Source organism: Lepidothrix coronata, unplaced genomic scaffold, assembly GCF_001604755.1.
Source record: "Lepidothrix coronata isolate B3197 unplaced genomic scaffold, Lepidothrix_coronata-1.0 Scaffold41, whole genome shotgun sequence".
Classification (NCBI taxonomy): domain Eukaryota; kingdom Metazoa; phylum Chordata; class Aves; order Passeriformes; family Pipridae; genus Lepidothrix; species Lepidothrix coronata.
The window spans coordinates 4,959,632-5,029,721 of NW_016690221.1; the positions used below are offsets into that span (position 1 = coordinate 4,959,632).

The 70,090-nt window shown below is 48.6% G+C and overlaps 2 protein-coding genes across 2 annotated transcripts; both read left to right on the forward strand.

Moving 5' to 3' along the window:
- Window positions 1-8,104: 8,104 nt before the first annotated feature.
- On the forward strand, window positions 8,105-42,131 carry SYT17 (synaptotagmin 17). Its single transcript, XM_017813616.1, has 8 exons — window positions 8,105-8,155; window positions 11,430-11,447; window positions 12,800-12,948; window positions 18,032-18,180; window positions 18,602-19,221; window positions 28,029-28,149; window positions 28,829-28,984; window positions 40,961-42,131. Exons 1-8 carry the CDS (start codon window positions 8,141-8,143, stop codon window positions 41,155-41,157), a joined length of 1,425 nt encoding a protein of 474 aa, XP_017669105.1. The 5' UTR covers window positions 8,105-8,140; the 3' UTR covers window positions 41,158-42,131.
- A 2,629-nt stretch (window positions 42,132-44,760) lies between these two features.
- On the forward strand, window positions 44,761-52,889 carry CLEC19A (C-type lectin domain family 19 member A). The gene is made up of 5 exons (XM_017813328.1): window positions 44,761-44,876; window positions 50,359-50,524; window positions 50,997-51,090; window positions 51,871-52,003; window positions 52,793-52,889. The coding sequence occupies exons 1-5, from the start codon at window positions 44,786-44,788 to the stop codon at window positions 52,870-52,872; spliced, it is 564 nt and encodes a 187-aa protein (XP_017668817.1). The 5' UTR covers window positions 44,761-44,785; the 3' UTR covers window positions 52,873-52,889.
- The last annotated feature ends 17,201 nt before the right edge of the window (window positions 52,890-70,090 follow it).

Below are 70,090 nucleotides of genomic sequence, written 5' to 3' on the forward strand. Positions count from 1 at the left end.
CAGTGGAAAATGTGACAGCTTTTCTGAGGGATAACAAGGGGATTTGCATGAAATTCTTCAACCAAAGCTTTCAGTGCTTGTATCTCTTGTGGAAGAAGATGTGGTGTGAGTGCTGCTTCCTGCCTTCTGAAGTGTCAGCTGGTAAAAGTGCTGTTCACCTGTCTCTGGCAGCTGGAGGGACTCTGAAAAAGGATCATTTCAGTGGTGAAATTTATCTCTGGCTCATAAAGACCTTCATAATGAGACTTTCATATCAGAGGGCTCTGGTGGGGCAACAGTTTGAGTATCTATTTGCCTGACTACCGTTGGTGTAGCTGTATCTGAAGTGCACAGGTATTTTATTTGTATAAAACTGCTCACTCTCAGCGGTCAGCAAACACAGCTGCCCCAAAAACTTTTGAGTTGCAGAGCAGAAGGTTAATTTTGAGTGAATAATGTGTTTCTCTGATTGAACATAGGACCCTGCACATACTGGAATATGCTGTTCTGGCTGCTCTGGCACATCTTTGTCCCTTGAGAGCACCTAGGGTTTGTTTTCAGCAGATTTGCCCTCCCTGTGATGGTTCCAGGCTTGCAGAGGGAGCAGGCCCTTGCAGCAAAGGGAGCAGACAGATATCTCCCTTCTCCCTCCCTCACAGTATTTTCATAACCTTTTAATGGCATCCCTGTGGAATGGGGACAAGATGGTGATCACATGCTGGCCACTGCTGCTCCATTTCTTCCAGTGGGGGAGGAAGCCAGGATGAGATCAGATTTACTTTTTTCCCTTTTCTGCTTGGAAACTTATTTGTGTTGCTAACAAGGTCCCCAGTTCAATGCTGTAAAAGGGATGCTGCAGGGAGGAGGGCAAGTAAGCTTCCTCCCTTGGGAAAGGGCTAATGCAGTCCTTGACTCATATAAACTGCTTTTCTGAGGCCAGTGGGAATGCAGTTTGTCACCCGTGATGGCAGGTGATGCAGGCTGAGCTATTGGCACAGCAGGATGAGGTCGTAGATGGGGCTGGACACACACCAGGACATTGCTCAGGAACAGGGACAGCATCTCATTCCCTGACAGCATCACTCAATCAACTGCAAGTCACTGGGCACATTATGGGGGAGGAACATAATGTGCTGCTACCTGTGTAACCACAGAATTGCAGAATATGCTGAGTTGGAAGGGACCCACAAGGATCACCGTGTCCAACTCTTAGCCTTGCACAGGACAATATAGGGAGCAACCCCAAGATCTAAGGTGTTACCATCGGATCTGTAAGAACAGTGTTTTCAGTCAGACACCCAGGGGAATGCCCAGCAGCAAGGAGTAATGTTAACACCTGGATTTTAGCAGACTTTTGTATACGAGGTTGGTTCAGTCTGTGATGAAGACAGGTTTGCCTTCAAAGTTCAGCTCTGAGTGTCAGAGAGCACACTGTGTGTTGCTGTGTGTAGTGATTTTGGTTTCCATTAGTGCCCAGAGAGGAGATTCCTTGTGAGAAGGAAATTTTAATTCAGAAAGGACTCAGTTCATTTATATTGGTTGCATTCAGCTGGATTGCAGCCTCACTGCTCAGCAGAGCTCTGTCCTACAGAAAGTGCTGCAGGGTAAATGCACAGGGATGGGGAGGAGGGAAAAGAACGGAACAACAGACACAGACAGGTGAAACCAAGGTCCCTTCAAGGCAGAGATATTCAGAGATTACATTTATTTCTCAGTTACAGCACTGCAGTGCTTTAGAATGCAAACTGCCCCTTTAACCCACCAAGTTTAGTTCTACTGCCATGATACAGTATTTTGCACATCTGCTTAATGAGATGCACAAAATGGGAAAAACAGATGTAAGGGTCTCTGCTGCTGTGAGGGAATGATTGGAAACAGAACCTTTTGTCATAAAAATAGTCCTGCCCTTCTGAACCTGTTGAATTCTGAAGCTGACTTGGGCATGTTTTTGCAAATGATGATTTGGTATTTGCAGCTGAATAATTCTGAACTCATTCCTGTAGCTGTTCCTTCGCAGCTTGAAAGTGGATTTCATTGCTGTTGATATTGGTTTTTTCCAAAAGCTTTAAGCAACCTCTATTTTTCTGGTTTGGTAATTTGTTTCATAGTCTAAAAGCTTTTCTCCTACCAGCCATATTTAAATAGGTTTGGATAACTTTTGTTACATTTTACAGCTGCACGGCCCAGGGCTGTTGTAACACCTTGGTGATTCAGTTGAAGAAAGTGTGCCTGACCACTTCTGTTTGTGTGTTAACTTACATCTTTAAGCCACTGCTGGAAAGGAGAAATCTGTAAACGCCAATTCCTTCCTGTCCACTTGCTAGGTTTGATATGGTTTTTAATGCTCCTATGAATAGGAATTGTGACTTATTAAATTAGTGTGAATCAAATGGGAAGAGTCATAGCACAGTTATTGGAGTAACTTCCATGGGATGAGACTGTTCTTCTAAAATAAGTCATCCATGAGTCTGTAACACAACCAAAGCTCTCAGCATTTATCTTACAGTTCTAACCCTGAATCTCAGAGAGATGATGCCGAGGCTGAGTTTGCTTATTCTATAAAATCTCACAGTCTGGCCTTCTTAAAAGACATTGTCTTACTTTCTAAAGTGGGCAGTGAATGTATCTTGAGTATCTTTAAAGTTTGTGTCACTTTGAAGGCTGGGGTTCTGTCCCTCATTTACTCAGCCCCTTCACCAGGATCACACCCAATCCCCTGGGGCTTGGGAAGCCTCTTCTGCAGCTCCCACCCAGCTCTTCTTCGTAGGAGTGACTCTCATTCTGTTCAATTTGTTTTCCTGAGAAATGGGGATACTGCTCGGCCTCAGACAGGCTGATGTGGCTTGGTTCTCAGTTATAAGATTAAAACAAATATGAAGTAGAAATTTACTTTAAAAATAGAGCTCACTTCCTTAGGAATTTGCTTCAGTGGGGATTGTGAGATATTCTCTCTGTAATGACTTATATTACAAAAATAGCTCTGTCCTGTGTCTGCAAACAGTTAGAAATGTGAGCCTGGAAAAGAAATCTAGCAGCTAACTCCTCATCCCTACAGCTTGAATAAACCACTCATAAACAAAATGAATTACAAAAGCCACTGAAAAACTAAACTTCCCTATAAATACAACGTTCTCTCCTCGGAAGTCTCAAAATACTCTAGCCTTTTTAGCATGACCCAAAGCCTACCGTATCCAAGCTTTTTTGGCCTCAGTGCAGGGAGTGAGTTCCAAAGCAGAAGAGTCTCGGTGGCACTGTGCCTTCTCCGAGGCTCTGCCTGCTCTCCCTCTGCTGAAGCTGCACCGAGCCGGGGGGACTCTGCGAGCAAGCGAGTCACAGGTCACAGAGGTCCTGTCTTTATTGCAAAATCAGGTCGTTGGACATGACCTCAAGCTCATATTTACACTTGCGACCTAGCAGACACCATTTCCCTTCAGCACGGGCAGCTGATGACACTGGGCTCACACGAGTGACACCGCGTGAAGCCACCGAGGGCTGTGTGGCGCCGGACTAGTGCAGAGCCGTGGCCAGGGCTGGAATGGAGCGCGGCTTCACCGGGCGGTGACGGCTCCCCCTGGGGACAGGTTTCCTTTGAGCAGGAACTCGGATTCGAGTGCTGGATACAATAACACGCGGTGCTTACTTCCTCGGAGGCTGCGTGCCCTTTGGCTGTGGTTTTTCTCTCTGTTTACTATAGAAATAGCTTTAGCAGATTATGCTGTGTCATTCAGTTCCCTGCCAGAGTGCATGTTAAAGACGAACCAGAAAGTGTGAGAGTGCAAGAAAGGAGCTGTAATTTTTATGGCATAAGCAAGGCCATTACAAATTATACGAGGCAATGAGGACCTGAGGATTTTAGATCAGATTTAGCCCCTTTATTTGGAGATTTAAGAAAGGAGAAAAATGTGCTTTTACTGATATTGCCAATTAGGGAGCTGCCAGGTGGCCGGTTAATAACCCAGATGTGCTGCAAGATGCAGCATCAGCAGAGGCTGCTTCTGAAGTGAAGCACAGGAGAGCTTTCCAGGGCTACAGACATGAGTTGGGTCTTGGAGATGTGACGAGAGGGAGATCCTGGGGTAGGTAATGCCAAATCAGAAAGGGATAAGAGCTTATTTGCAGAAAAGAAGTACGGGAATGCAATGGAATATAAAGAACAGTTGGCTACTGGAAATGCAGAAGCCTGGGAAATGGTATCTTAACTTCAAATCGTGCAGATTCACAGGTGTCCACAGTGTCGATGGGCTGATTTACAGGCAGTTGAGACCAAAGGATGGATGAGTCATGGGAATGGGTTGTAAAACCTTCCCCTTTTGTCATGAGCTGGAATCTGTGTCTGTCACACTGATGTCAGCCCAGTTCCTGCTGGAAACTGCAACATCACTGGACAAGATCCATTTCTTTGACTCCCTCATGCCTCAAGAGACCAGAGCCTGGAACAGAGGCACTGGAGCCCAGGCTTCTTGCTGACCCCTGGAGTACACCAGGAATGATGTAGAAGGACCTTTTCCTACTCTGAACAAAGCTGTCTGGGCATGATGTCGGGTGGGAATTTGGGAGAAAGAATTGAAGGGATCAGCGTATGAGCTTGGGAGGCAGCTGGTGGGGTTGAGCTTGCACCTGTGTTATCAGCAGGAAGCAGAGCTCAGCTCAGGTCACTTCAGGCATTTTCTGACACAGCCCCTGACACTGAGTCACTCCAAGAGCTAGAATAAATACAAGCCCCTATGGCAAAGTGAAAGCTAATCCTTGCTCCTGAAAGACTGTGAGGTGTGGGGCCAGCAAGGCAGAGCTGTCCTGTCCCAGAGCAAACCATCCCTCACCCCTACGGTGTGTCAGGGCTCTGCTGGGGTGCAGCTGGGGGTAAAGGCAGGTGACTAGTTTGCTGCTTTCCTATTTCTATCCCTTTCCTGAGATAGATCTTCTCAGAGCTTTGCCTGGCCTGCACTCCCAAAGAGGGGTATTTACCCAGTCCTCTCCCTTGTGTACCACTCCATTGCTGGGGGTTTCCATGCAGTGCCCACCAGCCCTTCCTCTCTCCTGGGTGCAAGTTGTAGGGAACAGCTCCTATTTTCCCAGAAATTCTGGAACAAAACCTCACGGACTTGCCCCTTCAGGGTACGAGCCCAAAGCAGAAAAAGGCCTGAAAAACCACTGAGGGAAAAAAAGTGCATTTCCATGACACCTGCAAGGAGACAAACACGTTGCTAGAGATGGCTCTGGAAGAGTGAATTGAAGGGATTATTGGAGGGATGATGCTGTGGGGAAACGAAGCCGATTCTGTAACAGTGAGAAGCTGGACCTTTATAGGCTGCCAACAGCAGTGGGGAAGCACCAGCTACAGTGGCTTGCCATTTATAAAAACATCTGGAGATAAGGAGCTTATTTTTGGGCAGAGTGGTAGCTGGTTATTCCAGCAGGTTCAAGTGATGATTGTAAGGATTTGGTGTATGAACAGCAGAGGAAGACATCTCATCTTACCTTGCATAGCCACTTTGCTTCCCTCTTGCAGCAGAAAGCACTGTCAATTCCTTCAGGAGGATTCAAATGAAAATCCTTTGAAACAGCCATAAGATTGCCTTCCTTTCTTTCTTCCTCTACTTTTTCAGAGTGCTGCTCATCTCCCTTAACTTTAAGGCATAAAGAAGCTGAAAGTCTTTGGCTAGGTTTGGGCATGGCATGGCATTTTGAATACCAACAGCACAGGTTCTGGTTTGTCTGAGAAGCTGCTGAACCGATTTGCTCTGCTGGAAGTAGATTTTGCTACTTGCTGGGCTGGTTGTAATGATTTGAGTGCATGCTTTGGATGTAGGTGATGTTATTCCCAGTGTGTATTAATACCAGAAAGACTAGAAATATATCATAAAATCATATTCTGCAAAAGCAGTATTCATTTTCTTGTTTTCTGCTTAGAAATTCTGCATTTGCAAGCCTCACCATCTGCATCACAGCCATTACATGTGGGAAGTATGGAATGTGTCTTATCAGACACAGAGCGTGCACAGCAAAGGACATCCAAAGGTTATGTTGTCATCATGTCAAATGGGTCTGTTTATTCTGAGTGCTGTAGAAGCAGAGCTTAATCAGAGCATCAGCCATATGCAGATTTGAAATTAGATTTTACAATAACCACCTGTCTACTGTTTCAAATCCATCATATTCCCTGGGTTAGAGCTGTGTTTGCGTAGAGAATGTGTGTGCTGGGAGAATGCCATCTAAAAGCCTTCATGCAACAGTGTGAAAGGCACCTAAATGCATGTATATGTATGAGTGTGCAAGGGAAGCACATCTATCTCATGGCTTTGTGCTACAATCTGCTACTAAAGCGTGGGGGAGGGAAGGACATTTTTTTAATGCAAAAATCAATAGTATTGCCACCCCCCCCCCATATAAAACTTCTTTTGCTCTTCTTTTTTGGTTCGTAATGCTTATATGTGTCAACCAAAAAAGTCAGTGACAAGTGATGCAGCATTTGGTCTTTCTCTGCCCTAAACATTTTTAAAGGGGTAAGTACAAACATGCACATAATGTTGGTGAAGTGCATGCCCCAGTTTTGTGACTCACAGCATTCTGCCTTTAAGGAGTCAAAAAATCTGTCTGGAAACCTTATGCCTCTCTCCATTATGTTGCAACATGAGGGAAAAAAAAAAAGAAAATCTGTGTGTTCGGTGATTGCAAGCTGCATCAAGGCGGTGGTGAAAAGAGCAACAATATTCAAAGTAAAGGCTGACATTTTAAACACTGGCACTTGGAAAAAAGTGGAATTAAAAAGAACTGCAGAGCAAAAATTGACAAACAACTTGTACCACAGTTTAATCGTATGCTCAAAACTGCCTGAAACACGTAAGCACTACAGGCTTTTTTTCTTGCTTATCTTCACTGTGGTAATTATTCTTCTAAAGCAGTAGCTGCTCTCCCTGGGGAAAAGGAGCATTTATTTTTTTTTTGATTCAGAGTATGGCCCTTCCCACGGAAGTCAACAGGAGTTTTCACTGAATTCAATGAGAACCTAAATGGGCAACTAAATGAGATCAGTAATGCAAGAGCTTTCCAAAGACATCCTGCCCCAGATGCTCCCTCCTTACCACAAGGAGCAGCAGTCACCACTGTTCTTAGTGTGGACAACATTTAAAGCTGGAGTATCCTCTTCTCCAGAGCAGAGGAGATGCTTTTACCATTCACCACAGTAAACTGAAACGTGGTGAGTCAGGGTTGTTGTGACTCGAGGAGATGCCCTGTAGCAACTGCCGACCGTCCAGCTGGGCTGAGCTGTAAACTGCTTTGAGAAGCCTGAGAGTGTCCTCCAAAACCGAGGTCAGAAGCCTTTGTTTACACCAGGATGCCGGGAAGCCTCTAATTTGTGTGGCACCAAAGTGGTGCTCAAGAGAACAGCCCCAAATCCCCGATTTTCCTGTGCTTTCAAGAGTTTGACCTCAAAAGAGCGCTTTGCTACTTGAGCTCTTGAGGTCAAACCACCCACGTAGTGGGATTTGCCCATTGCTGGACCACGTTTCCTCCCACCCTGCCTCTGGCTGGACCCAACATTTAAGCGCAGGGACACGATGTTCATTAAGGTCTTTGGGTTCCAAGCTCACTCCTTGCTCCAGCTACCTCACCTCTGCCAGGGAAGGCGTGAGTGTGTACGTTTTGTTCATTCAAGCTCATGAAACAACCGCATCCGTGTTGAACCTCAGGTGTGTCCGTGGCATCCTCTCACACAACGAACTCATCGTGGCAAAACGCTGCTGTAAAACCACTTTATCCGCCACGGCCACCGCTCGCACCTGCCCGGCCGTGCCCCGCTTCCACCGGCGCCGTGTCCCGGCGGCCAGGAGGGGTTCGCATCCCTGAATTTCCGCGCCGGGCCCTCTGGAGGTCAGTGTTCGCCCGCGCTACGGCGGACCTGTTGCGGCCCCGCGGAGGCTCCGCGGGCAGGGCCGGGCCGGGCGGGAGCTGCTCGGAGCTCCAGCCCCGCTCCCTCCACCCGGCCCCGCGGGGGCGGCGGGTCCCCCCGCGCCGGCGGTGGCTGCGCGGGGCCGGTGCTGCCCGCGGGGGCCGCCCCCCGGTGCCCCCGCCCGGGGCGGTGCCGGTGCCGCTGCGGCTGCTGCGCGGCGGGCGCGGGTGGAGCCGCGCGGCGGGAGGCGGCGGGCGCGCCCGCGGAGCCATGGCGTACATCCAGGTGGGTGCGGAGCCCCCGGGCCGCCGCTCATCCCTGGGGATGGCGGGGCGTCTGGGGCGTCTGCGGGACGCGTGCGGTGCCGCGGCGGGCCCCCCTCATCCCCCCGTGCTCCGTGCCCGGTGCGGGTGCACAACTTCGGGGGAACTTCTGGGGAGGAGTTCCCGGCGGCGACGGCGGCTCCCGGCGAGGGGCCAGGCGGGGCCGGGGCAGGAGCGGGGCCGGCAGCTGTTGCTCCCGAGGCGCCGGGGCGAGAGCGGATCCCCGCGGGGTTGGCGAGCAGCCCTCGGGCCTCTCTCCTCTCTGCCGGGGGAGCGGGATGGCCCCGGGGACGTGGGAGTCCTGATTTTGCACGAGGACTTCTTGGAGGGAGGAGGATACTGAACCCCGCGGGCAGACTGAGATGCGATGGGCCCCTCCAGCCTGGGCACAGTCTGGCGGGGTGGGGGGCACCCACGGGGTGGGAGGCACAGGCGCCCTGGGCTGCGGGGAGCCGCGGGCTGCTGGGTGATGGATGGGCTCACCCAGCGTTGTGGGGCTTAATTGTTGTCGGGCTTGTTCAGACCCTGAGAGACCTCCGAAATGCCCGTTTCTCACCCGTTGCTCAGAGCGCAGCCGCCCAGTTCGTGATGAACACGAGCGGGGCATCTCCAGCCTCGCAGGCCGGCCGGGCGCTGCTACAGACCCCGCTACCGACGCCACTCGGCACCCCCGTCCCGCGGGGCCGCGTCCCCCTCCACCCGTCTCGCCGTCCCCCCGTTCCCTCCCGCTCGGGGCTGAGCCGCCGCCGCGCCCGCCGGGTGGGAGCGGGGATGCTGAGGGAGCTGCCCCGGCTGGACCCCACCGGAGGTGTCCTTCGGGGCTCCCGGAGCCCCCTGGCTTGGCAGGGGTCTCGAGTGGGGCTGGACACGGCACTTGCCTTCGGCAGCACGGCTGTCGGGGCCCGTGGGTACAAGGTAGGCTACCCGGATGGGGACTCAGAACAGCAGCAACACCGCGTTATCCCCCCACGGCGGTGTCAGTCATGGTGAGGGGCCACCCGCAGATGTGTAGCTGCGGGGACTGTACTGTCCCAGGCTGTGGTATTCACTGCGATGGAGCTTGTGAGCCTTTCCTGGGGTGAAACTGCAGGGGCACAATACAGTCTGTCACCAGTGAGGACCCCACCCTGCTGCAGAATCCCCAGGGGCACTGCCACTGTGGCACGTTGTCACTGGTCTGTGGACCCGGTTGGGATTGGTGTCTGTGCTGACTTGGAGCAGGGGACCCCCACCCAGGCCCGGGCAGACTCTGGGACTGGGCCCCTGGGTGTGGAGATGGAGCCCTGCCTCGCACTCAGCCTCAGCAGAGGGGTGCACCTGGCCCTCGATGAGGGTTCACTCGGGGCTGGAGACTCCCATCTAGGTTGTTCTCTGCTCGGCCAGCTTGCAATGACGTGGCAGGGCATGACGGTGCCTCCCGACCCCAGGGGTTGGGCTCTTCTCTGGGGGTTGCTGAGTGCACTGCAGCAGCTGTGCTCTCAGGGATCCCCCAGCGCCAACTCACTGCTGCATCCTTCCTTAAACCTCTGCCCCTCCCCAGCCCTGACCCACCTGCCTGGTGTGAGCGAGGTGGATGAACAGGTGGTCGTGTTTGCTTTCCTTTCATGGGCCCTGCATTTCAGCCCCGTATGGTGCTGGTGACTTGTTTACCTCTCCAGCACTATAATGTCTAGTTCTTATCCCTGCCCTCCTGTTTCCTGGTGGAGATTTGTGGGTGGTCACAGGCTCACTTCTCATGGTACTTTTGGGGCAGCTGTGTGTGCCCTTGGGGCTGGTGGCACACAGGGCTGGGTTCACGTCACTGATGACTGATGGTGACTGGGAGGGCTGTTTAACACGAGCCTGCCGTGCATCCCTGTGGGCCACTTGGAAAAGCCAGTTTCTTCTCATGGCACGTGCTATGGCATTCGATTGAGTGGCATGGATCCAGCTGCTTTGTTTTAGAGCAATTTAAATATCCTCCTTGCAGCTTTGCTAAACCACTGTAGCTTTGACTGCAACTTTGCATTAATAAGGAATGACAAAGCCCTTTAAACCATTTACAGTTTTCTTAAACAGTTGGTCCATGGTTATCTGTAATCGCTGTCTTGTCATATTGCACTTCAGCTTTTCTAGTATTTTAGTGTGTGCTTCTAACAAGTGGTGGCCTGTTTGGCAAGCAGTGGCTTCCAAGAAGTTTAAAAGGGAGACTTGCACCAAAATGTGGTCCACGGGAGAGTTCTTGGAACCTCTACATCCCAGCTTCTTTATAAAAGGCTGGTCTTGCCCCTGTCATGAGCATAAAGCTGGGAACCAATTTCTACACGTGGAAGAGTAGAATGAAGTTTGGGGGTTTTTTGTTTGTTTCGGTTTTGTTTTGTTCTGTTCTGTGGTTTTGTGTTGTTTGGGTTTGTTTTTTAGAGATTCCACCTATAGAAAGACATCCGGGACAATTAGGAAACTTTTAGGCATTATCAAGGGAACGCGATAGGAAAGACATTTCAGCAGGCATCAGAAATGCTACTGAGTCTCCAACTATAAAGGAAATGAGTCAAGTATAATGTTGCAAGGGTGGCTTTGTGAATAAAACACTGGTTTGTTATGACTTCTTGGCTGTGATTTGGGGCAGGTGGCTGCAGCGTGGATTTTTGGAGTGTGTGGCTCAAGCATTTAACTTCTGTCTTATGTATTCTTCAACTCACATCTGAGGATGAGGCTGAAGGTGCCCAATGATGTGTACATAATGAAGAGTATTCAGTCTGTATCCCGTCCTAGAAATGTTGCTGCAACAAGTTGGCACTGAAGCTGCATTGATATGGGCTGAATCTGGAGAGAAGCCTTTTTTTTTCCCACTGGAAAATTTTGATGTGGTTTACTGTCAGCAGCAAGTAGTTGCTGCAATTAGCGACAGGTTATTAAAAAAAATAAAAGAAGTGGTTACTTGTGATACCCCATTTGCAAGGAGCAATGAGCAGGACTCTGATGCTCCAGGACGAGTTTGGGAATTTTGCTCCTGGGGAAGGAGAAGCAGAGTAAGCTTGGTGGAGAAGGACTGGAAACAGCAGAAACTTATGCCCTGTCAGGAGACTTCTCCTTCCTCTTATATCTACAGGGTACTGTCTTGCCAGAAATTCAAGCTCATCCCAGGCTGGGGCATGTCATGGCAGAAAATTTAAAGTTATTTGAGCATTGCTAACCTGTTTTTGTCTTTTTCATTTTGTTTCCCTTTGCTTCATTCTGGATGTCTAAAAGGACAGTTGGAACCAATAAATGAGGTGAGTTAATCTGATGATTCACTCCCCACTCTGTCTCCTCGCACCATCCTGAGGGGATTGTCTCGTATTTTCTGACTCTCTGCTGATGTCCTAGATATAAGTACTGCACCACATTTTGGGCTGGTAATTTTTGTTTTTCAATGCCCAGATTTTGTTTATGGAAAGAAATATGTGTTTTACTGGAGCAGAAAGACATGTTTCTGAGGAGTCTTCTCTGTAGATCAGAGTTCCTCCAAGGAAACCCCTCGTGGTGTGGTAATGCCCTTGTATCTGTACACTCATGAATACTGCAAATGTCTTGAGTATTTTGGGGGAGATATCTGTGGAGAAAATCTCATATGCTTTATTTCTTCAGCTTCTTAGGAACATTTCAAGGTCACACACAGTTGTAATGCTGTTTGACCCTGGATGCAGGTGCTGTGCCCTGGCAGCTGTGTGTCTCCCCTGCGCCTATGGAGCGGTGCCCTTTCTTACCAGTGCCCTTGTGCTGCTCAATGAGCCTTTGCATGAACTGCAGAACTTGATGTGGGTGGGAAATGGGCTAAAGTTTATCTCTCTCATCCTCTCAAAGCAAACAGAGGGAAGGCTGTAGGGATGGCAGGAGATGGGGCCACAGGCCACTGCCCCTCGGATGGGGAGCTCACACCCCTGGTTGTCACAGCAGAGGAGCACTGTTACAGGTGGTGCTGCCAGTGCCATCATGGAAGCCTAAGAAATGAAGTATTTTTCTGGGTCAACTAAGTTCTTTTAAAAAATATCATGGAAGGTTCTTCAATAAATTAATCATCATAGCAGAGGAGAGACATGGATGGTGTGCTTTGGCTAATCCATTTTAGTGGCGAGTTTGTTGGGCTGTAATGCTATATGTGTATGGATCATACAAATGTTAACTGGTACATCTGCAGGGACCAGGTGTGTTCACACTGCTGTGTTAATTAAATAGATCCTTGCTGGATTAAATTGGAGCTTTCACTTACCTTCTGTTTTTAATTCCTTCTGTTGTATGTTTGCTGATCTATTAGTTTGTTGATGTTCATGAAGGAATATGCATGTTTCTACTCTGGCATGTTGCTACACCACAGTGTTTTGTAAACCACCCTCTTGCCAACCTACATAATAATAAATCTCTACTAGAGGGAAAATACCTGTGGAGAATGCTTATTTCCCTGCCTTGTTATGGCATCGGTGGGGTTGGGCTGGTAACTGCGTAGCACTTGTCTGTTGGTATAGCTGAAATAAATACAGTTCTTAATGTTCTGTTGCAGAAACACAAACATAAATACAGCTGAATGTTTTTTCTCAATAGCTGTTGATGGGTTGTAATGTTGTACTTTGGTTTCCAATGGCTTCAGGGTCTGCTCGCTAGAATCTCGGATCTCTTGCTGTGCCGGTGGACTTGTAGAAATTGTTGTCAGAAGTGTTTCGACTGTAGCTGTTGTCAAACAAATGAAGATGAAGTTGAAATCCTGGGACCTTTTCCTGCTCAAACTCCAGCCTGGCTGTAAGTTTAGATGCACGATTTCCTAGCTTTACCCAAGGACTGTTCAGCTGCGATGAGAGTGTTGGTGCAGTGGGACATTCAGAGGGTGCCACTTAGAAAGGAGGAACCTCCTGAGGGTGGGAACGCAGGCTACTCACAGCAAGGTGACAAAGGGCAGCTCTGGTAACTCAAATAGCAAGGTTAGTCTTTGTAAAAACCTTTTCTGATGGGTAAGACAGAAGTTGTTTTGTCAGCTGGCGTAGCAAGCTGATAGCTGGTTTAGCTGTGCACCCTTTTCTAAAGATACCTTTCATCTTCAGTCCTATTTCCTCCTCAAATGGACCAGCCCTTTGGAGCACTTCAACTTGGCTGAAATGCTGATGAGGTTGTTTTGAAATATTTTCTTATCCTAGCGTGAAGGTGGTTATCATATAGGCAGATGAAAGGCATAGCTCGTACATGCTCTGAAGGGGAAATTCATTTAAAGTTTCATTTAGCAGGACTTGATCTCTTGTGTCACCTTAGGACTCTTCAAGATTTTTTCTCAAATCATTAAAGAACCACAGCACCAGCACCAGGTTCTATCTGGAGCTCTGATTAGTGTATTTGCAAATCCATTACAAAGGAAGTCAGTGAAGTCTTCCCTGTTTTACTCCCTCTCAACTGGGAATCTGCGGCACAGAGGTGACCCTGTGGAGGCATTAAGGAAACCAAGAAGGGAGCAGAACTCTCCAGTGTTTTAGTGGCTGTGTTGTCAGCTGGGCTGGGCTGTCTTTTGTGGGAGCAGACTGTTTGATGGACAGCGTGTCCAGAATTTGTGACACAGGAGAGGCCTCTTTAGTGCATCATATGATGCTCAGAGTTTGGTACCTAGGCACTGAGACACTCAGGTGATTTTACCTACTCCTGTGAGTACCTGCTGTTGCTCTATCTCAGGGCTGGAAGGTTCATGTCTTGGTGCTGCATGAAATAAATTCTCATGTTTAAATCGCAGTCTTGTCTGTGTACTCTTTTGAATCCAGGTAGAATAGGATGGTAATTAATACTGAAGCAATAAAAATAGAGCTGTTCAAGATGTGTTGGAGTGGTTTTTAAATGTGAAGCAGCATATTTAAGAGTGTGATATATGCCCAGAAATGGATTCACCTGCAATTAATGGAGAATGGAAACAAAATCAATGCTAAATAGGAAAGCATCACGCACAGGAGAGCACAGTGATGAGGTTGCAGTATTGGACGTGGAAAGATTGGTACAGGAGCAATTACATCTTGGGAACAAGTAGCTGGGCTTGTAGTGAGAGGGTGATTCAGAGTTTGTCTGGTGTGCTGAGTAGCAGAAGGGACATCTTGTGTATTTGGAGGTGTGGGGTGACTGTACCATGGTTTAGTTTATGACTGCTGGATCCTTCTGTGTGGCTAAAGGGGCACTGTGGGCACTGAAGCTCTGTTCTTCTTATCTCAAAACTTAGATGTATGGTGGCTTGCAGATGAGTTGGACTCTGCCACAGATAGTGAACATGGAGACCTTTGGACTCATAAAATGCTTTCTCCAGCTTGTATTGTTTCCCCCCAGTCCTGCTCTGTCTGAAAGCCCCTACAGTAACTTACTGGAATGACCATAAGCAGAAGACAACATGCTCTGGAAAAAACCAACCTGGTTCTTCAACCCTATTGTGCTTTATTCTTCACCTATGGACACTCACAACCCTGAGAAGAGTCCCTGGGACCCCAGCCCAGGCCACATATCCATCTTTCCATCTGGTTTCAGGTGATTTGGTGCAGTTAAGGTCTCTAAGTGCCGAGAGAAGGTGAGTTCCCAGAGATAATGCCTGAGAGGGGCAGCAGGCACCAAAGAGGAGGACACAGGAGAGAAGTAGCTTTGCTTTTTGAGGGTACAGGGTTGCTGCCATGCCTTGGGATCACTGAAGTCACCATCACTGTTGCAAATCCTGGGATTTCTGAGGATGCTTGTAATACACATTGATTTAGAAGCTGGAGATCAGGCTTTGCTTGCTTCAAAGGGCAGTGGGCTCCTCTTCTTGAGCTGAGATGAACCCAGGGTAATGCCAGGAAATGTGACAATAATCTATGCTTCCAGGGTGATTTTGTTGGAAAATGGTGAGGGAACCCAGAAATTATTTAAGTGAGGAGGACAAAGAGAGCAGAGGAGATATGGAGAGGTAAAAGAGTCAAGGGGATGTGATTGAGAGGAGAAAAAATGAGCCTGTAGAGGAACAAGAATCTGGAAGATGAAAAGAAAGTAAAAGGCAGGAGCCAGATTCAGCATGTTTTGCTTGCTGATGAACACGAGAGCCAAGCTTTTTGTGTGTGCAGGTTTAAGGTGGAAATGATCCCATGCAGCCTCTGTTGGCTCAGAATTCAGAAGCCAAAGAAGATTCCTGTTTTCACTGTGTTGATCTTATGCTCTTAAATATCCAGATGTGGTTTTGGAGGTAGGGAACAATGTCTGGAGTTAGATGTGTGGGCAGAGTAAGAATTTGGATTTGGTCTTAGAATAAGGTGTTTGATGGGTATGTTTTTAAGTGCTCAGAGATCTGTGTATGCCAGTTGACCCCTCATTCTTTTTTTTTAGCTCTTATTTTTGAAAAGGGAGCTTTTGGAGTTAGTGGCAACCCCTGCAAGGAAAAACAAATTTGACATCACTGTATTTTGAATTTGGGAACAAATCAATTTATTGTCCTGATTGCAGCCTGAAAGTGTTTTAAAAATAGATCTAAGTTTTGATCTATTTGATCTAAGTTTTCAGCTGAGATCTTTCCACCTTGCCATTTCATCATGAGCCCAGGACACTGGTGTAATGCAGAATGCAATTTGTTCATTCCTCACCTTACCCACTCCCCTGGGGAAAACTGCTTTTATGGTCCTCATTGGTGAACTAGTAAACATCTGAATGCCTGTGCTTAAAGACCCATCCTTAGCTTTCTGTCCATAGGTTTTCCCTTTGGCAGCTCATTGTCCTGGAAATTCAGGAGGGATGTTAAAGCTGCAAGTTAAAGCCCTTCCTCTGGGACACTATGGATTTTTCTCACTTTCTGAATTTTTTACAGTGACAACTTAGGGAAAAAAAAGCACTCTTCCTGCAGTGAGTCCAGTTGTGTTCATCTGAGTGCCTGGTGGCTTCTTGTTATTTCATGAGGAGCACTTGCATCCTGGTCTTTGCAGAAATGGGCTGGGAATGAGGGTTCATGTTGGAGCTGACTGTTACAGAATATTCTACACAAACCCCAAAGATAAACAGTGCACACTGTGAGGCTGAATTGAAATCAGGACAAGACTCCTCTTTCCAAAGGTTCGGATTAAACAGAAACAGAGCTGCTTTAACCAGAGCCAAAGTTTATTTGAGGAAAAATTATTGTGGCTCAGTAGCAATTTCCTTACTAAAGGTCATCTGTATGTTATTAACTCACTATTACGTTTACCCATTGTAGAACATCCTTAATGCCTCTCTTCCTGATTCCCTTTTCACCCTGCCTTCGCCTCATTCTGTGCGTTTGCTTCTCAAACACAAGCATATCCAAATGCCACCTGTGATTGTGTAGAGCTGCATTTATACATGGAAAAGCTATTTGTGTTCCAAGTACTGATTATATATCAAACTGCATGATTTGGACTGCCTTTAATGGGTTGCAGAGCTGTGCAAATATTGTATGCCTCTTTTAGCATAGGGTTTGGTTTTGATTATTAACAGATTTTTTTTTTTAGTGTAGATGAGTTGTGTGAGTCTGAATTGGTGAGATTTGCATAGAACCTGCTGTGAACTTCATGGGTTTGGATAAGAATTTCCAGTTGATTTTTGGGGTTTGGTTGTTGGGGTTTTTTTATATTTGGGGGGCTTTTCTGCAAGTTTACTGCTTCTTGCAGAGTATGTGATTTGCTCTGTTCCAGTCATTGGTTACTAATGAAAATGATTCAACTTACTTCATTTATACACAGCTGAGCCACGCACGTAGAAAGGGTGAATTGGAAGCAAAACACACAGAATTCCCTTTTGCTTTGCTCATTTCATGCTGACACTTTCCCTGTGATCTGCTGCTATTTTCTGTCTCGTGGATGAGCTGTTTTGCATGATGCAAAACAGATGCACACACGTCATGCACCGTTGTGTGATTTCATTTCCATTGGCAGCACTCCCCTCTGAGCATTCAGTTGGAGACTTTGTCTCCTGTAGTTATTACTGTCTGCTCTTGCCCCTCTTTCAGTCAAGCTGGGAGGTCCTCACTGCTTTTTGGAGCCACTGCAGCTGTGACACATTGAGGCTTGCAACCAGAATGTTGTTGTATACGAAAACAACTTGTGTGCAGGTGTATATATTTAAACACACTGAAACAGGAGTTACACATGGACTTCTCTGTGATGCCAGTCTTCTGCTGAGTCTTCTCAAAGCTGCTACAGCTCTCACCAAAATTTGCTTTGTCATTTAGATCCTGCCAACTTCCCTGCTCCCACCAAGACCCCTGGGCAGTAAAATTACTGTCTGGTGAGAATTGTGTCTGGTTTATAGAAGTGGATAAAAAGCAGCCAATTATTTAAAAAGGCATGCCAATAAATAGCTCTTGATGAATTGTGTTTATAAGATCGAGTTTTGAAACTTTACTGGTATACCTGCAAAGCCTTATTTTACTGGAAGGTGTGTGGTAGGTTTGGGATATCTGATCACAGAGGTTTGCCATGATGGTTCATTGCTGGTAAAGTCTGTGCTTCCAAAGTGTAGCTGTGAATTATAGCAGTAAGCTGCTGTTTGAGGTTTGTGGTTTGTGGGGTTTTGGTTTTCCTATTTTTTTTCCTTAGAGACAAGTATAATATTTCTGATCAAGATTTGAGTTACATGTGCCTTTGTGGCCTGTGTCGTGCTTTAATACTGATAAAACTCTGTTTGAAAGACAGACAGAAAGATAAAGAATCTGTTTTTTACATAGGTTTGAAGTCAGTTGCTCAGCCTTTTGCTTGCCAGATAGATCAGGAGATACCTCACAGCACCCAGGGATGAGCACCCTAGATGAGACCCAGAATGCCAGAACACATTGTTATTCTGTATATACTCCTTGTACTGGGTTGAATCATCCAAAGGTCTCTCCTTATAACAGGATAAGCAGCCAAAATGAGGACAAAGATGGAGACTCTGATAATACAATCAGCGAGCTGCCTCCCACTCTTCAGGATGTTTCCCCTGACAGAAGGCGGTCGTCGTCAGATACATCACGGTCCACTTACAGCCTCACGCGGCGGATTTCAAGTAAGGTCGTCCTTCCAACATTAATGTAATTCTTGTGGGAAAGAAAATCAAACTGTAGTGCTTTCTCTTTCATCTTTTAGACAGGGAATCAAGTCAAGTTGAAGGTACATTGATTCAAATCTCATCCTGTTCTGCAGGAGCACAGTAGAAGGGACCAGCCCTGTTTTTCTTGCTGAGGCATATGTGTGGTAATTGCATGTGAAAATGGACAGGGAGGGAAAAGTGTGGGTGGGCTTGTGCTTTGGTGTAGCTAAGGGTGCTGTTAATTGTTGGCAGTGCAATGGGGAAAAGTCCCACTGTGGAGCCTGCATTGCACAGACACAGGATAGCTGTACCCAGAGAAGCACCTGAAGTTGATGTGCACCTGTAATTGCTTCAGTTGAGTTTCTGACAATCGTATTTGTGCATTTCTCTTGTTTAGGTCTAGAGTCGAGGAGGCCAAGTTCTCCGCTGATTGACATTAAGCCTATCGAGTTTGGAATAATAGGAGCTAAGAAAGAAATAGTTCAGCCAACTATCCTGCGGAAAACCTACACCCCAGATGACTATTTTAGAAAATTTGAACCAAGACTGTACTCTCTTGACTCAAATAGTGATGATATGGACTCCTTGACAGATGAGGAGATCTTGTCGAAGTATCAGCTGGGCATGCTGCATTTTAGCACACAGTATGATCTGTTGCATAATTATCTAATAGTGAGAGTCATCGAGGCTAAAGATCTGCCTCCTCCAATTTCTTACGATGGTTCAAGGCAAGACATGGCTCACTCCAACCCCTACGTGAAGATCTGCCTTCTTCCTGATCAGAAGAACTCCAAGCAGACCGGAGTGAAACGCAAAACGCAGAACCCGGTGTTTGAGGAGAGGTACACATTTGAAATCCCCTTTTTAGAAGCCCAGAGAAGAACTCTGCTTTTAACTGTAGTGGATTTTGACAAATTCTCACGCCACTGTGTAATTGGCAAAGTGTCAATGCCCTTGAGCGATGTAGACCTTGTGAAAGGTGGACACTGGTGGAAAGCCCTTGTGCCTAGTTCTCAGGTAACAGAATTTATCAAATTATTGATGCCATTTTTCTCATTATTTTGTTGGGGGGTTTTTTTGTGTGTGGTTCCTTTGCCTGTTGGCAAGTAATGCAGTTTCTAATTAGTCATTGTCATCTTGTTACTACAGAATCTGCTGGATTGGAATAATGTGGGCCTATGACTGGTTTTATAAGTGTGAGGTAGAGGAGCTGTCTTTAATATTCAAAGGAGATGGCATGACCAAAGATCCCATGTCAGCTTAAATGAGAACAACTCAAGACTGCTTTGGAAGTCTGCACCTTTGGGAGATGTTTCTTGTCACTGCAGGGACCTGCATTCATTCCCAGGCACTGCAGGGACACTGTCCCACCCAGGTCATTCCTGTGGTTGTTAACATGCCTGTGCTTTGAGGTCACGAGGGGAACCACTGATGCCAGTTCAGTAAGGATTTGATTCAATTAAGCATATAGAAGATGAAATCTCTACAGACTTGTGGCATAATGCACGAGCAAAAATTTTTACAAGAGTGGTAGATTTATTTTCATCACGTCCCTGAAGGAACTAAACTTGCCATAAATATTTGTCTGATGCAAGTGGTGTTGTGTATGTGTTTTGAACTAGATTCAACCATGCAGTGGGATGGGAAGAGGAGATGCAGAGGGCCTGTGTGCTTTTACCTCTGTTCTCAGGAAAGGGCCATCTCCTTGCCAGCCAGGTAAAGGGCTGTTCAGTGGAAAGCTCTGAGCTTTGCAACCAGGAATGGTGGTTAGCGACCAAATTTGCTATTAGCAGTATCACCCACATAGCTAGAAGCACAGAATCCTGTAAAAAGCCAAGCAAAGAGCGTAGTGTGAGCAGCATCTCAAATATTTGTGTTAAGGACAGGAGTTTCACACAAGGTTGGTGTAATGAGGTTGCCTCTCCCAGTTCCTTGCCTGCTCTGGGATTGCAGTTTTTAAGTTTTAGAGCCTTTGCTGAATCAAACCCTGTGTGAAGTTGTATGGTTCACATTTTCTTTGATTTTTGTGTTCCCAAAAGGGTGGCACAGCCAGAGGTATTAGATGAACAGTAAATCATTGTCCTCACTACTGATTTACAGTGTGGGTCTGAGAGTCTGATTTGGAGTTGAAACTTGTGATGAGGCACTTGTGGAAGTGAAATCCCCCGAGCAGTGTTTATAAGTGAAGCCAGCTCGGACTCTGACTCTGCTTTGGCCTCTCTGTGTGTGCACAGCGAGGCTGGGAGTGCTTTTACCTCCTGCTCAGACCTGCTGCATTGTGCAAGAGGAAGGAAGATCAAGACTCCAGGTAACTGCAGGAGAGCCAACTGGATTTGCTGTAATAGTTGTAGGAGCGTTGCAGGATTTTCTTGAACGGTGTTCAGGCAAAAAAGGAAAGTTTTGAAAGTTGTGCACAAATCAAAATCATGGGGTCCCTGAACGTGTCTTTATGTAGGGCATGTCTTCATGTCAGTGAGATCTGCTTTGCTCAGTAGAGTGACAGTGAGGGACAAGGGGACCGTTGTGTTACAAAGTGATTTGTAAGGGAAATCATAGAATCACGGAATTGTTTAGGTTGGAAAAGACCTTTAAGATCATCAAGTCCAACTGTTAACCCAGCACTGCCAAGGTCACCACTAAACCCTGTCCCTGGGCTCTCCTCATTGAGCCTTTCCCCCAGATGTTCATTTACAAGTGCCTGCAACAATTTTTTTCCTTTTATTTTTGATATTAGCAGTTCATCACGGGCTCTGTGTTGTGCATCTGAGGACAGAGCTCTCCTCTTTGCATCCCCTTATCCTCCTGTGATTCCCACCATGCAGTTTTGTTTCTCCCTGCCACCCCCTACTTTTGCATGATAAATACTTCCCTGTATTATGTATCTCTTTATGAGTAACATGGACTCATTTCACAGCTAATACAGACCTTGATTAGACAAGATCATCTCTGCCTTTGTGTGCCAAGCTCAGAGCCAGCTCTTCCTTTTCCCCCTCTCCAAAGTTTTATTGAAAGCTGCTGCTGTTTTCAGCAGTGCTGTCTGCTTCACCAGTATTCAAGATAAATTATTTATGCAGAAGTTGTCATTTCTGATATTTATAAAAGGAAGGAGAAAGAGAAAACTCTGTTTGAATGGGCAGGCCTAACCTTAGAACCCTTTTGAATTTATTTCCTTGCTATCATGTGGAAAAACTTAAGCAAAGTCCTTCATGCCTTGATTAGTAAACAGCCTTGTTCTGGTCTTTTCATACCTCCTTGTTCTTTTTACCTCAATTGGCAGACTGCTACTGCAAAGGGAACAACAGTGCACAACAGTGCTTGTACAGGACATCCTGGGAGGATGTTTGGTATCATCTTCCCATGTTTTCTCAATGATAAGATTTTCATTTAGTGAGGTATATTTCTTCTTAGTGATAACTGAAGTTAAATTAATTGATCAAAGAGTTTAAATAAATCCTGGAAGAAGTAGAACAGTAAAGCTTATTGCTTAGAAAAAATGCATTTTAATGTCTTTCGATAACAGTGATGCTTCGCGCTAGAAATTTGTGAGGGTTTTTTATGATTAGTTGGAACCTCCTGCCTGTGGAATGATAGATTTGACATGTTGACAATTTTTTTATAATTCTCATTTTTTTGCTAGATTCTCTGAGGGACAGAGAGCCTTTATCAGTTTCTTGTTGGATTGAACCTGAGCCTGCTGAAGTGTGCTTTGTGTTGTGAGATCGTGATAGACAGGGACAAAAAAGAAAAATCTATGTGCAGTAGCACTTTATTTTGCAGAAGGTTGCTCTCCTTGGATTCTGGAGAGCCACACAAAGCTGCTGTGGTGCAGTTCTGATCATTACTTGAGGAAAATTTGCCAGTCTGGGTTGGCTGCCCCCGGGGCTGTGACATGGAGCAGCAGCTGGCAGCACCCCCGCAGTGATAAAAGATCCAGTTGGAGAAAATGCTGAAGCAGGTGCTTGGAAAAACAGTAACCAGAGGGAGAGAAACATAGACAGTCATAGGCATGATATGTAAAGATGAAAGGCACAAAATACGTGAATTTTTCTTTTTCTTTTTTTTTTTTTACTGGAATTTATAGACAGAACCATCATGAGCTGGAAAGAAGGGAGGAAAGTGAATCCAGATGGCAGGAGCTGTGGAGAAAGTTTTCTCTTCATACTGGTGGGAGTGGCAGGGTGGCAGGGTTTGCAGAAGAGCAGAGAAAGTGGCCAAATGGTATGGGCTAAGGAGAACATCTGTTTCTGCACTTGCTGTCTCCACCTGGAAGCCATTGGCATAGTGTGTGGATAAAGTCAAGTGCTGAGTCCTTGTCCCACCATCATGCTGAGCCCTATCAAGCCCAGAGCTGGATCACTGCCTTAGTACAGGACTGTGCCAGCACCAGTGAGCTGAAAAAGGAGGGGAATGACAGGAATCTTTTGGTGTGTGCAGTGTCAGCAGGGACACTGAGCTTCTCCCAGGTGAGGCGTGGTCCAGCTTCTATAGCAAACAACCAGCTCCACTGGCTCCAATGTGAGCAGGACCAAGATAAGCTCCTTATCATGGGGTGTGGGTGGGATGTACAGCTAGCTCCTCAATGGGCAAAAGCCCGTTGTCATTAATTGAGAATCATCTTCATTACCAGCTCATGGAGTTGCTTGTGAATGAACAGCTGGAGAACTTACCTTGGCTGTAACGAGGTGGGCGGTGCAGCACTGCCCTGCTCATTGTGTCAGGAATGGATGGTCAGAGAACCGAGTATGGGTGAGCAGTGGGCTGTCCTCTCAGTGCAATAAACTACTCGATGTCAAGCCTCAGGCAGAAGGCTGTACCTGCATGTGAGCACTCTGAGCTTGGATCACGTATTCAGTGCTTAGTGGGGTTGAGTCCAAAGCAGAGGCACCAGGGAGCTGCTGCCCAATGTATCATCAGAGCCAGCAGCTAAACAGAAGGACTTACTCCTTGCAGAAAATGTCAGTGCAGGTATTGCCAAATTCTTTATCTTTGGTAGTTCTGGGAGGCTTTTTCTTGCAGGGTAATTAATGCCTTTCTAAAGCTCATGGAAAGGCTCTTGAGTCCAGTCCCCATAGGAACACTCTGCGCTCCTTAAATATCCCCTGAAATGTGTGTGGCTTTGCTTAATTACCATGAATGAAGTTGGCAGGCCCTGCTGTAGCTGGGCTCAGATTCGCACATTTCGCCGCTAAAACTAATTCTGAAGCACATGTTCAGGACCCCAAGTTTTATTGACATATGATTCATTTCTCTTTTGGCAGATTTGAGTGGGCAGGAATAAATGTTTTAGACCAGCGGTAATGAGAGCTTGGAGATCATTCTGCAAAAGGAAAAAAAATTTGCCTGGTTGTGGTGGGAAAATAGCATGAAATTCCTTCCCTCAAATTAAGCCATTTTTGTAGTAGAGGGAGTATGTATTGGACTTGCTTTTTTAACTTCATACTACGAGTGCACTAGAATGACCTGTCAGTTCTTATGTTTAAGATGGTATGTGCTCCACAAACAGAGTGGCTTTGCCATGGCAGCTTTGCAATTTTTCGTTCCCATCTCTCAGGGATGAGCCTACAAGTACTGCACTGTTGTTCTTACAGTGCCTTGGCTGGGGAGGAAAAGGGAGAAAGGATTTCAGGTCATGACTGATTTCAGAACATTCTCTTGGCTGTTAGTGGTATCTGCTCTGCCAGGTGGTTATGGCATGTGGCTTGGAGGCCCCCAGTTGTGCATGTACCAGGTTTGCTCTTGGTGCCCATGTTCCTTGGCTTATCCATTGCAGCCCTGAGGAGGAGCCATCCTTGGGGAATGGGGATGATGCCTTGTATTTGGTAGCACAGTGTATTATTGAAATTAATGCCATCTCCATGTCTCATACAGGCAGAAAGTGCTGGACAGACAGAGATTTAGTTCAGAGAGTTGGCATAACAGCTTGCTCAAGGCTGTGTGCATCAGTGAGAAATGGGGGTCCATGTTTGTGACAGTCATGGGAAATTAAATATGAAAGGGAACGTTGTCAGGGTTTTTTTCCTTTTTCTCCATCATTTTTTTAGCTATCCAAAAGCTTAATGGCTGTTTAGTTGAAGGAATGCTGCAGAATCACTGATGATGAATGTGGATTGGTTATGTGGGGCCATGCTTGCTCAGCAGCAGGATGTTGAAATCAACCTGTGGCCAGTGTGGGAGATGCCCTGGGCAAAGCCTGGCAGAGGGAAGGATACCCGCACCCTTCAGGTCACTGGAGTTGTGGGAACTGAGACAGACGGCCATGATGGATTATTGTCTGTCATGATAACAGTATTTTTAGCTCTTAACCTATGTTTGTTTTCCTATTTTGTATTATAACATTCTACCATCTTTCTTTCACTCTGTATTTTCCGTTTCAGTGGGGTTTTTTTTCCTCCTTTCTCTCTTCAGTCTTTAAAGCTCCATCACTGAGCAATTTTTCTTCTTTATTGTTTTCTCTTTATCCTTATCTATCTCTTCTGCTTCCAGCTGTCATCTCAGTCACCTCACCCCTTCCCTCAGTGTTGTTTGCTCCTTGCCCTTTCTGCGGAGGACTGGGATGCTGTGGGGTGTATTTTGCTGAGGAGGAGCCCAGAGGAGGGGTTGCCCATTGTGGGCAGAACCTCTCCATAGGATATCTTCTTCCTAGAGCTTTTTGCACAGCAGAGGCTTTCTTATGGCTGTCCAAAAGCAAAGACAGTTTACACTTTAGAAGGGATTTTGTGACTCTTTTCAATATACCTTAAGTAGGAAACACTGTTCTTATCCATTGGTAAGTTGGGGTTTTTTTCAGGTTCTGATCCTTAATAGCTCAGCCTTCCCAAAATGATGGCTATGTGTCACAGGATGCTGTAGAAAACCTGTTAGAGCAAACTGTTCTAAACCATCATAATGTGCCTGGAGGTATCATCACAGATAACCTTGAGGAAGAAAATCAATCTGAAACTTCATTAGGAGTGTTGCATAGATGTCTGTGCTGATGTAATGTGCTCTGGTTCCCGTCGGGGACTGGGGAGGGTTTCAGCTGCAGAATTTTGCTGGTGTTATAGCAATGCACAACAAACAGTCTGGGGGGCTGTGAGCAAGGAATTACCCTGGTCCAAACAAGATGTGCAAATGGCATGAGTTAGAAGCTCATCTTCCTTTGGGGGAGCCTCTTTGTGTTTCAGAGATGACAGAAAAGAAGAAAAAAGAATTCTGCTTCAAAATTTCTGGCTTCAACCCAGGCAGTAACTGCAGAAGGTTCTGGATCACAGGCGAGCCCAGGGCTGCAAATCCAACCTGGCTGTGTAATACAGCTGTGGAGAGGAACAGCCAGGAGTGAAATGTTAATCAGAGCTTCAGGAGAGTCTCAGACATCCCAGACTTGGTGTCACTCCTGGCATCTCATCAAACAGGAAATTGCTTTTCCAGGGTCATCTGGGATCTTGGCAGAATTCAGCACGTCATCAGCATAATAATGGCAACTGAAATGATGCCTTAGCACAGGTTGGTAGGGGCACCTCTGCACGCTGCTTTCTGTGAGCAAAATATTGAAGGCAAAACCAACAACATTTTAGTTTCCTGATGAAAAGACCCAGGAAACGTAAAATTCAGACACTTTCTTGCCCTCCGTTGAACAGCGTGCCGATGACACCTCTCGTGCATGATCCCTCTTCTCAGCTCAGCCCCTGCGTGAGCCTGAGGTTTGGGGATGCTCCAGTGTGTGTGACAGAACATTTCTGTGCATGCTGCCCCCGGCACAGCGTGCCCTAATGCTGGTGAAGATGCCTGTGAACAACGGGATGGGCACGGGGGTCAGTGGGTACAGCAGCACAGAGTGTTTCCAAGGGGCAGGTGAGCAAGACTGTCACATCAGCAAAGCTTTTCGGGGAAAGCATAGGGAACTAAAACCTCCCGTAGGTTTTGGAGGTGTGCCTTGTACCTCCCGCTTCTCGGGGCAACACGTGAATTCTTTGCTTGCTTGCTAATGATGGCAGGGGACTGCAGGAGAAACCTAGTGGATGTGGTGCAGCAGCACAGTGAAGGCACTGCCAGTGTAATGTGCCAGGGAGGAAAGTGTGGTGACTATTGGCAACTGATTCATTTTCTCGAGTGCTTGACATCCCCTCAGGCACCAGGGCAGGATTTGAAGCATGTTTCCCAGATCCTCGTGGCTAAGCTGGAAATAATGCATTTATAATATCAGAGGCAGTTGGCTGCTGGAATTAAGTGCCTTGAAAAGGCTGAGTCACTTGCCTGGGGAGGTGAGCTATCCAGGGATCTGGGCTTCCTTCTGAAAAGACCTTGTGTTACGGCTGCAAATGCTGCTGGTGCTGCCTGCAGTGGGGCTGCTCTTCCCTGCTGGCTCTGAGCACACCCATCCTGCCATGGCCTCTGTGGAGGTGGGGCCTGCCTGTTCCTTCCCTTAAAATAATTAACAGAATTATGGGCACACTTGAAAAGCATGAACGAGTGTCTTGGGAAAAACTTCTAATGCCGTTACCTGACATCACTTTTAGTGCTTGGCTTGCTGGGTGAGGAGCCAAGTGACCTCCCATCAGCAGGAGCTGTTGGAGGCTGCTGGCCAGCCAGGCAGGAGGTGCTGTGCTGCTCCTGGGTTTGGTCTGAGCCCTCTGATTCTTCTGCACCCAGTGGAAATTGTGCTTTTCCACTTGCAGCTGAATAGCCATGAACTGGTTGGGTTTCCCAGCAGCCCAGCCTCAGTTTCCCTGAGCCACTGATGTCTTTGCCAGGGATTGTGCCTTGTGTGCTGCCCCATCTGCTGATGAACCTGGTTCTTTGGGTCAGTTCAGGCTGTGACTGTGTCTCAGAGCTTTTTACTTTATTGTCTACCCAGCCCTTTAGTTTCTGGTTTCTGTAATCTAATATATGGGGCATCAGTAAAGATATTTAAGCCTTTTGTTATGATTGCAATACCACTGCCGCTCTTTTTCCTCTTGGAAATGGGCTGTAACCACCTGATCTAGTTTGGTTTTGAGCTGTTTGACTATTTGGGATGAAGAACTAGCTCTGCACTCCTGTGTGGACCTGAGGCAGGACAAGGCAGATGGATCAATGCCCTTCCTGGACTGGCTGGTGTGTTTTCAGGCTCCAGAGTTGTTTCAGTGTGTGTATTTTGCATCTGACAATGAGAGCATCTCAGAGCCAGGTTGTGCAAGGCAGAAGAGGAGCAGTGATATCAGCTCTCCAGCTCTTTAATTACTAGTTTTAAGCATCACTAAGTAGAAAGAAAAGAAATAATGGCTGCACAGCTTTATTGAAGCAGAGCTGTGGCAGTAGTGCAGCCTGATGAACAGCAAGGGCACAGTCAGGCTGTGCTGTGGCCTCTGGGTAGATGGCTGGATGCTGAGGGAATGTCTCCTCTGGACTGCTTTCTTGTGACTCAGGGATACATTAACCACTGCACGCCTGAATTTCCCAAGTGGCTGGTGTGGTCCCTGGGGGCTGGGAAGTAAAGATAATATCTTCTCGAATGGATTTATGTTCTGCACGTGGCTAAGATCAGAACCACCTGGAACCATTCAAAACAGAGCAGGTAGAAACTACTGACCTTGTATTTCTGCCTCCTTTTAGGTCTTCTTTGCATTGCTGCTGAAAAGCTGGGGAAAAATCAGTGATTAAAGAACAATTTTCACTTGGGGATAGTATTTTTTCTTGTTTTTGCTTAGGACGAGGAGCCACCAGATGGTTCTTGGTTGCAGTTCAGAGCGTGACTAAAATTCATTTTTCAGGCACTTAGACAAATGGGATTTATTTAATTTCTCTTCCTTCTCTTCCCTTCCCCTCTGAGCTCTGTTCTGAATTTCCACATTGCCTTTTCCTTGCAGAATGAAGTGGAGCTGGGAGAGCTGCTGTTGTCACTAAACTATCTACCCAGCGCGGGAAGACTGAACGTGGACATCATTAGAGCAAAACAGCTCCTTCAGACAGACATGAGCCAAGGTTCAGGTAAAGGGCAGTGCTATTCTCACATTACTCATGCACAGATTATATATATATATGTGCCTCTAAAGCACATCAGTGGTGAGGCAGCAATTTGTGGGGGACCCAGGGGGATTTGGATGCTCAGTTCTTATCAATACAAGGCTCTGGATATTCATATTAAATGTATAACCAAGAATAATGAAAGTATTTGGAGTGCTTACCCTGTGAATACCTTTGCCATATTTAAAGTAAAAATCTCTGTACCAGGGTGAGGTGAGGAACGAGGAGCTTTAATGTTCCCCCCTTGTGTTCTGTAAGGCAACCCGTGGGCAGTGCTCCCTGCTGGCTCTGAGCATGCTGGCTGGTAGCTGCTTCATGCTTACGTTCTCAGGTGTTTTTCCCGTGTTCCCTGGCCCAGCCACTGCTGCTGCCAGAATATCAGCATTTCCCAAAAAGAACAGTGTGCTTGGTCTGTATCAAGGCTGTCATTAACTGTGGTTTTGGCAAGGACTGTTTTTAATCCTGCTGCCTGACTTTTGTCTCCACTGCAAATCCCTGGGAGCAGTGTGGGGGTACAAGTCCCTACCATTTCCAAAGGCTGTTTCTCATCGTGGTCCATCCCTGTAGTGCCCAGCCTTCATGAACAGGGGTACTGACTCATGATGCCTGTAATGCAGAGCCTGTGCCTTGTGCTTTTTGCCAGATCCCTTTGTGAAAATTCAGCTTGTTCATGGATTAAAATTAACAAAAACCAAGAAGACCTCCTGCATGCGGGGCACGATAGATCCCTTCTACAATGAGTCTTTCAGCTTCAAGGTTCCACAGGAAGAGTTGGAGAATACCAGCCTGGTGTTCACAGGTAATTGTGGTGGTGTTACTGGCTCAGCATGGTCATGGTTGGCTCTGGGGTGAACAAAGCAGCAGTTGTGGGTGTGCAGATGAGCCCATGCAGGGCAGTGTTTGTCCCAGTTTGTCCCCTGCAAGGGGTGGCCATCGCTGGGGTCTCCAGGGAAGCTTAATTTGCACTCTGTCCTCTGGAGAAGCTGTTCCCAGCATTGCAACCCAACAGCTGGAGCTGGCTGGGAGCACACTGTGTCAATCCTGGCTTAACTGGTGCCACTTGGAATGCTTTTGTGCAGAGGAAGAGCAGGAGCGTTAATTGCACTTCTCAGTGACAGCCAACTTGGGCACAAAGTCAAAAATTAGAAGAATGAGAGGGCAGTAGTGAATGATCCCAGAGCCCAGGCACTGGCAAAAATTCGACATGGTTTGCTGGTGAGATGATGCAGCTGGAGGTGTTTCACATTGACCTCTCCTATTCTGTAAGCAGGTTTGTTCATGCCTTTATTGCTGAAGGGCTGGGATTCAGTGCCAAGCCGTGTGTGGCACAGCTGAGGTGGACCCAGACACAGACCATGCAGGCTGTGGGCCAGGAGCAGTCCCAAGCTGACTTCACTCAAGAGCTTTGTCAGCGCTGGAGATGTTTGGCTGGGATAGGAATTCTTATTTTTAAACAATTTCTGAATCTCCTATTTTTGTTCTCGAGGTAGTAGAGCTTGGCAGTCGAGGTGCTGGTGGGAGCAGGAGTTGCAGAGCACAGGGATGGTCCCTGGCTGGGCAGCAGCCCTGGGCGAGAGACCCGCTGTGGTTGGTGGCATTCTCTGCCATTTCCCAGCAGAGAGATCTTGAGTAGGGCTGCAGGGACCCTGATGAAGGGTGGGTTTCCCTCTCACACTGTGGTTTCACCCAGCCTATGGAGCTGTGGAGCTCGGGCACCATCAGGAGCAGGGTTGGACCACCTTGCTGTCTGGAGGGTCAGAGGGGCTGGGTGGTGGGACCCACACTCTTCCACCACACTGGGCTCTCATCCTTCACAAACACGTTTTTTGTCAACTTTCCACCCATAACTCACCCTTTTTTGATGAAAAGAAAGGAATCTGCTTCAGAAAGGATGTATTTTGAAGTATTTTTTAATTTTACTTTTTACATGCCAGATACAGGTGTCAAAGCTGGTACAAGGAGGCTAATTCCAACCCGTTAGTTTGTTTCCAAACATATTAGAACAAAAGTGATGCTGATCAGCAATTTAAATTTTGCCCTTCATGCTCAGAAATTTCCTCAGCAAAACATCTATAATTAATCACTGTTTTGCATGCATGTCACCCTGACTGTACCTTGCATGTGCAGCGATGAGTTTGTTCTTGGAAGCTTCCATCAGGTGATCTTGTGACAGGTGGGAAACACTCTATTCTTTGTTTTCCACTTTTCCTACTAGTAGCAGAAAAGGCAAACAGAGTAGCAGCTCTGGCAGACAGGAGGGTGAGGGGAATATGCTGCTCCTCACCACAGTGGATGAAGTCAGTATTAATGAGTGGATCTCTGATTAAATTTGTCTGTGCAAAGGGATGTAGTCTCAAAATAAGCCAATGGGAAGTTGGCTGAATTATCACCATACATCATGCAGTTGGATTTCAGCGGTGAGCCTTGTAAGTGGTGCTTCACTTTCAAAGTGACATATTGCTTGCTTTGAACATTGCAATAAATAATCCCAGGCCAGAAATGTCCCCAGTGGCTCCAAAGCTGGGAAGGAACGTGCAGAGCTTTTTGGAAGAGCGGTGGGGCAGGATTTCCTGGCTGCTCTCGGACTGAAGGGTGACACACAGCTTGGGCATGGCACTGCTGTGGGTGTCCTTGGGCTGGCTGCTCCTGCTGTGCTTGGGTGTTTTGGTTTAACTTGGGTGTTTTGTTTTTTTTTTTTCTTGCTGCAGTAATGGTTCTTTCTGTTGTGTGTTTTGTTGGGAGTTGTTTTTTATTTCTTTTTTTTCTTTTTTCCAATACACAGCTCTAGTCCATTAGGTCAGTTAATTAAATTTGCTGTTGAGTCAAAGTCCAATTGAAAAGGAAAATAATCCTGCTTAACGGGTGGGTGATGATGCTTTGAATGGAGAGAGGGAGCTGTAAAAGCAGTCATGGGAGCCAGAAGTGAGTATGTCTTCAATAATTTAGAGGAACCTTTTCTGTGGCTTCATATTTTGGACCCAGTCTGCAGCTGTCTTTACATTGGCTTGGCTTCACTGGAAAGCCATGGAATCCTGCCAGTTCCCATCAGCTGGGGCTCCAGGCTCCTGATGGGGCTGGTCCCACACTGCAAAGTAAGGCACTATCCAGACAAAGTAGAATTAATTTTTTTTTCCCCTGTGTGTTTCTCTGTTGCGCATCTTGAATAAAACCGTCTGGGTTTAGTGCATTCTAGTAAGGATTTCTGCACCATTTTGCTGTGATTTAGCCAGGACTCCGTGTGCAAGTGTTGTGAGTGGACAGTAGGGCACCGTCCTGCTCCCTGCTTTCCTGGTGGTGCTCTGGAGAGCTGGACTCAGACCAAAGCCAGGGTTGAAGCATGGCTGGATTAGGAGGGGGGCAGTGGGTGCCTCCAAGATGGGGTGCACAGGGACAGCTTTGCATTAGCCAAGATTGGGGAAGGTGGTGGTTGGGTTGATTCTTTGATCCTTCCTCCTCCTTAGGCATATAAGGATTCAATACTGTAAATTATTGGCATTTACAGACCAAAATGCTTCTCCTTCCACATTGGTGCAGGACACCTTGTACAAGCTGCCTTTCTGCCTTGCCCTCTGTTCCTACCTCTAATGCTTACTGGAGCTGTCACTCCACATTAGCTCACATGTCCCAGTTTAGTGCCTAAAATGAGGTGGGATGGGCTCAGGTGGAGATGTCCTCTCCAGGAAGAGGCATCCAGGGTCAGGATTGCTGCTGCAAGTATTGTCTTTTCACAGCTTCTCACCAAAAGAGGCTGAAACCAGGAAAGCCACTGATACTCATAACAAGTCTAATGTCCTGAGGAAAAAAAAAAAAAAAATGATGAGTGAGTCAACAGCTGGTGGAGATGATGTTTGATTTTTCATTTACTCTATCAAATATGTTGTCTAGGTAATAAGCAGCCATATCTAACAGAAATGCACTCTTGGATGGTTCTTTTTTCCACTTCCTCTTTTTTTGGCAACTTGACATCATCCCCCCATGTGCCACCTTGTGCTTGAGTGCAGGCAAGTCATGGGCTCACCTGCTGCAGAGAAATGGGGCAGGCTGTGAAAGGCAGGGTGTTCTCCTAACTGTGTATACCTGTGACCAAAGGTGTTGGTTACTCTTTGTCCAGTGGTAAGGGGAAGGTGGAATTTGGTCCTGACAGCAGGGCTGCCAGTTGTCATTTCCAAGAAGAAAAAAGATTATTTGAGATGCAGCCTCTGTGCTCAGGAGAGCTGGATGCTGGGTGCCTAGAGACCCTGTGCTGTCCCCACTGCTGGATTTTGGGCAGGCTGTCCTCTAAACCCCAGCCTAACCTTCAGAAATCCTGGGCTGTGCAGCGGGAGGGTGGACAACACCTGAAATCTGAGCACTGTAGTATTTTGTTAATGATTATAATGTTGTTAATAACAATCGTCAGTAATGCTGTTTGTGTTGCAGTAAAGCCCAGATGGCCCAATAAAAACCATCAGCACTCCAGGGCAAACTGCATCTCGGTGACTCGTTAACATCTTTTGATCACTTACCATAAAAAAGGCAACCTTCAGCATTCACAGTTAGGGAATATTTATCTCCCCAAGGTCCTCGTGGTGACTGTGTGTGTCTTTCTCCATTTAAATAAGCTCTCGTACGTGTTTACAGTGGCAGGATCTTTATGGCTTGTGAAGAGACCAGAGTCCCCAAAGAGGGAAAAACCATTTTCGTGCTCAGGGTACTGTCTGTGCAATTGCAGAGGGAAAACCTGCTTTGCCATCTGACCTGGCTGGGAGTGTAGCTGGAGCTAGGACAGCACTGGGGCTGATGGTATCTGATGGAGAGCAGTGGTGGGGCTCATCCCACTGCCCCATTGCCCTGTGGAAGTTGGCCATGGCTCCAGCAGGACAGGATGCTCTGTCCCCCCTCTGGGGGAGGGAAGCAGACTGGGCTAGAGTTTGCTTGTTGGTGGAGAAGTTGACCTTGATATGTGTGTGACAGCTGGTGAGATCTTCCCTGTAAGTGCTGGCTGAGGGTGCAGCTCACGAGCATTCTCTCTTCAGCCCTTAACACTATTTGTCTTTCACCATCAGCTCTGCTGGTCAGATTTGTGGTGTAGATGTTGGAGACAAGGTGATGTTTCTGGTGTTTGCCTGCTGCATGAGATTTGTAAATGTTCCATGAACAGGATGCAGAGATAGCAAGGCTTTTCAGTGGTATTTTTTTAATTAACAGACTGATTTTGAAATATCTCAATTAGCTGAGCAGGTTGAAGGTTGATAATGTTTTTGTCCTCAGGCTTCCCCTGAAATACATCTGAATTTTTATTTCCCTGGCTGTGTGGAAGCATGACCTTGAGATGTCAGGATGGAAACCACCATGTATCTGGAGTCATCACACATATACGTTTTGACTTGCTGACTCAGATGCTCATCTCTCCTTTCTCTTGTTGCTTTTTCTTTGCAACAAAAAAAAAAAAAAACCCCAAATAACATTCAGGGACTTTGTGTTTTGCACACATATATGGGGAACAAATCTTCCCTAATGTATGAGTCAAACTAAACTGTTTTTTTTTTTTCCCATGGTGGAATGCTGGTGGAAGAAGTGGTTTCTTTTTTTAAACACTATCGTGTTGGGCACCATAGCATCTTTTAGATGGATGGATAATTAGACAACTTGACGCTGGAAAATTGTTTCTTAATGTCTATTAAATGTGTCTTTCTGAAGTATTGGACTGTCTGTATATTTCCCATATCTGGAGCTCAGAAGCAAAGTCTAATCCTTGCTTAAACCTGTGTAATCCCACCTTAGCCAAAGGAGAAAAAATGGAAAAAACCATTGATGTCAGCACCGGGTTTTCTGGGGATTTATACCTGTTTAATTTAGATCAGAATTTGGCCTTTGTGTCTGGCATTATAAAACACTTGATGCATTTATGCAGCAGACACCATATGGTCCATGCCCAGGTCTGAGGAGAGCAGTGCACTGCTCCAGGTTGCTCCAGGGGCTGTGGCCACTCCAGGTGTCCCAGCAGGTCTCGTGAGGACACCTCAGGGTGCTGGGAGAAGGGCACAGGGAGATGTGCTGGCAGGGGGAGACAGTGGCCTCCTGAAGCCTGCCCTGCCTGGCAGAGCCTCTCTGCAGAGGTACAATGCAAAGGCTTCAAATCCCCTTTGGGAGGAGGAAGGTCCCTGTTGCTCTCAATTCCCAGTCCCCATCTGTGGGGGATTGGATGTCCCACTCCATGACAGATGCTGTCTGTCAGCCTGGAGCAGGTGACAGCAGAGCAGGTGGCAAGGGTTGGTAGGAGGTACTGAGTGGAGTCCTGCAGCCACAATCCTGTCCCAGGGTCACTCAGGGAAGATGCTCCGTGGATGGATGTGGCTTTTTGCAGCACACTGGCTTCTTTAACGAGGAGGAGTGAAACACCATCAATCCTGGTGAGAGCAACAATATGCTAATGCTTCCTGAGCCAATCTGTTGCTTGCTTAGAAGGCAGAATTAGGTTCTTCAAGTGCCCTTAATTATTAAATGTACCACATCAGATGTGGCAGAAATGGCTTGTGCTGGAGTTCTCTGGAATTTTGGGGGAATCTTTTTCTCCTAAAGAAAGGAGCAAGTCCCCCTCTCTCCAGGCTGATTGGTGCTTACTGCTTTTGCCAAGCCCCTTAATTTAAGCAGTGTTGCCTCTCCCGACCTCTCCACTTCATCTTGTTTGGGTCACACTGTGGTGAAAGGAATTGCTCAAATGTCTCGCAAGGCCAGAATCTCCCCGTGTATCAAATGAGGAAAAGTCTTGGTGGTGGGAGCTGCTGTGGGTGGCAGAGCAGTGTCTGGAAATGGAATGCCTGTGCCTGGCCCTGTGGCCATCAGAGGAGATGGTCGTGCAGGCAGAGGCTGCCTCTCCCTCACGGCCATCCCTGCCTTCGTGCAGGTGCTGTATGGAGGTGCTCTATGGGGTTGGTGCTGGAGCCTCTTTGTGTGAGGTGTGTAAATATGCGTGAAACCATCCGTGTGCTTTGTTGGATCTGGGGCTCATAGTGCAGAGAATGAAGATGCGATTTTAAAAAAGGAGGAATTGGAGGTGGAAAAAGCCAGCTGTAGATACTCCTTCTCAGTATCCTCTGGGCTGTTGTGATAGATGCATCCAGCCCGTTACTCCAGTTTCTCCTGATGAGGTAATTTCATGAGGTGTCATCCCTGCATGCCCTTGAGCTCTTGCACTTTCCCTGCACCCTGGGTCCCTGCTGTCTCCTACAGGACTTTCCTCTCCCTCTCTGAGGCCAGACCCTGCTTAGGCAAACGCCTGGCTCGGGGTGCATCAGCAGGGTCCCCTTCCCTGGGTGCCCCAGCCAGAGCACAGGGGCTGCCCTTGAGGGAGGGAGATGATTTTCCAAAGAGAGTGTCTTGTTGTGGTGGCATTCTCCCTCGTGGAGCATCAGCTGGATGCTGGAGCTGTGCCAGGATTCGGCCACACGCTCGAGTAGTTCCAGTTCCCTCTGGAACTCGGCAGGTGCAGACATTGCAGAGAGCAGTCTCACAGAGGAGAGGCTGGGAAGTGAGTTTTACGTGCACATCAGAGCCTGACAGAGATTAAATTGATAAATGTGAAACCACGGCATCTTCTCCTGTGCTTTTCTCTCCTCTCTACTAAATATGATGGGCCACGCTCAGGGAGCAAGGGGCAGGGTTTGGTCCATACCTGTGACCTTCTCAGTGTGCATCATTAGCCCAGCTGCTGCTGCTCCTTGCAGCACCTCTTTGTGCTAAATAGCTTTTCAATATTGATGTCAAGCAGTTCAGAATTAGTTTTCAGTCCTACTTAACCTGACAGCTCACCCCCAGTGGCTGGTGACAGCGCTTGGTGGTCAGCACAGTGAGGGCTGGGCTCTGGCTCCTGCCTGCCGAGGGTGGGTTGAGGCACTGCCTGCCCAAGTGGGGCAGGTGTGTGAAGGGGGCACTTTCTGAGACCTTGCCAAGCGCTGAGGCTGAAGTGGGAAGTGCAAGAAGTGCTGATGGGTCAGTGCAAACAGTGTTGTGGTTCTGCCAGAGAACCTGTGAGACCTGTGTCCTCAGGGAGACTCTGCCCCTCAGTTGCCCATGTGCAACCTTGGGCATGTTTTTGCTTATTTTTCTTTTCTCTGAGTTAAATGGTTTTAATTGTGTTGCAGGTAACGATGTAGGTGACTGAAGAAGAGTTAGGTACTTGTGCTGGAGCTCTCAGCTGTTCCAGCACACTGAGATTCCTCTGCTGTTACTCCCAGAGAGGCAGCAGCAGAGGCGCTGTGCGGCCGTACTTGGTGGTGCAGCACAGCCTTAACTGCTGAGTAACTGCTGAGCACATCTGAAAAAGGGTTTGCAGGAGGTGCAGAGGTTTTGTGACCGGCCCCAGCTGCAAGTCACAAGCTTTTCCCCATCACATATATGGTACTGGTAGCCTTGAAGTTAGCTTAAGGAAATTTTCTGAGTTAGTGCTCCTCCCTGGTCATTTCAAGGCTGCTAATAAGTTCAATCAAAGGATGAATTAGTATCTGAAATGCCATCTTAAATTGTACTGTTGCACGTAACTCACAGATGACAAATGCTTTGCAGTCATGCTCTTCACAGGTAGGCAATTTGCAAGTCTCAGTGTGGTGGCAAAGGGTGTTTTGGTAAAGGTAAAGGGTGTTTTGGCTGGATCTGGTGCCAGGGCTGATGCCACCTAGGCAGCCTCATGGGTTGATTATGTAGTGACATGCAAAACAGTTGACTGGTAAAATGCAATTCCATGTGACTGAGGTTGGTAGGAGACAAGGGGAAAGCTCAGGCTGGAGTTGCACCTGGAGCCAGATGTTGGAGCTCCAAGTGTCATCACATCCCCTGGAAGTCGCTGCCCTGCTGGGGAGAAGCTCTGGACTCTGCAGTGCCTGATACCCACCGTGCTGTGCTCTCAGCCCTGCAGGGAGCAGGCAGCCAGGCTTGGGGTCCCTCAGCCACCCCTCCTGTGCAGGAGCCCTGTGGGGCACATGGGCCCTTACCCCAAAGATGTTTCATGTGGCACTGAGGGCCCCATCACTTTGATATGCATCATTTAGGAGTGCTGCATCAATAAGTGTATAACGTGAAAATGTTTTATTTACATCATGTAACTTGTTCTCAAGAATTCAACCCATTTAATGGACATAAGTGAACCCAATTTTCTTCTGTATTTCAGCATTTCTATTATGAAGAATTTCTTTTTAAGGAGCCTTTCTGTTTCCAAATGCATCCCTCAGTGAAGAGCAGCTGCAGAAGGAATTGGTTTGACCTCTGCTTCTTTAATTGCTTTCTGCTCTGTGTTGGCCTAGAAATGGATGTTGCTATTGTGTAAATTACCCTGATGGTAGGAAAAAAGCTCATGAGATCAGGTGTATAGTTTCTGTCAGGAAAATAGGTTTCTTAAATGGAAAGCAGCATCTACCTGTTCATAACCAGAGTCTGGGTCAGTCTGAAAATCCCAGATGATAATTACTTCATTTTCTGCCTCTGAGCAGCTCCATGGAGTTACTGTTTTTTGTGGCCAAGGGGAGATTTAATCTGAAGTTTACTCTGAACTCCTTTCAGATTATGTCAGGGGATGCTCAGGCATCGGGGAACACAGTTCAGTCCACTTGTACTGTCACCTGAGCTTGGAGCATGGAGCAGTGCTCAGCTGCTGCCCGTGGTTGGACCACAGGGGCTTCTCCACCTCTACCTGTTGTGAAAGAAGCTGGAAGGAAAGAGCAGGTGCTTTTTACTTCCTGAGGCTGAGCACAAGGAGCCCTTGTCAGTCCATGAGTACCTGAGGGGTCTGTTTCAAGAGTGTGATGGCAAGTGCTTCTGCAGGGTTTTGGAGCAGGCTGAAGTGTCAGACAGGAGTGTAAACAGCGCAGCAGTGGCTGGTGCTTGCTTGTTGATGCTCAAGGAAACAGTTGCTCCTGTGTTTGAGAAGTGATTGCTGCAGCTGAAGGAGGACTTGGGGAGCTGCTCCCCCTCCTTGTGCCAGGACAGAAGCCCACGGCACGATGACACAGCCAGCCTCTGCTTTTGGCTGCTCTCCTGGGCCCCTGGGCTCCTTACAGTTCTCTTTTCCAAGCTGTTCTTGGAAGAACCAATGATAGCAACAGGAAAAATTGTGTTCCTGAATGTGAGCAAAGGAGAGATCTTATTTTCACAATACCAGCTTCTCCTGGGTAAGGTTCCACAGCTCGGTACCACTCAGCCATCAGCAAATTGCTCAGCAAATCCTGGCCATTTGTGAGTGCAATACAGCAGTTAGCCTCTCAGAAAAGCATGTCCTTGAGTTTAAAAGGCTCGTGAACTGATGAGTGGAGCAGAATTTTTGGCCCACAAAGATCTCTCATCTTTTGAGAAGGCTGCTGTGGTGAAGCTGCGAGTTTGTTAACCTGAGATCGATCTAGTGCCACCTCTTATGGTCTGTGTGTGAGTAAGCACTTGGCCTTGGAAAATGTCTTCCCTGTTCTTCAGCAATAAGTCTCTGCTCTCTACACTAGTTAATGATAGAAGCAACAATCCTTGTATAATTAGCTCATTAATACCCCAAAGGACTCAGCATGCTAATTACCTGACACGATGAGATTAGCAAGTTGCATTACAGGAATTCAAAACACTTGGATCAACAGTAAAATAACAGGTCCCCTTACTTAGGACACCTGCTTGTTTTACAGTCCTGGCATGGAATGTTTTTGAAGAATTTGTATGCCTGGGGTACTTCCCCACTGTTAATTTATCCTGTGATTAATGGATGGCCTGTAAGACTTCTTGGTTTAAATTACTTAGTATTGTCTCCCAAGATTTTTTTTCATTTTTTTCATTTTCTTTCATTTTGGAAAAAAAAAGAATGAAAAAAAAAAGATGGAAAAAATCCTGTTTAAAAATTTGTTTCGGGGGTACTTTTACATGGCACATAAATTTTATCACAATATTTGATTTCTCTAGGCTAATAAATCATAGCAGGACATTTAGTATAGTCCTGCTAGCTATGCTTGTGATCCATTGCTTTGTAGGAGAACTCGTTAATAACCGTGACAAGCTGTGTACTAGCTGGAAATGGATGGCTTAAAATTCCTCACCACATCCTCAGGAGGTGGCCTTTCCAAATAACACCAGCCTGGCCTCTTGACAGGGGCACTTGCTCGGCGACACATCTCAGAGAGTTGATGGCATCACCCCTAGATAGCTGCTGGTGATGGGCAGAACAGCTGCAGTCTTCCTGCTGGGGTAGTGGACCCCAAATCATTGTTTGAAGATAAACTTACAGGAGTCTGAGTTGTGGAGTGGGTTTTTTAGGGAAATTATTTGGACAAATTACTTGGGCATTTGAAGGTTTGCCGTTACCTAAAATATCCACAGGTAATTTGGTGAGCAGAAGCATCTCTGCCCATGAACTGTGTATGTCAGAGCTGTTGGAAGGGATATAGTGAGATGTAACCTTGCTCAGCTTGATTTTGGGACTGCACTGGCAGGTGGTGCCTGAGTCACCCAGGGAATAAGATCCCAGACTGGTGCAGTGATGAGGAACAAGCCTTTGCAGAGCGTGGAGGTGACGAAGTGCCACATTAAAGTAACATTAATCAATTGTGGGGTGTATTATAATAGGAAATATGCAGCCTTGACAAAGGTGCCCCACTAAAAGTGGGGTCAAGTGCATAGTGCTCGGTGTCCTGCCTGCCTGGAAGGGTGTGCTGTGAGGGATCCCAGATGTAGCTTTGCTGCCAGTGCTGGTTTCCAGCAGCCCTGGGGAGCTGGTGCTGCTGGCAGGGGCAGTGATGGCAGTGCTGGGCTCACGGCTCCACTCCACACTGAACATGCTCTTGCTGCACAAACCTGGCTGGATTTGGATCTCCTGCAGACATTTGTTCTTAAAAATCCCTCTCTTTCCTGAGGAGATTTTTTAATCCTTAATATTCCAGCCAGTGCCTGTGGATATCCTGGCTTCAGCTTGCAAAGACTTTTTATTCAGCTTTCTAATGAGCCAAAGCAGGGCTTCAATTCGTAGCACACAAAGTGCTTTTGCTCCTGTCTAGTGGGAGTGTTCAGCCTTTCCCAGGATCGGGCCCATCATTAGGGTTTGCCTTTTGTTCCAGGAGACTGGGCTAATCCAAAGGATGGGGTGTGGAGTTGATGTCTCTCCCTCAGTTTCTTTCCTGGTCTTCTAACAAGTAGCTGCAGTGATAATTATGGCAAATCTTTTTCATGTAAACATCCTGCTGACAGCCTGGACGTGTGTAGTTCCTGTCTTCCAGTCAGGAAGGCTGTCGATTAGCAGTTTGGGTCACGTGCATTTGGAGGAGGAGAGTGTGAGATGCTGCTTCTGCATTTCCCCAGGCACAGGTTGCAGGGTTGCTTTTGTCATTTCACGATGCCCAGGCAGAGCTTTTTGCACTTCTTTACATGATGTAATTCTGCTTCAAGGCCAGACACGAAGGGCTTTGAGCAACCTGCTCTAGTGGATGGTATCCCTGCCTATGGCAGGGGAGCTGGAACTGGATGATCTTTGAGGTCCCTTCCAACCCAAACCACTGTATGATTCTATTTCACCTGTTCTTGCTAAATTCCATAACTGTGGATCTGTGTTTTGCTTATTTGAATTGTATTTTAGTTGGTAGTACAGCTTATTTTATTCCTTCCAAACTCCTGTTTTGGTCTCTAACGTTTTTGAGGTGCTGAGTCACATACCAAAAATGCCGGCATCTGGCACACAGTCTGAGGAGACATGTGTGGGATATTTGGTTTCCTGGGGCAGGGCTCTGGGTGGACGAGCGGTGCCTTTGTCTTGACCAGTCTCTGTTTCTGCTCTCCCCAGTCTACGGGCACAACGTGAAGAGCAGCAATGACTTCATTGGCAGGATCGTGATCGGGCAGTACTCGACAGGTGCCCCCGAGTCCAACCACTGGCGCCGGATGCTGAACGCACACCGGACGGCCGTGGAGCAGTGGCACAGCCTGCGGTCCCGGGAGGAGTGTGACCGCGTCTCCCCGGCATCCCTGGAGGTGACATGAGGTGGGAGACAAATGGCAGCCAGACCAAGCAGGCGGACAAGATAAAAAAATAAACCAATGACCAAAACACCCCACCTCACACCCTACACACACCCCACAGCAGCTCTGTTGGATTGAAGCAGCTGCCAGCACCCAACTGGCCGCACTGGCGTCTGTGAACCATGTCCCACCGGGTCCTGGCTGTTCCCCTGGGGCCAAACCTCTCGCTGCTTGCCCCCGGCACCGCTCAGCTGTTTGCATCCCGCGTGGCAGAGCGTGTGGCCGGGCGGCATGGGCTGCACGTGGAGGTGCCATGGTGAGCGCAGAGTGGGTGGAGGAGTTGGGAGTTGCCTCTGCTGTCCTTCCAGTCCAAATCCATGGCTCATCCTCTCAGAGATATAAGTACCCATGTGCTCTCGTTGGTGAACGTGGTAATTAGGCTAGAGTATTTTTTTAAACAGTAGAACCTGTGGTGAAATCGATTCTGACTCCAGTTTTGTCCTTGTACTAGTTTTAACGGAATTAAGCTCCTGTTAGTGCGTGTGTTTGTGTGCCGGGGCACACGTGTGGCTGTGCGGCCCCACGTCAGATGGATCTGGTGTCCCGTCAGCAGTGAGACCTGCCACTCTCGATAGCAGTCTGTGTGTGTAGTAGATACAGTGATGATATAGCAAAATAAACATTTCCAATACCATTTGTACCGGGAAAACCAGCTCGCATCTTTCCAAACTTGTGCTGTGCAAAAGAAACCTCCTGCAGGGACTTTTGCGGTTAAGAAGACCCAAAATACACAATTTTAATTCTCTCACAGACTGCAGTGGCTCTTTCTGTGTTGTGTGTGTTAACCCTGGTAGTTCTCCAGGTCACCAAGCAAACTTAGTTACGGTCAAGCTGTCCTGTTGGTTGCTTCTGTACATTTTACTTTTTCACAGCATATTGTCTGGTATGATGGAGATTGTATATTTATTGAAAATAAAATTCTATTTAATTGTGCCGCGTAGACTGGGGTGATACCTGTTGGCAGAATTCACCTTTCTGTTGAGCTCCCTCAGTTATGCTTATGGCAGAAGAAAAGCCAAAACATTGATGGTTACCCCCTTGTTCCTCACTGTAGATGAACTGGGAGCTGCTCTGTGTTGGCAGCACACAGCAGTGGTGGCTGCAGGGCTGGGCATCTTCTTTCTGAGCACATTGTGGATCTAACCTGCCCCTCTGCAAGGTGAAGTTCCTCCTCTGTCCTGCAGTGAGGTCGGCAGTTCTCTGGCTTCCTCCTGGTTTGTCTCATCAATAAATCACAATGGAGAGGGACCCCATGAGGAGTTCTGGGCAAACACATGCTGTAGAAGGAAGATCTCCTTCTATGAAAAGTCAAAAAGGCTCAGACAAGGGGCTGTGGTTTCAGCAGTCACTGCTGTGGACATTAATATTCTTCCATCTGGAGCCTGTGGGCAGCAGCACGAGCTCCATGGGAGTTGATTTGAGCCCAGCCATGTGCTTTGCTCAACACTGGGGATGAAATGTGAACAGAAGGTACTCTAGCCCCGAGTCTGTCCTCGGAGTTGTGAGGTATCTGTTTCACAGGGAGGGGGCTGTCACATACAGAGGACGCCAAAAATTGGTGAGGGAACCCAGAGGAAAGGTCAATAAAAGCAGGATGGAAACACACTGAGGAGCTCCCGACCTGCAGGGCAATCAGAACACAGGATGGGAAGCGAGAGGAGTGTGAGGGCTGAATCACTGAGACCTGTTCCCAGGGCTGCACCCAGCAGGTGAAGCACATCTCATGGTTGGTGAAATTGGAAGGTAACACAAAGTGCAGCTGCAACTCCAACTGGCACTGTGTGCTTAACATGCTTGTGCTGTCCCAGTGCTGGGAGCAAAGCTGGTGCCCAGCTGCTGTGCCAGGCTCAGGGGCAGCAGCACGGGGGGCTCGGTGCTCCCACCTGCACTGGGGGGATGCTGCTGCCGTGGGTCTGTTGTTAGAAACAGGATAAAAATTATTCAGGATCTCTCCTCCCTGAACAACTGTGCTTTGGAAATAGATTAATACACTCAAAAGATTTTTGTTCCACAGTTTGCTGAAAGTTGTTTATAATACTGGCTTTATCTGGGGATGACACACAGGAAAGAAGGGACAAGGCATGCCTTGACTTCTAATAATCTCAATTCCTTCATTTTTAGTGGTCTGCTGTAGCAATAAGCTTTTCCTTGAGCCATATAGTTTCAGATCAATGTATGCAAGTGAGGGGGAGGTGTTCTTAAAAGGCTTTATTTAATGCAAAGAAAACTTAATATAGAAAATTGATTGAATGAGTTACTGTCTCTGGAGTAAGTCTGGATGCTTTATTGTACTGAAGGCCTCCCATCACTCCCAATTGTTTGTATTTGAATCTTGCCTCTAAAAATGGTCATCCCAACTGAAGTCTCAAAAAATGCTGAATATTTTAATCGGTAGCTAAGAATAAAAAGGGAACAGCATTGAGTGTGTTCCTAAGCAGTTTGTTCAATGCTGATTTAAGGCATAAATTGGAAATGGAACAGGGCCACAAAATTTTATAGTACTTGTGTCTGCGCTCTTTCCCTTACCACTGCCACAGTTAGGAAAGGACTTTATACAATATTTTTAAACACATGAAGTTTATGTCTGACCAAATGTTGACCACAGGAAGGAGACATGCTGGATAATATTGGCTATTAATGATACAGAGTGCTGTCTCATACCAGGTTTTCTGCTGTTTCAGGACTGCATGGACCCAGCACAGACCTGGCAGATGGGCACTGTGTGCGTTTCTGAAATAGCCTTGGAGCCCCGGGCACAGCTGGGGGTTCCCTCTTCCAGGCTGTTATAGTGCCTTGCTCTGGGTAAAAAACAAACAAACCACACGAAGGAAAAAAACAAACAAACAAAAACCCAAACCACAACAACAACAAAAAACCCCCACAAAACCAAAACAAGAAAAGAACAACACAAAATGGGGCATTAATGTATTACACCCGTCTGCCCTGCAGCCCTGGGACCCTCTCCCCTTGCCTCCCCAGGTGCCCGGTGCCGGCCGCCGCCGCTCCCCGGTGTCAGCACAGCCCTCGCCCTCCCGCCGCCGCCCCTGCCCGCTCTCTGCCGGCCTTGCCCGCAGGCAGAAGGTCCCATTTGTCACTCCCTCGAGGTGACGGGCTGCCCAGAGTCCCCTCCGCCAGCATCCCGAGGGACGCAGCCGGCGCGGCGCCGCGGGATGGGGACACTAAATATCAACCCGGGATGCGGCTGCAGGGGCGAGGAGGGGTAATGTCCTTGCTCGCCTGCAGCTCCGGAGGGTGACAATGGCTCTCTGGGAGCAGCGTGCACCCCGAGCCGGGCTGGGGGCAGCGCCCTGGGCACGGGTCCGGGTCCGAGTCCCCGTCTGGGATGCACTGAGCGCGGGCGGGCTCAGCCGGGGGCGGGCTGGGGGCGCGCCCCGGGCGCGGGTCCCGTCTGGGATGCGCTGAGCGGGGCCGGGCTCAGCCGGGGGCGGGCTGCGGAGGAGCCGCTGCTCGGGGGAGGGGGCAGCGCGGCCCCTATATCCGCCCCGGCCGGCGGCCGCCCCCCATAGCCCGCGGGGCTCGGGCCGAGCGCGACCCCAGCGCCCGGCAGCGGAGCCCGGGCGGCCCGGCCATGGGCTGCGGGCGGGCGCTGTGCGCCCTGCTGGCCGCCGCCCTGCTGGCCGCCCACGCCTTCCCCCAGACCAACATCAAAATCAGCCAAGGTGAGTGCCCGGCGGCGGCTGCGGCGCGGGGTGAAGGTGATTTAATGGGCGCTGGCTGCGGCAGGGAAGGAGCGCGTGTGCCTCCCGCGGGGCCGGCAGCTGGCTCCCCCCTGCTCTGCCTGCTCCAGAAATCCCTGACTTTCTTTGAAATAACTTTCTTCTTTGCCATGGGGACGTGAGAAGGGCAGCCCTGGTCCCTCTCCTCGGGATGCTGAAAGTCTCTCTGGGCTGGCTTTGTTTCTGTGTGTCACTGTCTGCTCTTCACCAACACCTTGAGGTGGCTCGGGGCCGTGGCCCTGCTGTGGGTCCTGCGGGGACTGCAGGAATCACTGCACAAGGCACACGTGTGAGGGGTGCAGGGCTGTGGCCACCGGGGCTCCCCGTTAACTTTTTCACTGTGTGTGAAAAGTGGCCACAGGGATGGGATTCCCCCTTATTTTTCTTTTTTCCCTCAGAGCTCTTGGTGATGGTGACTCCTCTATGTCACTTAAGTTTCTTCCAAACTTTTACATGGGGTTGGTTCAAGTGAGAGTTGCTGCTCCAAGTTTGTTCACACCATGTTAGGTTTATTGGGAATTTGAGCAGAAAGGGGCTCCTTAAGTGCTGTTCAGTGAGATCGTGAGAAAAAGGATCGATACAAGCCCAACTTTCCTGCCAGACAACTAATCTGTGGGAGCTTTGCCAAAACTAATTAAGAAGGAAAAAAACTCTGCAAGATAACTCCTATCTGTCAGTGCCAGCTGCAGGAGTGCTGCTCCCGGTGTTGGCTGTACCCTTATAACTCCAAACATACCTGGCAGAAGATTTGAAGCTGTAAAACCAGCTTGGTTTCATGAGAGGATTTTGAAAAGCAAAGCCCTTGGTGTGAAAGGATGTCCCTTCCAATGTGCTTCAACTGCTGTTAAATGTTTTACTTGGAGATTTGTAATATGCACCTTAAAAAACATTTCAGAGTGTGGAAATATTGCCTAAATGAGCTTCACATCCATCAGTGGATATTATTCCCTCCAGCTCCATATAACCCCCAGACACACGAGACCAAAATCCCTCCCTTGATCTGCTTGCTTCGATTGTGGACACTCAGTGTGAGACTCTTTCATCTGTTAATGAAAGACAAATATTGCAAGTAACATGAAGGTGGCATTGTTTGTCAGTGCTTCTAAATCCATGGGTGCCCTGAGGCATCCTAACATCACACAACAGCACTGTCTTAGCCCCTGACACAGGCTCCAGCCCACAACCTCCCCTTTTTAATGCCTATTCTTTGGGTCTACTCAGTAATGAGGACATAGTGGATGTGTCAAGACTGTGGTGGGGTGGAGGTCTGGCTCAGCTGGCACTTTGAACCCCCCAGCCTAGCCACAGACAGGTTCTCCTGAAGCCATCCTGGAGGGGTCCTGGGGGTCCCCTGTCCCAACCCTGTTGTCTTACCCATGCCCTGTAACTGCCCACTGCTCCAGCAGTGCCAAGCCAGGGTAAAGCCATGCTGCTGGCCCTCCCCACAGCCTGAGCTGATAAGAGGTGGCTCGGTGTTGGCAAGCACCAGGATGCTCATCCTGAGCCCCAGCTCTGCCAGCTGGGGCCACTCCCCATCCCTTGCTCTCAGCATCCCAGCCCTTGGATATTATTGCTCTGGGGGCAGCTCTGCCCTGGGAAGGGCCCAGCCAACCTGACAGGGATCTCCCCAGCTCTTCTCCCTTGGCATTAGCTCCAGACAAACCTCTTGGTGTTGATGGACATCCTCCAAACCAGCTGCTTGCCAAGAGCTGAAGAGGTTCACTTGCTTTTTCAGGTCAGATGGCAGCATTAGCCTGTGGATGTGCCAAGGGGGGATATCTCAAGACCATGCCTTTCAGTGAGGTGTCTCCTAATGCCCCTAAACTTTTTGGTGAGCTGTCAGCTGTTGATGAAATGGAGCTCTTTGATGCTCTGCAGTAAAAAGAGCATCTGCTGTCAGCACTGACCTAACCCGATCTACTGTCTAAACCCCTTTGATGGAGCCATGGCCCCTCAGGAATCTTCCTTGCATGGGCATCTCTTGCCAACCATCTCCTATCTCAGCTCTGTGGATCTGGGGAGGTGAGGCAGCATTGCTCCTTGGGATGAAGCTGATCAGGAGCAAACCTGCTCTTCACCAGCTGAGTGTTTGGGAGCCACACAGCTAGCTGAGGGTTTTTTTGTTTTGTTTTGTTTTTTCCAGTAGCATCCTGGAATGAAAAAAAACTCCTGTGAAACTGGCTAGGACTTTTTCAGTTAATTATTTCTAATTGGAAAGAGGCCAGTTGGGGAAGTGAAACTTCTTGGCAGAGCAGTGCCAGCTTCTGCAAGATTTTGATAAGTGATGTTCCTGGTGGTTCTACAGTGGATCTCAGCTAGTAAATAAATAAAAAGGCTCCAGTCTTGTTGGCACTGACACAAATCCAGAGATTTTTCTGGTCCAAAAACACTTGTTTTCCAGCTTTTCTTAGTAACAGCTGCCTGATCTGAATCTTATCCTCAGCCAAGTCTGGACATCTGTTTTGCTGGTACTGCCTTAAAACATGGTCCTGCCCTTAAAACTGTTGCGCTGTAAATAAGCAAAGGGAGAAAGGATTCTTGCCATCATTTTTCACCAGGAATTTGGAGACAAATGGATGAACTGACCTGGGGTCAACAGGAACCCCTGTCCTGCAGGCACTGGCTGTGCTGCTCCTGCCCTGTGCAGAGGAGCTGATGGTGCTGGGGTGATGTTTTGCTGCTGCGCTTAAAAGTGAGGATTTGGTCCAAATATCCCAAAAATGCTACCCTTGTCCTCTTCTAGATCAAAATAGCACCCACAGCTGCTGGCTTGGATTTTGAGGGTTTCCTATAGAGTCATGAGTAGGCTCCTATACTCACAACCATACATCAGGTTTCTTATGGCCTTTCTGCTAAAAATAGCCCTCGAAGACCCCAAATAAAGCAGCTCCCCTAATTGTTCCTGCCTGTAAAACTGGGAGCAGTAGTTCTCCTCCAAAGAGACAGCCAAAGCCTCTGATCCTGACCTAACAGAAGAGATGCTAATTAAAAGCTGACCTCCCATATTTTCCTTTTTGGTATATTTAACCTTAAATTCCTTCAGGCACCTCTGGTTCACTGAAGCTCGTCAAATTAATGCTACCTAATGGGAAGCAGTATGGAATAACAAAGAAGGACTGTCTCAGTTTCTGACTCGGTTTCAGCTGCTCTGAACAAACAGGAGGGTGATTTTGCCTGGCAGTCGGGGTGCTGATGGACCCGTCTTTGAGCCAGGACACTGGGACGCCCACTGCAATTAGCACTCAGGAGTGAAGGCTCCGTTTGCTGGGGATGTTGCTGGGATAAGCCCTGTGAATTTTGCCACCATGCTGCTAGAAGTGAGGAGTTTGTCGAGGCGCTATAATAAAATCCCAGTTGCTGGTGGTGCCTGTCTGGCGCAGACCTCTCGCTGCCCTCCACAAGAAGGAACAGCAACCTCGAGTCTCTGTGAGCCAGGACCAGATCCCAGCCCTGCCCTGAATGGGGGTACAAGTCTCACCCGTGACCTGGTGGTGAAGCTGAAGCCTCATCCTGTAGGTTTGACCCTCTGCCCCTGCTCTGCTTTGTGTTTGGTGGAGGTTGGGAACCTTGGCCAGCATCACGAGGGAAGGAGTGCTTGACTCTCGGGGAATCACATCAGCTCTCAGAGTTTCTGGTCCTGCTCCATTGCTACAATAAAATAATTTGCATTTCCTAGGGCTGTTCTAGGGTTTTTCCCAATGCAGGTATGGCCAAGTGTGAACCAGAGAGCTGAACCCTGCATAGCCACTGAGCTGGCTACAATTTGGCCACCCTCCCCTAAAGCTATGCTGCTCTTCCAGGCCAGCATGCCTTATCCTTTTTCCTCCATAGCCCATAATTAGTGCTGAGGAGGATGGGAGAGCTCTTTGAGCCCCTCGAGGGTTTGTTGCTGTGGGGTGCAGAGCTGCCTCCAGCCTCAGCTCCTCTGGAGGGATGGCTGGAGGACCTGAGGCCGATTGATAGGGCGACAGCCCCACAGAGCCTGGCAGTTGACTTGGCCTTGTTCAGGAGGAAAAAAAGGCTCATTGCATTTGTGGTTTGTCACCTGGGAGTGAGCTGTGACAGCAGGGACCCGGGGGCTGGCTGTTTGTAGAACACTCAGAGATCCCCATGTTGAAAGAGCTGATGAAATATGAAATTATCACCCAGAGCTGCCAGCACTGGCACAGGGAAGGATTTGGCTCCATGAACACTCACACAGCTGCTTTGGATTCACCTTGCCTCTCCTTTTGCCTGTGCTGTTGCTTCCCTTGCTGTGGCCACATCCCTCGTTGCCACTGGCAGGGTTTTGTTCTCCCCACCCTTGGGAAAAGCCATTCCCCACAGCCTCTCAGTACTGGAGGCCCTGTAGCACCACCCTGACCTTTCCAGGCTTGAGCCTGTTACCTGCTTGGATAGTTTGATGGCATCTGATGTCTGCTCTCAACCCCTGCACGCCCGCCCTGCCTACTGCCCTGCTCACTCCAGCAGCAGCTCTGACCCCAGACCAGGACTCCATGGGGATGTGGGAACTGGCTGGGGGGAGCTGGCAATGCCCCAAGGCTCAAAAACCAGCAGCTAAGAGAGTTAAGCCTCTGTGCCCCAAGATTTGGGTGTTCCACCTGTGTTCATGCTGGGGAGGGTGTGGTGTGTGCTGCATCCTCCCCATGCGTGACAGGGAGCAGGCACGGAGGAGATCAGAGCAACATGTTAACACCACTGCCGTGTTTACACAGCGGCAACTGTGAAGGCTCCAGAAAGACATCCTGCCCCCACAATGGCCTCTTTTGGGGCAACTTCCCCACTGTGCTGAAAAGTGTCAAGGGATGATGAGCAGGTCCGTGGCCCCAGCTCTTATCTCGTGGTGGGAGGCAGATAGGCTGGCACCGCTCCCGGCGGCACGCGCGCCTCGCCCGGCTATTTATGGGGCTGAAATCCAACATGTGCGTACGTGCATGGCTGCATCCAGGGACAGGGATGGTGAGGGGGTTTCCTTGGAGGGAGGAAGTGCAGGCTGTCCTTGCAGGAGGGCAGAACACGGCCATAACCCCGCAGCCCTGGCTGTCAGCTCCCATCCCAGCACTGTGACTCTGGTGGTGCCTGATAGAGGTGAGAGGAGCCCTTATCTTGGTTTCCTCAGTAGCAAATGTTAGTGCCTTTATTTTAAGCACCCTCTTTGAAAATGATGTCAAGCTGGCTTGGAATATCCCTCCTGGTTTAGGCAGATGCTAAAGCTGAGAAGCCCACAACTTGTGCAAAATGTGTTTTCGCTTTTGCAAACTTTTGTACAGCGCTCGCAGTGATTGGTTTTTCCATGTGTGTGTTTGGTAGTTACTTGCCTGCATGAGGTGGGGGAGCAGGGCTGGGCACTGCTGCCTCCACTGCCTGCTCAGCTGCCTGGCAATGCTGCCTCACCACCACCAGCTGTCTTCTGCTCTGCCCCCAGCCATGCCAGAGCCTGTCCATGCCTACTCCTGCCCGCTCTTCTGGACGGAGTACGAAGGTCACTGCTACCGGTACTTCCCCATCAACAAAACCTGGGCTGAAGCCGACCTCTATTGTGCTGAGTTCTCCATTGGCATCAGATCAGCCAAGTTGGCCTCCATCCACAGGTGAGGGGTGCAGAAACATGTTATCACAGCATGGGGAGGAAGGAAAATGGGGACAAAGTCCCATTCCCACAGCACAATCTCTCTGTCAGCTGTAGCCTCGTGTTCCAGCCTAAGCATCCTTCTGCAGCAGCGACCTGGTCAAGTCTGATGCACTGGGCACACAAAGGTGATATAGAAAATGTCTTTTCCTGGACTGGCAGGAAAACTGGCATAGTATTCCCTAAATTTCCACAAACTGTGTTTTTTACTCTTGAAAAAGGGATGGAAGTGCAATATGATTACACAGGCTTTTTCTCTCATTCCCTCTCCCTGAGCTCTCACCAACTCCTCTTGCCTAGACCCAGGAAAGTAGTAATTAGAAGAGAGGGACCCATTTGGCCATGGGTCCAGTGGTAGGGGGAATGCTTAGGGGCACTCCTGACCATTTGCTGACATACCCCCTCGGTGGCTCTGGGTTGCTCTGTTTTGCCAGCTGGGAAGAAAACGTGTTTGTGTACGACCTGGTGAACAGCCGCGTGCCCGGCATCCCCACCGACATCTGGACGGGACTCAACGACCTGCGTGAGGTGAGAGCTCTCTGAAATCGTGTGGGAAATGGCTTTGAAAAATTCACCTCTCTGCGTTTTCCCCCTGTAAAGCCACTTGGTTTTCTCCTTTGCCCCTTAGAGCCCCATTAACCAGGTGGTGGCATAGGATCTGTTGTGCAGTGCGTGGAGAAAGTTGTCATTTCTTCCCTTCCAGTCTGCTTTTAAAAGTGCTACTAACATGAATATAAATAATTAATAATTATTCATATTTTATTACTGGATTAATAGAAAGAGTATTGTACTGCTTGTTCAAGAAGAGCAGATAAACTGAAAAGGTCTCCAGTGTCAAAAATCACCAAGTTCCATTGCTCTCTTGTGATACTCTGTGACTTTTCAAAGCTGACATGTTGAAAATATATAGTCTAATATGTTAGAAAGAAAAATCGAGACATCAGGAGAACAGTCCCGTGTCAGCAAATTTTTCACAGATACTGAGAAAGGAATGGAAAAGAAAGAGGAAAAGGAACACAGAGGAAAAGGAACACAGAATTGGGTGGGGGTGTTAAAAAAGAAAATATGGATTTAATTTCTGGGCTTCCTCTGGTGAGAACACTGTGAATTCTGGGGCTGTCCTTGGAAGTTTTCAGTTGTAAAACCCAAATAAGGTGTTTGGCCTCTGCTGAGTGGTGACAGTCTCTCCCCATGTCCCTGGGCTGGGTGGCACTGGGGATGGAGATGGGGTCTCCAAGGGAGTGGGCCCCTCACCCTCTGCAGTCGTGGGTCTGCGGTGACGGCCTTTCTCCACCCATCCCATGCCAGGAGGGTCACTTCGAGTGGACAGACGGCTCCTCCTACGACTACCACTACTGGGATGGCAGTCAGCCTGACGACGGGATCCACTCCATCCCGGAGGAGGAGGACTGTGTGCAGATCTGGTACAGACACAGCAGTGGTGAGTGCTGCACTGGGTACTGAGGGCACCTTCAGTGTTGTTTGCATGTCAATAAATTCAATGCACCGCAGCTCCTGCTTTTCTGAAGAGTTTGGAGGCAGGCAGAGGATTTCATTTCAATTTTTTAGTCTTATTTTCTTTCTTCATTACAGAGAAGGGGTATATCTTCCCTTTTCACCGTGTACATACACACGCACACACACAGAGACACACACAGACACATGCTCGTTTTCCTGCTGCTCACAGCCCATCTCCCTCTTCCATAGCAGCAGCAGGGCAGGAACATCAGCTGCCTTGAAGAATTACCAAATTTAGCCAAAGGTCAAATTTTCTCATTTTCCATCCCACATGGGAGGCTCATGGAAACACCCATTGGTTTGCCACCTTTTCTCTCCCACGCTCAGGCCAGGGAATCTTGCTCAAGTGGGACAAGACCCTGCCTGTGCAAAAATCCCACTTCACATCTTCACTGCCAGTGAGACCAGCCAGTTGTGTCCAGACCCCCAGACATACATAAATGCCCTGTCCATGGGCAGCCTCCTGATATATTTTGGGGGTGCAGGACTGTGTTTGCAGCTACTCCTCCACTACCATGTCCAAGCTGGGGCCCAGGATCCCCTACAGATGGGGAGGGGAATGCTGGGAGGGGGCATGGCTGGGAGTGGTGCAAATGGGAGCACACCCAGGGAAAGCCTCCCATAATGGCAGGAGGTCCTGGTCCCAAGGGTGGTATGTAGTTACTTCCTTGTGCCTTTTTTCAGCTAATGTCTGGTTTTTTTTGGGGGGTAGCACTGCGCTCCTGGAATGACAATGCCTGTGGCAGAGCCTTCCCCTTCGTCTGCAAGATCCCCTCGCTGGCCCTGGACTGAGGCTGCTGGTGCTGCCCGTGCTCCCCCTCATTTTGGGTCACCTCTCCAGCCATGCCAGGGAAGAGAAGTCAGGACATGGCATGGATTGTGAGAGCCATGGGACTGCTTGGCAACCCCAGACAGCCCCTGGCTGGAAAATCCCTCCTGGGAGTGCCCTGGGGGTGAACCTGGTGCTCCACAGCGATGGGAGCTACGTTCAACAGCAAAGGAGCCCTCCAAGCCCAAGTCTGGCTTTGGGTTTCAGATTAACTATCACAGCGTGTTAGAGGAAGCCCATGATTTTACCAGTACATCAAACTGTTAGCACCAAAAAATAGCCATGTGTAGGAAGTGTTTTTGCCTGTTGATCTGTGAAGGAAAAGTGTTATTTTCTGTTAAGTTATGCAAAATGCCTCTTGTCCACAGTATTTTTCTCTCTGCTAAAATAAACAGCAAACAGCAGGTGGAGGCTCCGCTGTCTTTCTGGGACTCCAGTAGTAGTGACTCCCCAGGGTTTGTGTGAAAAAACCTGTTTTTTCCCCAATCTGCTCTGTATTACAGAGGTATGGGGAGGGGGGTAGGTGCATGGAAAAGTTTATTTCATTGACCCTGACTGGTTTTTGGGGTCCCTGGGGCAGCCTGTATGCTCACCCTGCCCTTTGCCTGGCCCCCAGCAAACACAGCATCACTTCACAGAGGGTGTGGGGCCAGTCACTGCCCCACACCTCTGCAGCATTCCTGCCTGCAGCAGGTGAGCAGGGTTTGGCCGTGGCTACTTAGGGATGACTGGATCAGCTGGAGGGCATATGAGGGGCTGACACACACCAGCTGGGGGTCAGCCCACCCTCACAGCCCTGTCCCGGGTGGGGAGAGCTTGTAGCGTTTGGTCCAACCCTGATTCCCATGAAATAAATGATGCTCTTTCCGTCAGTCCTTGCTGATGTCCTCCTGTGCTGCAGGAGGCACCACAGAGGTACTTCTATATTCCAGGTAAATCATTTTTTGTGAGGTGTGTGTGGCTGTGGCAGCTGCAATGTGCCTTGTTTGAACTGCTCAGTGGGGAGATGGGACCCTCCTCCTTGTAAGTGGGTGAATTTGCAGGGCTTGAATGCAAGTGGGGCCAAGCTGATGCCAGGGTCCAAGGGAAAGGCAGTGCTATGGAGGTAAAAACATGCTTCTCCTTCAGGGGACACAGCTCCAAGGGCACTACTGGACCCAGTCAAATGCAATAAATCCAGTGCTCCCCAGGGAGCTCTTGGGGTGTGAACTCTGATCCCACACAGCCCTATAGAGTCCAGGTGGCTTTGCAAGTAGCCCTGTGCAGAGGGAGCTGCAGAGGGGCCCCTTGCCTTTTCCTGGGAGCCACGTGTCCATTTGGTTCCTGCTGTGGCAAAGCCCCAGGGTCTCAGAGCACCAAAGCAGCTGGGACAGCCCTGGACTGCCCCATCTCAGCCACTGCCTGCAAAGATGGGTAAAAGCATCCCCATAAAATTGTCTGGTCCCCCTTTATGTCACCATCTTAGAATATAACATTTCAAACTTTCCAGAGTGGTCACACTGAATACCATAAGGTAAGTGGCTGGGGCTCCACTGGGAGCTTGGAAGTTCCTCAGATGGCAGCTCAGCTTTTGGCTGAAATATATTTCTACTTAGAGAGAAACTGGAAAACTTGGTGGGGACAATGGTGGTGTTGTAAGTGGAATGTATGTGCTGGAGCAAGTTTCTAAAATAATGAAGCACTGTCATCCCTGATTATGTATTTTTAGAAATATATTAAAATGTTTATATAAATATATATACAAATGGATAAGACATATAAATGAAACTATATTACTTTTATTAGATTTTATATATATTATATACACAGATTATCTATATATTTACATGGAAAGTAAACAATCTGTGTAGCTTTCAGTTTTAGATTTCAACACTGGATGTGCTTTCTAGAAGCTTTTGTTTCGTTTGAAAACAATAAATTATGTATGAATGATAACAGCATGTAAAGAAACCAGCTGTTTAAAAAAAAAAAAAAAAAGCTCTTGGATCCAACAAGCTAAAGGAAGTTGATGTGTAGAACCTTGTCTGTGGCAGAAAAGGGTCTGAGGAACCAAACGTGGTGGGGGACGTGTCTGATGAACTCCTGGTTCCGAGTGCCAGTGCTGAGGTGTCGTCCCATCTCCTTGTGGGAGATCAGTCACAGCACAGGGAGTGGGGACAGCAGACCCCCAGAGTCCCTTTGGGCTGGCTGTGCCCAGAGCCCATCACTATGGGGAGGGTTGGGTGGGAGCCACACTGAGAGCTGCTGCACGGTGCCAAGCTCTGCTCCGGGCTCCAGCCTGCCTCTCCCCAGTTTCTTTTCCCTGCTCCTCCTGTGTCCCCTGCTCAGAGGAGCTGGGAGTTCACCACGGCTGGGGATAGGTATGCCTCGAGCCAAACAACTGTCTTTTTTCCCTGTGAGTGGTATGAGATGTTTCAAAAGAAAGGTTAAAACCTTCCCTTGGGAAAGTGTTTGAAGACCTGGGCCCTACTGTGGCTAAAAATATTGCTAATGGGGAGCTCTATGAAAGCTGTCACCTCCAATTAATATCTTCATTTCCAGGTAAAAAGAACTGAACATGCTTGACCTGAAAGTCAGGACCAAAGTTAATAGGGGCTTTGTTTTGCAACCCCCCTGTCTTTCTCCTCAGGCTCCAGGGTCCTTTCTTAAAAATCAACCATCTCTCCTTGCCAGTGTCTTCTGTTTCACAGTAATCAAATAAAATTCAGAAAACAACAGGAGTTTTCACCTCCTTAATTAACTTCTAGTGGATCTGGCGAGGTCAGGGCTTGATGGAAGCTGGGATGTGCCCTTTCCCTCGACACAGATGGTCCCAGAATTTGGGTGGTTGGGAGGCACTCCAGCTCTCCAGGCAGAACTTTTTATTTTTCCATGCTCCTTGTCCCACAACCCCTCACTCCCCTGTTAGCTTGAATTTCTCCCTTCTGACTTGCTATATGGTGCAGGCAGTGGGAAGCTGGCAGCAGCAGGACTTTCCCACAACTCTCCTGCACATCACTTGCAAGTGATTGATTTCTGGGGGTCCTTTTATGACACTGATTTTTTTAGGAGCTGAACATCTTCTTTTGTAGTGCATGAAAGCTGGGGTAAGTGTGGACAGTGTGTGATGCAGCCTGGTAGTGAACCAAAATAGTCTCTTTGTGACAAGTGCCTTTACCCTCCTATACCCCATTTCTGAGCTGTACAGACAATATTGTCCCCAGCCCTGGCATGGCAGCGGGGAGAGATGGGCCTACCTGCACCTTTGACCTTTTGATTCCTTTTATTCTTACTATGATTATTCTTTATTTTCTGAGATATGCTGCTGGATGTTGGGATATGGGAGGTGGTTGTCACAGCTGGATGTCACCAGCAGTGCTGGTGCTGCCCAGACACAGCCTGGTGAGGATTTTCCTCCCTGGTGACTATCTTGACTGCTCTGATGCCTGGCTGGGCTGAGCTGTCCTTTCCTCTATTGATTTGGTAAGATTTTTTCTCCTGAAAATGACTGGGAGGATAAGGGCTGCACAGCTGAATCACGAGCTTTTTCTTGTGCATTTCCCTTGGGTTTAATTGCCTGAGTAGCGGCTCAGCTCCTGCCCTGCGGCCAGGATGGTGCAGAGTGGTTCCCTTTGACAGAGAACAAAAATATCTCAGGACCAAAAAACAGGCTTCCAGCAGCTCAGACAGTACATTACAGACATTTACTGGCTGCAGCAGCGAGGCCCATCATAAAAACAAACCCCTGGGATAAATTATGTTGCCCATCTGTGTGATGGGGTTAAACTCCCCAGCTTCAGTGCATCCCGAATGTGCACGGCTGGGATAGATGGAGCAGTGGGGCATGGGGAAGACATGCAGGATCTGGCTGTGTAGGTCCCAGTGGATGTTGGCTTAATTGAGATATTCCTGCTGTTCTGCAAAAGGGTTTTCCCATCCCACCTTGCACCAGCTGCTCTCTGCTGCTGCCAGGGAATGAGTGGGACACTGGGAGCCAGCAGGGACAAACCTGCTGGGAAATGTATCTCTTTCTGGGCAGGCAAAGGGCTCGGCTGAGGCAGCCATCAAGAGGCATGAGTCAAGCTGGATTTATACACCGTGGGAGCTGCTGGTGTGTGATGGCACCTTAACTAATTGCAAAAGCTCAGTGAGACTTCCAGCAGCACCAGTTCCCCTCAGAGAGGCTCACTGCTGCCAGGGGCTCCTCCAGCCTGGGGGAGCCTGGGATGGGGCTGGCTCAGGACAGGAGCTGTCCCATGTCAGGGCCCATTTTGTTGTTGATTGCTCCTTATTGGTACCCCAAAAGTCTCCCCCTCTTTTGTGGCCAAGGATTTACAAGCTTCCTGAGAAAACTGCCTTGGTGAGGAGCGCTGACTGTGGACAAGTATCCCTGTCCCCCTTTGGCACAGGGCTCTGCAGCACAGCTGCCTAAAAAATGGTGGTTATGTTTTTTATTAACCACTTTCGCTTTGCTGGGGCTCAGTGATTTGGCTGGAAACTTTCATTCCTGGGTGCAAATTGCCAGAGCTGCCACTGATCAGAGGCAAAGCGCAGATCTGACAGGAGTGCAATTCCCGCTGTGGTCCCAGCTTGGAAAGCCGGTCAGCCTTGAAGGACACAGATGACGTGAGAGAAAAAGGAACCGCAGCTGGCACCGTGCATGTGAACCCCCGGAGCTGGCCAGGGAGGATGGGGCTGTTCTGGGCTGATGCTGAAAGAGCTGATGCTGCTTAGCAATGCCTGGCTGCTGTCCCCGAGCAAGGTCCTGGGCACTGAGCTCCTGCTGCGCTTGCAAAATGTAGCTGTATTGGGGAATCTGCAAAAAAGTCTAGTCCGGCTCTTGGGGTTACCATGGCAACTAGATATTTGCTCATTTGTATTTCTTGAAAATTATACTGGGCTGCTGATTGCCTCATTTGTGAAGCTCTTTGTCAGGAGGCCGATAAATCCCTGTTTGTCAAGGGCTGTATGGGAGCGGACGGTGCCGTTACTGAGCAGATTTCTGAATGGGAGCTTTGCTGGAGCGTGGGTGTGTTATAGCAGCATCCCTCCTGCAGACCCCCAGTAACATACCCCCTGGCCCAGGAAGTGGGTGCTTGCTCTGCTCATCCCCTCTGACATCCATTTATACTCTGCAGTTGCTTGGGATAACAAAATCCAAGTGACTCATCATGGGAGACCGGCTAAGGATGAGACAGGGGAAGGCTTGAGGGGAAACTCTTCTTGCACAGAGAGGACTTAAATAACATATCTGGCTGTGCTCAAGAATCTGCCATGGGGTAGGAAGGCAAGAGGTTTAGCTGGAAGTTAATTTGAGGAATTCCTATCTCCCCATGTGTTCAGGAGAGGAGGTGAGAGCTGCATGGCTGGAGAGGCCACAGGAGCAGCACTCATTAGCCAAGATAGGAGGGCTGTGATCCTGCTCACAGGGGAATAACCACCATTCTCTGCTTCCAGAGTGCATGGAGGCTTGAAGGTTTGGGAAAATGACAGCTCAGATTAAATGCTTACTGGGTTTTGGTGTTGCAAAATTTGGCCCTCTCTGTGGATGACCAGGAAAGGACAGTGCTGCAGGGCTGGCTGGAACTTTCAGAGGTGGCTGTAGGAGAGGATAGGGAAGGCTTGTTTTTTTTATCCTGAAGACAAAATTAATTTGATTTGGATGCTGTTTAGACTCTATGGCCCTGGTCAATTCACCCACAACCCAGCAGCTGTTTAAGAGCTCAGCATTCCTTATCAAGTATTTGTTTAATGGAAAAAAGCCACTTGCCACTAGCTGCTCTTGTGTCTTGTTGAAATAATTAAATTAGGAGGCAGAACATCACGGCAGGTCTGTAGGTAGAAGTTTTGTGCAGCTTTTCCACATGAGGATGTAACACCTTTGTGGGCTCCCACTCTGCTCGGTAGTGCTGGCACAGGTGTCCGTGTGGAGCACGGGAACTGCTGGACCTCATTTCCCCCATCACAGCCAGCTGCCTCCATCCTCCCACCACCAGCCATGGGCTGCACTCAGCAGGCACCAAACATGAAGATCACAGGCAGACATAGGGGAAGGAAACATCAGAAGTATGGGTTAAAGCAATTAAATGTGGTATTTCATCAGTGTGGAGGGCAAGTGCTTACAAGAAAGGGCCATGGCCTTTATTAATCTCCAAAGCATTGTATGAAGTCATGGCCCCAAATAAATGCTGAATGCAAATGATGAATGTATTAATCCAGTATGGATAGTGGCCCCGGGTCACGAAAGTGATTATAACTTGGTAATAGCAATAAGATTAACAGCTCTAGTGAAATCTTAAATGCCAGCTTTGCAACCTGCCCTTTTTCCTGCATTGGCTCCATCAAGCAATCTGTGGTAGCTGGCTGGGGGGCTGCATGCCACTTTGCACATGATCCCTCAGGTCCCCCATGTACACCTGGCCTGACTGGGATGTCAGTGTTTGTTGTTACCCAGGGCCCCACAACCACACAGGGGAGGCAGAGTGGCTCCTGCTCTGGCAGTAATGCAGTTAGGGCACCGAAAATCCTTGCCTGGATTTGACATTTTTGGGTCTATTCTACATCTACAATAAATTCATCCTTCATTGCACATTGCCCTGGTCCCTTGAGTGCTCCCTGCTGCAGAGATGTCCCTTGCAGGGACTGAGCTCCCAAAGCATGCCGGTGTGCTGGTGGGTTTGGTCCCTTCCAGTCCTACCCCCAGGATGTGACTTTTGGGGAAGGACTGGCGAGTTTGTGGCTTTGGGTGGAGTGATAAAGAAGAATGCTGCAGTTCTTCCACTCCTGGTTTTAGCATACAGACATACAAGGCATAAAATGCCTGTCAGGGTGGGATTTTTAACTCCAAAGTGCCAGTACAGGCTCTCACTGCTCATATAGTCTGGCAGCTGCAGCCGCTGAATCCTCTCTCCCATTACTTTCTCCATTTTTCTGGTTTAAACTGAGGAAACCCAAAAAAAGCTGCTGTTTTGTTGAGAGTTCAGTGCAGTGAATGGCCCATTTTTCTTCTTGGATGAGTCATGGATCCTCCTTTGAAAGATCTCATTATTAATATGCCATTTGTGGGATATGTCTGAATTTTCCAGCAGTGTCAGTAGCCTTGTCTGTGCTCACTAAGGGAAGCTACACAATGAATGACATATGTCAAATGTCTGCACCCTAATGCAACAGATTTAGTGTCTGTGTACTTTTAAAGGACATATTGCTTTCGTGCTTGACACTTTTTCCTTATTAGAACTTTGTTAAAATTCTCATAAGCAGGAGAGGGGGATCCCTCCTGAGATGGTTTGTCTCATAAAAGAGAAGTGGAAAAGGAGAAGGGAGGTATTTTTAGATATGCAGATTGGTCACAGAGTAGGGTTTCATGTCAGGGAGGGCAACCATCACCCTGCCTCTGGGCTGCCAGGGCAGTGCATCTCAAAGCCCTGCTCTTTGCTTTTTGCACAGACCTCACTAAACTGTTGGAGAAAAATGAACCCTGAAAAGTGACAAATACCCCCTGCAAGGGTTGCCCCAAGGTTACTCCCTGGTGAGCCTTGCCTGGCTGGCACAGGGATCACTTGCCTGCACTGCCTGAAAGGGGAACATGAGCTCTGCTCACCCACAGGGGACAGCAGCACCCACAGGGACAGTGCACACATGCGGGCCCTTGGGCAGTGTCCAGCCCTGAGAGATGCTTGGACAACATTTTCTTGGACAAGAAAAAGGAGGGGAAAGGATGTGACTGCACGGGAGCTGCAGACACGGTGTCTGCCCCTGTGGATTGGGAAGCACTGTAATGGAAACTCGTCAGATCTGCGGGAAATCAAGCAGAAAACACTAAACCAAGTATTCTCAGTATGTTTCCTGTTGGTCATTATTTACGGTTGGTCCAAATCCCAGATTCCTTGATTTGTAATAACTGGCTCTGGGCTTTTAGCTGGCCTTGCTCTGGGTACTTGTGCTGGAGAGTGGCAGCTGGAGCAGAAGTGCCCTCGCAGAGCAGAGGACAGAGAGCAGTTGGGCTTAATGAGCAGCTGGCACAAGGCAAGTTTTCCATGCTAAGGAAAATGTTTGATGCATTTTCTTTAAACAAAGAGCCCTTAGGAAATATTTGCCATTGAAGCTGGCTCCTCTGGGTTGCCAGACGTGGTGGGTGCCCTGTGGGAAGGTGTTGTCAGCTTGGATCTCCCCTGTTGTGACAGGCAAGGAGGCTGTGACACGGTGGCCTTTGCAGGCAAGGTCACTTTGTTGCCCCTAATTAATGCTGTCACTAATTAACTTTTATCCCAGGTTCTTCTCCACCCGGATTTCTTGTAGTGGTGGCAGGGGGCTGTCCACTGCAGAAACCCAAGCCAGAGCGTGCCCACAGAGGCTCAGCAGCCACATAATCATTGCCCTGCCCCATTTCTACTTTCCCTGGCTGCAGGATTGCATGTTGGGCTTGCCACGCCCAGAGAAATTAAGGTTTTTTTCTCCGTAATTTGGCACAAAATGATTGCAGAGCCGGGGTAGTTTCCCTGCTGCGGGCTTTCCGGATCTGCCGGATGGGCCCCCGGGGCACTGAAAACGCTCAGCCCTGACTTCGTCCTTAATGCACTGCAGATGTGATTATCCTAACGCAGTGCAGCTCCTGGTGCGCCACAACGCCCCGTCGCCGATGGGCTTCTCGATACAAATCGGCTTCCTCTGGGTGCAGGTACCCACGTCACACACGGCAGGGCGGCACCGCCACCCCGAGCCTTTCCTGCGCCTGCAAATGCTGAGAGCTGCTCTGAGAGTCCGAATGTCCCCGCAGCTCTCCGCTCCTCTTAGTGGCTTCTGTTTTCAGAGGGATTAGAGAGCAGAGCTTTGCATCAGGCTTGTTGAAAGAAAACCTCAGGTTCTTCTCTTTGCAAAGCGCTGGGATTGAAGGAGGGATGGTTGCAATCCCAGGCTGTGGCAACAGCCTGGCGGGATCCCATGGGAAGTGAACCTTGGAAGGGGCTGGCAGGTTAGTGTTCAGCCGGTTCCTGAGGGTGTGCCCCAAAGGGCTCAACAAAGTCAGCAAGAAATAGGGGCAGGGTAGGATAAAAAGCAAGTGGAGGGAATCGTGTGCTGAATTTATCATCTTGGGAAAGGCAAACACCAAGACCAAGTGTTTTTTCTGAGTTTCTCTGCTCAAGCTCTGATGGTGCACTTGAACAAGAAGTTGGTGTGCACTGAGGGCACTAGGAGCTGCACTGTGTGGGGGCAGGGGAAGGGTCATTCCAGATGCACAATTTGACAAAGGATGCTGTTAACTTATTTTTTTTTTTCTCCCCCAAACAACACTCTGAAGCTGAAGAACAGGTCCTTCCACTGACTCCCCGCAAACGCCTGGATGCCCAGCCCAGCATCCGCTCAGGGCCGGAGGGGATGACCAGGTGTGTGTGAGATGATTCCTGCCGTGTCCTCCGTGGGCGGCAATGCTCGGCGGGGACCAGCTGGCGGGGCAGCACCAGGGGGCTGCAAGAGGCAGCAGCATCGTCCCTGCCCCACGGGGCCAGAGCTGCAGCCCCACGGCCGCGAGTCTGGCCGTGTGCGACAGCAGACGGGGCAGGAGGATGTCCCTCCGACGTGCCTCGCCACTAGATTGAAACCTCTCACGTTTGCAGGGAGCGAGGGAGCGTTTCCAGCGGCACATCCGTGAGAACGTGCTGCCATCTCTTGGCTATGCAAATCAGGAGGCACAGCCGAGTTACAGCGGGTCCCACTGCAACTCTCATTGCCTGGGAAAATGTCCCTTATGCATTACTTTTCTGTTCTGTGTGTTTTTACCACTACTCCCACTACCATGTACTATTCCGTCTACCTTGTGAAGTGCCCCTGGGTGCGAGGGGAAAGCCCTGACCGATGCTCAACATTGCCTGAGGTGTCACCATTGTGGCACCTGACAGCCCAAGCTGAGCATCCAAGAGAGCACACCGAGTAGTGGGACACCAGCAGCCCTTTCTTCCAAACAACATAATCAAGTGGTTATTTTTAGTGCTTCAACCCAACATAGATAAAGACTTCCTGCAAATTTGAAAATTAATGACTGAAAGCAGTGAAAAGTCTCAGGCTTATCTGTTTGCTTCAGTGGCACACTGCAATATCTGGAGCCACATAATTAGCACTTTCCTGGACTTAAAAATGGAGTTTACAACCAGCAAACAAGTGAGCATTCTACTTTATGTACAGTCTTTCGTCTGTGTGTGTGGCCCAGAATTGAATGGTGACTACTATGACTAGGCACAACAGGTTTCAGAAATGAACTTCAGAAAATAGAATATCTGATCCCTCTCTGGAGAGCACCATCCAGAGCTAAGCATGACTTACTCCATCCATCCATCCCCACAAAATCCACCAGTGTGATTTTTCCCAAAGCAAACAGGTTATGGTCTGACAGCTCCAGGCTACCAGCAGCTGTAGAGATTATTTGTTGGAATGGCAGCCTTTTTTTTTCGTAGGTGTGAGACCAAACAGCTCATCCGTAGTCCTTTGTCTTCAAAAAGGAAAAGAGAAAATAGAAGTTATTGAAAAAATATAAGTGAGTGCTCATGGCTGCTGAGGCTGGATGCAGGAAATGCGATCTGACAGCTCACTTCCCACGCCAGGATGGAGTTGAGCTGCCACCTACGCTGCAGTGCTATGTTCTGAACCCCAGTGGGGTTGCTTTGTGCTGTGTGATCTCTTTTCCAGTCCGAAAGCACCCACCACTAGCCCTTGGTTCAGCTCCACCGATTATTTGGCTGCAGCTGCATGGTGTTGGGCTGAAATACCTCCCGGGGGCTCACCCTGAGTCAAACTCTCTTTTGGGGTGAATGCTTTTGGGAGAACAGCCCTGCCACAATAGGCCTGTTAGCTATTGTGAGCATGTGCTCTATAGGTTGCCCCTATCCTTCCCATGATGATAAAGCCAATGTTTGAAAAAAAAGAAAGAATTGCCTGGGGAGATTATCAGGTCAAAGTGTGGCAGGTATTTTGTTGATGCAGATGTGATCCATTTGAACGTGATGTCTCTGGCAGTGATGTAAACTGCTTTCCCAAATATAAGGCTCCAATAAATCACTTTTCCAATATTGAAAAATAAATTTCGGTGATGTTGCACTGAAAGAAGGGGGAGGGAGGGACGTGACGGGGACCTGCTCTGAGCTAATAGCCCATCGCTGAGAACATGAATGTCGAACTGGCGCATTTCAGGCTGCTTTTCTTGCCTCTGCCCAAATCAACAGTGGTGAGTCATCACGGCAGACGGTATCAGCTGCCATGGTGCTCGCAGCGGTTCATAGTGCAGGCTGCCGAAATCTGCTGCTTTCCTCTGCTGCTGACAGGAGCGGGACTGATCCCAGCCACCCTCAACACCAAAACAATGATTGCTTGATGGAAATGTGGTTTCAGAAGCCAGAGACCCTACATTTTATTTTCAATACCAAGAGAAGCAGTGCCGTGCTCCCACACTGGGGTGGGAGACTGGAAGATTTGGCAGAGTCTGCCCGAGTGGACACTGGGAAAGAGGAGCCATGTGATGGGCAGCCCAGTGCTCCTGCCTGGCAAATCCCACAGAGGCAGTCCCTGAAGGTCTGAGTGTCGTGGAACCGTTGTGATAGTGTTATGGGGACTCTGCAGCAGGAAGCAAAGCAAAGGTCTGGTTTGGGCCTCCCCCCCACCCCTGAACTTTTGGCCACTCCTCTGCCACCACGGCACTGCCAGAGCATCCCTGTGGATACAAGGCCAGTGTTTCCCCTCCCTACCCCAGCTCAGTGAGGATCCAAGCAAAGCACAGTCAGGCCCAGCTGGGCTATGCCCAACACCTTTTTGGCCCTGCAGCTCAGTGCCCGTCTCGCAGAGACCAGGACATTGGGTGAGGAGAGTGTGGCACCGCAGTGTCCTGGCCCATATGAACTCAAGATACCTCCTGGCATGTCCCCAGATCCATGGCTGGGACACCCTGCATGCGCCCACTTGCACAGAGCTGGTGGAAGGTTTGTGGGGTCCAACTGCTCCTTTATGCAAAGCTGGAGTCCCCATCCCCCAAGGCATTATAAAGACATGTAGATGTGGCACTTTGGGACAGGATTTAGTGGTGGACTTGGCAGTGCCGGGTTAACAGTTGGACTAAATAATCTTAAAGGTCTTTTCCAACCTAAATGATTCTATGATTCCATGATCAGTGCCCAGAGCTCACCATGGCCCTGCAGGTAGGAGGCAGTACTCAGCCAAATACACCACTGCCCACCCCAAAACTCCAAGCTGGTGACTGCAGGAGGGGCAGCACAGTGCTTGGCAGGGCAGAGTGGGCACCCTGAGGCAGTGCCAGGGCTGCAGGCACCGTGCAAGCACATGCCTGCACATGCACACAGCCAGTGACTAGGGAACACCTGGATTTCTCGAGGACATGGATGTCACGGAGCAGCTTTTGCTGAGCAGCCCGATGCGATTTAGAAAGGAAGCAGAAAAGCCTCAGTACTTGTCATTTTCCAGGCTTGCTCAGCTCGGCTTAGCAAAAGGTCAGTCCGTGGCTGGAGCTGACTGACAGTCCTTGGGGATACAGATATGACCCATAACACCAGCAAAACCAGCAAATGATGGAACTTGCTGGCAGGACCTGGGAAGACCGAGTTCAGTTTGCTGCAGACGGAAGTATTTTCAAGGGCAGTAGATGCCCTTTTGCCTTGGAAGTCTTTGTCACCACAGATCCTCTGCCTCTTGCTTTGGAATGCAAATGCGGTTGAAGTTAAAGGAGCAGAGCTGAAAGCTCCTGCCTCTCCCCAGCCTGGGCTGTTCCATTCAGGCTTTGGGAAGTGCAGCTTCCCTGCTGCCCACAGCTCCCTGCACACACAGCGGTGGGATGGGAAAAGCGTGAGCCTGCATAATCACTGCTGTCAACGCATCAACCTGACCGATGGCATTCCTCCTCCACATCAACCTCACAGATATTAATCAACCAGGCAGATTAGATTAATTGGATTTCTGCATCCAAAACTGATGCTGATGTCCACTTATTGGAAATCACTCCAGAGCTCAGGCAGTTAAATAGGAAGGTGTTTCCCATTTGTTGGTCAAAGGAGATAAGGATACACAATAAGAGGAGGCAGAGGAGACCATGCAGCAAAGGCTGAATTAACAAGGAGTTTGGTATGCTTTTGGTCTGAGGGTTGCAACAGCCTCAGGAATTTGCTAATTAGCTGTGTCAGATCATTATCTTGCCAGCCAGTGAGGGAAATAGTAATTCAGTTTAGGCACACTTTTTTTTTTTTTTTTTTTTGCTACTTGGAAGCATATTTGGCACTTCAGTATCTCCATGTGCTGTTGTGATGCTGCCCAGGCTACAGGTCACTGATCCCCCAGGCTCTGCGGGGCACAGGGGCTCAAGCACCCCCAGTCCCTGGGGTGACACTGCATGTAGCCTCACTCACTGCTGCTGCAGGAAAGCAAAGCAGGCCAAAACATGGGACTTGGTTTGGGTTTTTTGTTTGTTTGTTTGTTTTTGGGGGAGGGTTGTTTGTTTGGGGTTTTTGAGGGGGTTTGTTTGTTTGTTTGTGGTTGTTGGTTTTGTTTTTTTTTATCCAGAAGGCCTCTAAATTACATCTCAACGATGGGGCCCTTTAGAAAGGAATTCAGTCTTTAACTGCTTTCACAGGGAGGACCACATGTTTTGGTTAAGATTGAATCAGTGTAAGAGTACACCTTTGATTTTCTGAAGAGGAAACCATGATAGATAAAGACTGTAAGTCCCAATCTCTCTTTTTAGGTGTGGCAGGGGGATGCCCAAAAAAGGATGTGGCCCCCTGGGAAGCCTGTGCTGGAGCAGGTTTGCTGTCAGGAGTAGTGACCCTGCAGGGTACCCACACTGGAGCAGTCTGTTCCTGAAGGACTGCACCCTGTGAGGGACTCATGCTGAAGCAGTTCTTGAAGAACTGCAGCCGTGGGAAGGACTCACACTGGACAAGTTCCTGTGGGAGCTTCCTGTCTTTTGTGGGAGGGACCTCATGCTGGAGCAAGGGAAGAGTGTCCTTCCCCTCAAGAAGGAGCAGGAGGAGGTGCTCCAGACACCAGAGATCCCTTCACGTCCCGTGGCGAGGCAGGCTGTGTCCCTGCAGCCCATGGGGACCCACGTGGAAATTGTTACAGACATGACTATAGCAAGAACCTCTGGCTGCAGCCAAGCTGGAAACAAGGGGAGAAGTTCAGTGTGATGTTAAACCCCATAACCTGGCCCAAAGAGACCGGGGTGGACATCCTGCATTCCTTTCCCTGACATACAGCATGGGGAGTGCTTAGCTGAAGAAGCTGAAACAATTGCTTTTGAATACATTCCAAAACTAATTTAATATACGATGTCTGCTGGGACTGGGTGAGTCAGAGAGCTGTGATGGGACTCTGAATGTGCTACAATTTATTTGTACTGAAGTTTAAATAAGATTGATGGAGCTATAAAGACATTATTGAAGAGACTTTCTGGTGGAGCCTAAGGGGAAAATGAAGCATAGCAACAGGCTTTTGATTCTGTAGGATCCTCCCACCTCCCTGTGGGGTTGTGATGGTGGTAGGTCTTCTTCGTTGTCTGGGTTTGGGTCCGCAGGGAGCTGTGGGTGGCTGTAGGCTGTCGACAGTGCCTGAGGTCTGTGAGAGTCACCACAGCTCTACAAGGAGTTTTCCCAGGAGATGAGGGATGGCTTGTGGAGCTGGATGTAGTAGAATCACAGAATCACAGAATTGTTAGTGTTGGAAGGGACCTCTGGAGATCATCTACTCCAACCCCCTGCCAAGGCAGGGTCACCTGGAGCAGGTGACACAGGAGCATGTCCAGATGGGTTTAGAATGTCTCCAAAGAGGGAGACTCCACGACCTCCCTGGGCTGCCTGTTCCAGTGCTCTGCTACCTTCAATGTGAAGAAGTTCTTCCTCATGTTGAGGGAAAATTTCTTGTATTTTTTTTTATGTCCATTGCTCCTTGTCCTGTCACTGGGCACCACCAAAAAGAGCCTGTCACCATTCTCTTGGCACCGGCCTTTGAGATACTTAGATGCATAAAGTTTAAGTCAGTTAAATGTCAGACTGGATTTTCTGGTTTGATGGGACATTTTGTCAGAAACTGGCCTTGAGGAAGAAGGTTTGCAAACCTGGTGAGGTCTGAGGCCAGCACAGTGGGGATAACTTCTCAGCGGTGCCGATGCCTCTGCCCTGGAATGAACCCCAGCAGCAAACCCAGCCAGGCTGGAAACAGCAGACAGCCCATCTGCCACAAATGCTTTTGGAAGCAGAGCAAAAGAAGTTGGACGGATGGTACAATAAAACTAGAAAGGATGGTTGGCTTTGGTTTGCTTTTCAAATATTAAGAAGCTCTTTCAAGTGTCTTGGGCTTCATTTATCACTCAGATATAGACCAGCAGAGACAAGCACATTTATGGGCCAAGATGTCTCTAAAGATCTTCCTTTATAATTCACAGCTGTGAGGTATCAAACCCTCAGCTTTTTTACGATGACTCATTCAAACTAAACCCTAAAGAGGAGCAGCAAATACATGTGGAGCTATGGCAATCTGCAACCACAGCCTGGGCATCCATGGGGCCCTGGCAGATCTGCTTTCCCGGTGCTCAGCATGCTTGAGTGGCAGGGATGGCCCTGGAAGGATAATGATGAGCCTGCTGCAAAATGTTTACAGACATCCTATTTTGGCTAAACCCTCTCCATTCGGGTTTGTAGAAAGGTTTAGTGGCAACTGCTGCCTTGAGGTTTCCAATGCCTCACATGTGTGGCTGCCACATACAGCATTTCCCGCTTGGAAATCTCTTTCCAAACACACTGAAACCTCAGCTTCAGGGCAAGAGCAAGAAAGACCAGGGATGCATCAGGATTTCCAGCTGGCATATTTCTATCACTGCTGGATAAAAAGCGCTGAAACAGAAAGCTTTTGGGAAATTCAGAGCCTCCCTCTGCAACTGGGTGTGGGTGTGAGTCACCAATATGTTGACACGCACTCATTTTAGTAAAATCTGGTGTTTGTTTCGCTGGTAGTGTTGATGCACAAAAGGCATTGAAATTAAGTGCTGCATGTTAAAGATCAATTAGGTTTTACTCCCACGGAAAAAGACATTGGTATTTGGAAGATATGCACCTCCATCCCCCTTACACTCAGTGGGAAATTTACAGCCCAGCTGCTGAGAGGCCATTTTTCTCTGCAGTGGAATTCAAACTTTGGTTTCTAGCTCTGCCCTTCCTCCACTTGAGTATGTTTTCATGTGCAGGAAGGAGAGTTCTGGAAAGAGCAAACAGGTCAGTGCCAGCTGGGAGCCACCTCTGTTCTTCAGATCTTGCTCCCTTCTCCAGGGACTTTTTCTCAGTAACCGAAGGAGCCAATTCACATCATGTGTGTGGGCTGCAGGTGGAAACTCATCACCTGCCATGAGAGCTGCACCCTGGGGTTGTTAACAACATCTTAAAGGGAGAAGGAAAAGCACCATCCCTGGTACGTTCAACACAAGTGGGACCTGCTGCAGAGATTTGTAAGTCTGCTCTCAAGGGCTTAGTGCTGCTTTACTAGAAAAAGAGATGAGACTGGAGAATGTGTGGTAAAAGTATTTGCCTGGGTTACCAGCAGCACTGAGTTACACTTGTCCCAGTCCCCACAGGCATCCCTGTGTGGGTGTCACAGGGCCTTGCTGGTTGCTGGGGTACTTCTTTGCTGGTTTGAGGCAGGGGGCTCTTGCTGATTATTTTTACTCAAACAACTTTGTTTATCAGTTCCCTGTAACCCTGGGCCAGTGCTTTAAAAGAAAGTGGTATTTCCAGGAGTAAAACACATTTCTTTGATACATTATTTGAAGTCATCCTTAAATGTGGGGTGGCACCTGCCTGGACTTTCCTGTTTCTGTAGCTGGTGTTGCAAGGAGGTGAAGGAGATTGTTGCTCAATGCCTGTGACTAATCAACCCTCCCTGCTCCCAGTTTCTTGCCAGGAGCAGGCTCCCCCAATCCCACCCCTGCTGGAACCCAGGGTGCCCAGCATGGGGCTCTGTGCAAGCAGACGTGGGCCAAAATACCCCTGGGGAAACAGAGTTGGGGGGCTCTTTTCACCCTGATAATTTCCCCAATGTGGCTAAAGGGACTGGAGAGAGGCTGCAGGCATGGAGGAAGGGTGTGCTCAGGAAATATCTTGCAGCCAGAAGAGAGGAGAGGTGGATGAAGGGGGGTGATTCTTGCACTGGATGAGGTCCTGGTGT

Excerpts from the sequence above, each read along its gene's own strand:
- SYT17 (XM_017813616.1), top strand. Across the intron at positions 18,181-18,601 it reads CCTCACGCGGCGGATTTCAA|GTCTAGAGTCGAGGAGGCCA; the intron begins GTAAGGTCGTCC and ends TCTCTTGTTTAG. Across the intron at positions 28,985-40,960 it reads TACCAGCCTGGTGTTCACAG|TCTACGGGCACAACGTGAAG; the intron begins GTAATTGTGGTG and ends TGCTCTCCCCAG.
- CLEC19A (XM_017813328.1), top strand. The coding sequence starts at position 44,786 with ATGGGCTGCGGGCGGGCGCTGTGCGCCCTGCTGGCCGCCGCCCTGCTG. Across the intron at positions 44,877-50,358 it reads CAACATCAAAATCAGCCAAG|CCATGCCAGAGCCTGTCCAT; the intron begins GTGAGTGCCCGG and ends CTCTGCCCCCAG. Across the intron at positions 50,525-50,996 it reads AAGTTGGCCTCCATCCACAG|CTGGGAAGAAAACGTGTTTG; the intron begins GTGAGGGGTGCA and ends CTGTTTTGCCAG.